Genomic DNA, 72,089 nt, shown 5'->3' on the forward strand with positions numbered 1-72,089 from the left:
CCTGGTGCATATATTGTGGATAGGAAGTAAGTGCTCTCACTTTGAATTATCCTTCTGAGTTTTCCTGCCAACTCCCGTGAGATTGAGAAACAGTTGATCATGATCATTAGGGCTGCACATTTGACACAGCAGGAAAAATAAATCATGGATAGCATGATTTTCCCATTTGTCTATGACTTGTTTTCTGTGTCCACAACTCATCCTGCCGTGGCAGCTCACGTGATTCCTGTTCTATGGGCCTGGGCTGGCCCCCTGATCTGCATGCTCCGGGTTCCAAAGCCTCTCAAGTTTGATCTGCCAGACTCTCCGTCATGACTGGGGAGAGAAGGAAAGGGGAGTAAACTTCAATGACCGGCATTATGACCTGGTGGACTGGATTACAGCACCACTCAGGTTTGGCCTGTCTGAACCTCTATCATGACAGCTTGGTCAAGCCAAACCTGAGCAGTGCTGCGAATCTGTGTGCCAAATGACAATGCCAGGAGCAGGGCAGCATCCTGGGACACAGGAGCCACAGGAGCTACTGCTGTGCAGTGAGTGCAGGGCACCAGGCCCAGCACCATGAGACATAGGATCTGCCACTGCAGGGTGAGCATGGGATGCTAGGCCCAACCCTGTGGGACAAAGGAGTGAGCTGTGGGGTGACTGTGGTGTGGGCTTGGTTGACAGTAGCTCCCCCATTGCTTCCCCTCTGCACTCAGCCAGGATTAGGGTTGCAATGCTGGGGTGGAGGGTGCTGCTGCAGGTGGTTGGTGCCCCGTTGGTGGGGCAAGGAGGAACGCAGTTTTTAAAATAAAATAAAGAATGGATTAAAAAAAAATTGATAAAAAATGCTGAAACAAAGCTGCAGCCCTAATAAACAACTAGAGGCTGGAACTGGAAGCTCAGCAACCCTGCTACAGGTATGTGGATGACAGGTAGGGGAAGAGCAGTTTTATTGCCAGCAGCCTTATTTATGTCTTAAAGTTTTAAAGTTTTCAAGATGTCCAGCTGTCATGGTAACAGCACTATATAAATTAATTACATTTTCACTGACGAATGCTGGTTATTTTATTCGCTGTGTCAAATGAAGCCTTGTGTGGCTGGATTTCCCAATTTGAAGAATGGGCTGTTCAGGAAGCCTCACAAGTGATGACTGAAATCACCAATCAAGATTACATATCTTTTCTAACATGAACAGTTCAATTAGACATAAATATTAGCTCAAAGAATAGGAGCACAAAGGAGGGGAGGATCTGGCCAGAAACCCAATAAGGAGCCCAAGGGACTGTTTTAAATTTACTCCATGTTGCAAATAATACTAGGAGGAAGATAGCACAATAGTTCATATAGGAGAACCCAACAGTCTTGTTCCTGTACAGAGCTGCAGCTCTTCTCTTATTCAATTTCTTGCTACTGTTGTATATTAAGAGGATGCTATCCAAGCAGTTCTGTATATTGTGGTGCATTAAATAAACAAATTAATTTAGTAAAACAGTGTGTTGGAGTCAGATTTTACACAAAGAATTGGTTAATAAAGCACATGATGGTGATCTGAATGCTGTAGGTGAGGAGTTGAGGGAGGCAAGGATGTCAAGGCCAGGCAGGCAGGCATTGAGCTGGATGATTACAGATTACCTGACCTACAAGTGTTTTCCATCTCTACTTTCTTTTCCTAAATAAAAAAAGATTGTTAAAAAGAAATGAGGCTGAAAGATCCCCAGTGACGTGTGTCTAATACTCAGAGGAAAAAAATAAAAACAACATGACACGTTCTTACACCAAGTTTTATACCTCTAATAACTTTATATCTGAAATCAGTAACACCCAGAGTCCCAGTCAAGATCATGGACATATTGTTCAAGGTACTGTAAAACAGTCAGCAGCACCACAAAGGTGAGGGGATAGAGATCCACTCAAATATATACAGGGCTAGATCCTCAGGTGGTTTAAAATCTGTGTCCTTCTATTGACTTCAATAGCACCACACTGACTTACACTACCTGAAGTTCTAGCCCACAATTTTTATATACACATATAAGCATTAGGATAATGTATTTGTTATTACAAACAGCAGTACTGTATGAGTTAAACCACGTTATCTGAAAGTCTAAAAATGAATTGTCAAGTGATCTAGCTGTTTCTCCATTGCCATGTTCATGATACTCTTCATCACTCTATCCAACCAGTAACCATAACTGTGCCCTCTTTGTTCTATAAATGAAATATATTATTGGAGGTATACTACTGATTTTATATATTATTTCTGGGGGCTTGTCTAGATGAAAAATTAGTGTGCAGGATCCTGGGGTATAAATCTGCAGTAGACTAGTTTGGACCCTGCCACCATGCATCAAAATTCCCTAGTGCACTTTGAGCTACTTTCATTTCAAAGCTGAATAGATCAAAGTACACCAAGGGCTTGTCTTCACTTACCTCGGAGATTCGGTGGCAGTCAACCGGAGTTAGGCAAACTACGCAAAAAACTTGTGTAACTCCCGTCGACTTCTGAGCTTCTGTTCTGTGCACTGTCTTCACTGCACTGCACCAACGGGAACCAAGCACTACACTACTTGAGAAAGTGGTCTTAATACGTCGATTTCTGAATCGACTGAGCGGGTCTTTGCTGACCACTCAGTCGATCCAGATAAGTCTATCTGACGGCAGCAAATTTGCCGCTGTCAATGAAGACATAACCTAAGAAACTTTTGGGGTGCTGCAACAAGATCCACATGGACAGTTAGTGTGCAGAATGCTAGTGCACAGTTTACTAGTGTGCTGCTATGCTCTCAAATGAACTCACACAGACAAATTATAAAAGACAAACACCACATCACCCACGGGCGAAGACTTTTCACAGAATGATCACTCCATATCTGACCACTCAGTTCTCATCCTCAAAGGACACCTGAGCAACATCTTCAAAAGACAAGCCTTGGAACTTAAATTCATAACTTTGCTAGATACTAAAAATCACTACAAAGAAAGACACTGATTTTATGGCTCATTACAACAATCTATAACCCACTAGCCCTCCTTTGTCCTATGACTGCAGAGGTGTTAACCGTCCACTTCACCTTGAATGGTCTCTTACATGATAACTCCATAGGCTAAACAATCTGTTCCATTTGGTAATTAGCTCGAAGTACCTTTCCCAGATATGTGATACTGTAAGTACCTTTCCCAGATATTAAGAGCAGCTGTGTGTAAGCTCAGAAGCTTCCCTCCCTCTCACCAACAGAAGTTGATTCAAAATGTAAAGTTAATGTTACAGGCCAATATTTTCAAACCTGGTGCCGAAAATAGGCACCTAGTTCCTGATCCAAAGCCCAGTGAAGTTAAGGGAAAGCCTCCCATTGACTTCAATGGGCTTTGGATCAGGATTCTAGAACTATAATATTTAGGTTCCTAAATAAGTGGCCTCATCTTCAAAGCAGCTGAACATTCCATTCCTTCAGTAACCCTGTAAGTAGGACTCCCCCTGAGAATGCCCAATATCAGTAAGAAGCACCTGAAAGCCCTTCAATTAACCATCAGTGATTCTCCAAACTGAATTTGGAACCATTTATGAACTGAGCAGAGAAGTCCAGTGCCATCTCCATTGTGTCTGAGGCAGGGCAGATGTGAGCATCACGCTAAAGGCTTGTCCAGAAGGTGTGTCAGTCCACACCAGTGGGTAGCACACTAAATGGCCTGTGTGGATCTTGCTGGTGCATACTAAAAGTTCCCTAGTGCACATTAGCATAGTCCCATTTCAAATAATATTACATTAACATGCACTAAGATACCTGAGTGTGCATCAGCAGGGTCCACACGGGCCACTTAGTGCCTTTGATGCTAGTACACATTAGAATTTATACCCCGCTGGTGTGGATTAATGCAACGTGTAGACAAGTCCTAAGAGTGATTTTCAGCACCAAGCCTCCTTTCCTGAGCAGGAGACAATAAAGAAGTTAAAAACAAGTCACAGGGCTTCTGACTTTTCTAAACCAAAGGCTCAGAGACCTGATTGCCCTGGGAAGTCCATACGGGCTGACTCTGTCTCACCTAGCTCCACGTAGTCCTACATCTACTTCAGAACCAGAGCTTGGTATTGACAAAGTCTCACTGACAAACTTTCTTGGTACCAGACTCAGTACAAGTACTGCAATTGTTAACAGCACCAGCAGACCTGTTATTGACTTTTAATTTTGAGTCCCTGCAGAAATATACTCTCAGTCTCATACAGTCTCAGAAGTGAGCACCACCTCTAGACCAGATTTATACCTCTGCCTCCTGTTCCCTGCCCACTCAATCTTTTCAAACTCAATTACAGACCTTTCCCCAGAACTCAGGGATTCCCCCAAAGGACAAATCCCGGGTCACTGTCTTGATCATTGCTAAAAGACACTAGGAGCTTTCCTCAGATTTATCTCAAAACAATCCCTGCAACCTGAGCTCCTGAATTTCCCCCCTATATGCCTTGGAGGCCATCTCCTTGGGCTTCAGCACCTCCTTAGCCATACCCCTTTAATTTTCCACCCTGGCCTTACTGGGTTCTCCATCTAGACTCTCTAGGAGCTAGTTTCCTCTTGCTCCTCCTGCAAATGATCTAGGCCCTCTTCACTGGTTAAGACCCTTGACTAGACCACCCAATAAAGCCAATTACCTTGGAGAATTAGAGAGACAGAAAAACTTGAGGAGGAAAGAGAGGCTCAAGAGGCAGAATCAGACAACACTGATTCTCTTCAATACCCACAGGATACTCTTGTTACTTTTAATATCTGTAATCCTCACCAGATGAGGCAGTGACTTCTACTCCTATATCACCTCCTGCCAGCTTTAAATCCTCCACAAGGGTGTTGGGAAGAATGGTAGACATTTCAGACATCAAACTGTAAGTCCAAGTAAAGAAGACCACCAAAAGCCACTTCCACAAATAAAGAGCCTAAGGGTCTGTCCACACTGCAATTAATCACCCGCGGCTGGCCCGTGTCATTTGACTTGGGCTCGTGAGGCTTGGGCTAAGGGGCTGTTGAATTGTGGTGTAGATGCTTGGGCTTGGGCTGGAGCCCAACCTCTGGGACCCTCCCTCCTTACAGGGTCCCAGAGCCTGGGTTCCAGGCTCAGTGTCTACACTTCTTCTTTGGCTGTAGAGGGCAACTAGCACTTTCCCAGACGCTAATGAGATGCAAGTCCAGTTCTTGAACAGAAACATCAGCCACATCAAGGGATGGAGATATCTCTCTGTTGGTTTCAAGCCATGTTGTGTCTTAGCTGATGTTGATTCTGATAAGCTGCTAATCGTTTTTCTTCTACCTTTTCAATGGCCTCAGATACAGTATTTCTCCACTGTACATGGTTTTTTGCCAATGTCTCCCGTGTGTCCTCATCCATGTCCACTGTCTTGAGATGTCTCTTAAGAATGTCTTTGTAGCATAGCTTCTGACCATCCCACTCAATTACCTTCCTTCAGTTCACCATAAAAGAGTATTTTCGGAAGCCAGTGTTTTGACATACAGGTGACATGTCCTGACCACCTCAGTTGTGAGGAAGTAACTATTACTTCTACACTGGGCATTTCAGCTCTTGCTAATACTTTAGTGTTAGGAATTTGGTCTTGCCACTTGATGTTCACGATTTGCCGCAAGTGTCTCAGTTGGAGGCGTGTCAGCTTTTTCAGATGTCTTCTATACAGTGTCAGTATCTCCACAGAGTAGAGCATAGAAGGTATCACCATTGCTCTGTATACCTTGACCTTAATAGCTAGTTTGATTACATGCTGAGACCAAAGTCGCTTTTTGATGCTGCCAAAAACCGTGGATGCAGCTTGAAGACGTGAAGTTATCTCAGCAGCTGCAGAGCTGTCATTTGTTACTGTGCTACCCAGATAAGTGAAGGCGTTAACACTCTTGAGAGCGTCACCATTGATGACAATATCTAGCCTAACATTGTTACCAGTTTGTCTGTTGGCTGGTTGGCATAGTAATTTGTCTTACTTGTGTTGATCTTCAACCCAAACTTCCGTGCAAAACATGTTGTAACTTCCTGCATATCTTTTTGGATGTGAGCAATCAAGGCCAAGCCATCTGTAAAGAGAAGCTCCCTAACACACTCTTCTCTCACCCTGGTGTTAGCACGTAACCTGCCCAGACTGAATAGTTTACCGTCACTTCTAGTACGTACGTAGATGCCAGTGCTGAGATTTGCATTCATGCTTGAGAACACTGCTACAAAAAATAAAGTGAAGAGCACTGAAGAAAACACACACCCCTGCTTCACCCCATGGCATATGGGGAAGGCTTCAGTCACAATTCCTGCCACTGATACTCTGCTGGTCATGTTGTTGTGAAACTGCCTGATGATATTACAAAGTGCTCAGGACATCCGTAGGCTATTAGAACTTTACAGAGAGTGTTCCTATCAACTGTGTTGAAAGCTTTTGAGAAATCAACAAAAAACACATAGAGGTCTTTGTGCTGCTCTACACATTTCGCTTGTAGCTGTTTAAGAGAGAATATCATGTTGTTTGTTGATCTTCCTGTTCTGAAACCACGCTGACTCTCAGGTAGCATTTATTCTGATATTATCTTGAGTCTATTTAGTAGTATCCTGGGAAGGATTTTTCCTGCTACTGATAGAAGAGAGCTACCACGATGGTTTCCACAATCTGATCTGTCACCTTTGCGCTTGTATATAGCATCTACACTACAATTAGACAGTCCCTTAGCCCAAGCCCTACATGCCTGAGTCAGCTGACACAGGCAAGGCATGGGTTTTTAACTGAAGTGTAGACATCTCCTCAGCAGATCTCCTCAGCAGAAAGGCCTACTCCGCACCATCACTTAAATTGCAAATTGCCAACTAACAAACCCTTTTAGCTAAATATGACTATCCAACCTGTGATAGAGTATCACCCTTCCGTGAAAATCCCCCACAGGAAATAAGGGCTGAAAATGATTACCAAAGCTCTCCTTTCAAAGGGCCTTTGAACTACACCTATTTTTCTTTTCCACCAAAAGAATATTTGAACATATTTTAACGTCACTGGAAGCACTATAAAATCAGGAGATTTATCTCCAATATCTAAAGGGAAAGAAAATATGGGAAACTGTTAAACAGAAACAAAATACTGAGTCCTGACACTAAGTCCCCCATACCTCTGTGCTGAGTGTTTCTCTACTCTGGCCCAGTCATCAAGGAGTCAGGACCATGGCTTTCTTCTGTCTGGTTAATAAAAGCTAAATAGCAAACAGAAGATTGGTTAATTCAGCTGAGGAAAACCCAAATCAATGTGAACTCAAAAGTCTCTTGTACAAAAGATGGTCATTTTCCCAATTCCTCCTTGCTGCCTGGTCTTGGCCTGGGCCCATGAGGTTGTGACACTGTTTCCCTTGTGGTCTGTGCAAGTCAACATTTCCTTTTCCTTCGGAGGCCCTCCCCAGCCATTTTCTCTTTATAACCCTAACCTAACAAGTCTTTAGTTAATCCATTCCTTTCCTACTTTAGTGTGGGATATGTGCACCCCATCACAAGCGCCTTATACTATGTATCATTGTAATTCTTCCATAAACAATAAAAGTAACTTCTGACAAAGGCCAGCTAAATAAACCATATTTTGAATTTGTAGGCTAAGTTGGAGATACAATGGGTCAACAAGAGTTCAGAAAATGTTCAGAGTTGGTAATACGAACACAATATCTTTAATACTGGTTTTCTGATTGAAAAACACTACCCTGAAATGGGATATGGTTTGTGAAACTTCAGGGACAGTGGCTTCTTTTGGGGAAAGTTGAGAGGGGAAAGCATCTGAAAGATCGCTGTTAAAATGGGAAGTTAGCGTTAGCCTTAACTAAGAGGGGGCTACTGTTGCGCCATAACAACTTCATGATAACTCAGCAAAAGCATTTTATGGAGTACTGCATTCTGGGAGACACAAGTGAATGTATAATCAGTGTCAGGCCATTAGACAAAAAAGCACTTCCCTAGTGATTTTCTCTCATTCACTAATCTACACAGCAGACCACATGCTGTGAAAGGAAGGGACTGCCCTCAGTAAAATATAAGCAGTTTATTATTATAATACATACAAGAGAATATCCACACATGGTAGTTATAGTAGTAAATACACTGGAAAAAATACATATAGAAAGGTAACCCCTACTTGATTGGAGTAAGAGAAAAGTTTAGTAACTGTTTTTGCATCCCAAAAGGACATGAGAACTAAGATATCTGTGCTAAATGTAGTCTTCCTGGGCTTCAGAGAATGGCTTAGTTAACTGTTCCTCTCCCAAGTTTGGATTCAGGGAACACAAACAGATTGAGACCAATAGAGATGGACAAATTATCCTGGATATATCTAACAACACAAGCCAGCAGCAGAATAAAGTAGTTTTCTGTAGCTATCAGTGATGAGGAATAATATGTAACGATTAACTGCGCCTATAGCGTTGTGTGGAAACAAATGGTGCTGTGTCCCCTACCTACCTTATGTCTCTGTACAGGCTTGAGAAGTTAAATGGATAAGAATGCTAGACCATTCCTACTGTCTTTCTCAGAGAAAGTGGTACTGTGCCCCATATGGTGAGTGCAGCAAGTACTTCTCTAGCACTGGGGTCCTGCCAAGTGCCTGTGAATGGGGATGTACATCAACTGTTTGTTCCCTACAGGGTCTGTGAATGTGTGGGTTGGGGCTGTACTTCAGTTGGTCAGTGCTGGTGTGTACTCAATGCTGATGCCTGCTGGCAGGAATTTGATACTGGAAGACTCTGGAGTGCAGATTTACAGATGGTCCCATAGGACTGGGAGTAACTGCCCATTGATGCCTTGGGATCTCCAGTAGCTCCCATATTTGCTGTGACCTGGAACATCTTTTTACTAGACTTCAGAAGAGGGTGAGCATCCCTGCTGTGAAACTGTGGGTTCCTTGGATTCTGTGTGAGAAAGAAAAACCAAGACAGATCAGGAACCCTAAAACAACTCCTGATACAGAAACAAGGGGTGTGGAAATGGAATGGTCTGGAGAGTAGGACAGATCCTGGCTATGAAAAGGAGTAGGGCAAATCCCAGGGTGTGAAGGAGAAGGGGCATTGGGCAGGACTGTCCAGAAGGTGAAGAAGAGGATGTTATGAAGGAGAAGGGGTGCAGGCTGAACCCACAACAGGGAGAAGACAATGGGGATCAGACAAGATATGAAGAGAGACACAGGCTATGATTCCATCACACAAGTAAGAGCAGGACTGAGCCTGATTTTGAAGGGAAAGGAGTACAGCTAATAGGTGTATTGTGCAGCTACAGTCAGCCACCTGAAATGGGGAAAGGCAAATGCCCATACTCACTAGTTTGGTACTGGCTGCTGTCACCCCAACCATCATGGGAGAGTCCTTCCTGGTCAGGTGGTTATGGATAGCAGCTTCCTGTGCCTGACTAGCCAGTGAAAATGATCTCAGGTTGGATATGGACTGGCCTCGAGAGTCAGGACCTTTTGGTACTTGCTGAGCCTGGAGGAGAAAGATACCAGTGACAGTGGCTGCACTGTCTGGCTGTGCCTGGGGTGGGAGAGCTTCTTAAAAAGAAGCTCTTCTCTTCTCATCATCATAAAACAGGTGGAATTTCTTGCCAGACAGGATTTATGAAGAGTATAGCTGTGGTTTCCACATCTGGGATGATCACTTCCATTTACATTTCTTTCTCAGGGTGGCTAACCCTTTCTGTACCAATGCAAGGTTAACCTTTCAGAAACTACATTGCTTCTATTCAAACTCTCTCCTAGCTTTGACAATGAGCACATGCACAGGGGTTGGACGTATACATGCCCCAAACACACATCCTGTTAACTAGCCCTTGGTATCTAATTCACCAGCAGCAACATCACATTTGCTAACCTGTGGCAGATCATTTTAGTCACCAGCTGCACTCTACATCCACAAAAGGACTCAAAATCACAAAGTTGCCTTCTAAAGGTGTGAAGCAATGACCATTCTTCTCCCCCTCAAGAGGAATACTAGAAGAACTGCTGTTATGTCACATCTAACCCTTCTCTGAAAACATCCACTCAATGTGCAGCAGCAGTCAAAAAAGCTAACAGAATGCTGGGAATCATTAGGAAAGGGATAGATAATAAGCTACAAAATATCGTATTGCCTCTTCATAAATCCAAGATATGCTCACATCTTGAATACTGCGTGCAGATCTGGTCGCCCCATCTCAAAAAAGATATATTGGAATTGGGAAAGGTACAGAAAAGGGCAACTAAAAGGATTAGGGATATGGAAAATTTCCATATGAGAAGAGATTAATAAGACTGAGACTTTTCAGCTTGGAGAAGAGATGACTAAGGGGGTACATGATAGAGGTCTATAAAATCATGACTGGTGTGGAGAAAGTAAAAAAGGAAGTGTTATTTACTCTTTCTCATAACACAAAAAATAGGGGTCACCAAATGAAATTAATAGACAGCAGGTTTAAAATGAACAAAAGGAAATATTTCTTCACACAACATAGTCAACCTGTGGAACTCTTTTCTAGAGGATGTTGTGAAGGCCAAGACTATAACTGGGTTTAAAAAAGAACTAGCTAAGTTCATGGAGGATAGGTCCATCAATGGCCTGTTAGCCAGGATAGGCAGGGATTACTGCTTGCCAGAGGCTGGGAAGGGCTGATGAGATGAATCACTTGATGATTACCTGTTTTATTCATTCCCTCTTTGAAGCACCTGGCACTGGCCACTGTCTAAAGACAGGATACTGGGCTAGATGGACCATTGGTCTGATCCAGTATGGTCGTTCTTATGTTGTGAAGTCAAAAGTAGTCACAGCTTCAAAACCTGATGTAAGAACCCTATATCTTAGGGATGGAAAATCCTTTGTGGGTCATCCAGTTCTTACTCATGCTAACAAAAGCTCTATAGTCAGCCTTCTTTTCAACGTCCCTGGTAAAGGAAACATCTATCTTCTATGTGGGCACAGTGCGATTATTACCCACCGACTGTGGGAACCATTTCTCAGATGATAGACTCTCCATATGTCCAATGGAATTGCAGTATTTACCTCAGTCACAAGATGCCCACTGACTCCTTTTAGCCCATCTAACTCAGCAAATCACAGACCAACCTGACTTTCCCTTGGCAGTGGCACCAGAGTGGAAGGCATGGAAAACTCATTTTCCCCCACAGCAACTTGGAGCCCTGCAAATAGTAAGACTGGCCCTGTGTAACTGTTGCTCACATTATAAAGATTCTGTATGATCGTTGCAGATGGCTGAGCACTCACACTCACCCATGTGATCTGTCTCCCAAGTTTCCTATTGATGGAGGATGTTCTCTGATGCTGAGGGAGCGGTGCCGAATGGTTCCTGGCCATTACAACAGAACCCAGATTATCTGCAGGAAGAAAGAACATGTGATACAGAGAAAGGAGGGAGAATTAGAGTGAGAAGACTTAAGGATGAAACACAGATGGTAAAGATAGAGCCAGGTCAGAAAGATTGAAATGGATAACAAAAAAGAACTTCATAAAGAAATAGAGGAGAAGATAGTAAGTGAGGGGGAAAAGGTGCATCTTATACCTTTTCTCCTAGAGGGAAGGAAAGAGCAAAGGCGGAAGAAACAAAGGGAGGAAAAGAGAAAGGAACACAGAGAGCCAGAACAAGAGTAATGTAGAAGCAAACAGGTACAGACAAAATGGATGTTGAATACAGAGAGAAAAATCAAGGAATTGAGAAAGGGGTTGAACAGGAAAAAGAAATTTACTCACCCTGTGCAGTAACTGAGGTTATTTGAGATGATTGTCCCTGTGGGTGCTTCACTTTAGGTGAGTCTGTGCCCTTGCGCTTGTAATAGGAGATTTTTAGTAACAGCGCCTGATTGGTTGGGTCGCACATGTGCTGTCCCCATCTCACGCCGCTTCTGGCAGTTATGTAGCACTGTGCGACCAATCCTCCCTCAGTTCCTTCTCTACTGCAGAGTCTCTAGTGTGAAAACTCCGAAGTAGAGGGGAGGAAGAAGGGTAGAGGAGCACTCACAGGGACAACCATCTTGAAGAACCTCAGTTATTGCACAGAGTAAGTAACCTTCTCTTCTTCTTCAAGGAGTGTTCCTGAGGGTGCTCCACTTTAGGTGACTGTAGAGCAGTACCCCTCAGTAGAAGGGAGAGGCTTCGGAATTGCAGTCGTGGCGGATGATAAAACCGCAAGTCCGAATAGAGTGTCTGATGATGAGTGCTGCTCTGTGGCATAATGCTGCGTGAACATATGGGCAGACACCCAAATTGCTGCTTTGCAGATGTCCATAATGGGCATATTGTTGAGGAAGGCTATCGATGTAAAGAGTGCTCATGTTGAGTGTATGTGGGTCCCTGATGGGGGTTGTAGCTGTTGATGAGAATAACAAAAGTCAGTGCAGCTGGAGATCCATTTTGACAGCCTCTGTTTACATATGGCGTCTCCCTTAGATTGTTCTGTGATGGAAAGAAATAACTTTGTTGATTTTCTGAAAGTCTTTGTCCTCCTAATGTAAAATGCTAGTGCTCTTTGGATGTCCAGGGTGTGGAACATTGCTTCTTGTTTATTCTCGTGAGGTTTTGGGAAGAGTGATAGGAGATGGATAGGCTGATTCAAGTGGAATGAGGAAGCTACTTCAGGTAAGAATTTGGGGTGTGGTCTTAGGGTAACTTTGTTTTTGAAAAATGTTGTGTATGGGGGGTGTGCCATGTAGGCCCCCAGTTCTCCTACTCATTGGATGGATGTGATAGCAACGAGAAAGACCATCTTCATCAAGAGATGGAGAAGTGAACATGTCACTAATGGTTCAAAAGGGGGCCCAGTAAGGCTTCACAGCACCAGATTGAGGTCCCATGATGGAGTAGAGGTTCATTGTTTGGGGTAAGGGTTATGAATACCCTTGAGAAAGCATTTAATAGTTGGGTGGGTGAAGATCAAGAACTCATCCACTTTGTTGTGGAATGCCATGACTGATACAAGGTGTACTCTGATTGAGCTCATGGAGAGACCCGATTTCTTAAGTTCCAGTATATAGTCCAGTACCATTGATAAAGGAGAGGAAGTCACCATAATTTGTCTATTCTGGCACCAGGTATGGAACCTCTTACATTTGTGCAGGTAAGTATGTTGGGTAGTAGAACTTCTGCTGTTTAAAAGAATGTCCCTTACGTCCTCTGAACAGGTCATTTCACTGTCTTGGAACCATGGAGTAGCCATATCTTCAGGTGGAGTCTTGCCAGATTTGGATGGTGGACTTGGCTCACATCCTGAGACAGGAGATGTGGTAGAAGGGGAAGAGTGCATGGTGGGCAAACAGCCATCTCTGAGAGATAAGGAAACCACGTTTTTCTGGGCCACATGGCCGCTATCAAGATGACTCTGGAATTGTTGGTCCTGATCTTGTGTATGACCTGGATAGGAGAGGGGTCTGGGGGAAGGCGTACAGTAGAGGTACATCCCATTTGAGGAGGAAAGCATCATGTAGAGGGTGGGGTCCCAATCCTACACTCATGCAGAAGTGGAGACACTTAGCATTTTGGGTTGTCGCAAATAGGTCTATAGTTGGGAACCCACAGTGTTTGAATATGCTCTGTAGTACTTCGGTATTCATATCCCACTTGTGGTCCTAGGGGAATTTGCTGCTCAGTGCATCTGTGGTGGTGTTTTGGCATCCTGGTAGGTCGGAGTCTGAGATGTTGCTGTTGTGGCTGATGCATCAATTTCATAGTAGCATGGCTTTTGTGCAGCAGGAGTGTGACCATGCCCCTCTTGTTGGTTTATATAAAACATACAAGCGATGTTGTCTGTCAGAATTTTTATGACCTTGTCCCTGATCACGGGTAGGAAGTGTCAGCATGCATTGTAGACTGCTTGCAACTCTAGCAGGTTTATGTGTAGTGTTGATTCCAATGGGGACTGAAATTGTGTGGCTGTGCAGGTGTGCCCCCCAACCTAGCAGAGAAGAGTCCATTGTGACTATCATCAATGGAAGGGTCTGTGTGAAGGGGACTCTTGTGAAAACATTATTTGGTTGAGTCCACCAATAAAGAGAGGTTTTTTACTTTGATTCGCATCGTAAGACGTTTGTTGATGCTGTGTCTGTGTGGAATATATACTGTCCTGAGACAGCCTTGCAGGCATCGCATGTGCAGTCTGGCATATATGACGACAAACATCGCTGCTGACATGTGGCCTGACAGTTGGAGGTAGGTCCTGGCTGATGTTTGTGGGCTGGCTTGAGTTGTGGTGATTAGATTGAATAGAGTGGAAAACACGGTAAACACATAAATCCTGAGAATCGAGGTAGGCCCCTATGAACTCCAGTCTCCTCAAAGGTGTGTAGATTTTTGTTCATTTATTTGTAGAACTAGGTGTGTGAAGAACTTTTGGGTAGCTTACAGTGCCTCCTTTTGAGTTGATGCTTTGAGTAAGCAATTCTCCAGATAGGGGAATATTATGACCCCTAGTCTACGGAGATGGGTCACCGCCATCACAAGAACTGTTGAAAATACCCATGGGGCAGTGGATAAACCAAAAGGGAGTACTTTGTACTGAAAATAATCTATTCCCAGAACAAATCTGAGAAACCTCCTGTGTGAGATGTTGCGTTATGTGAAAATATGCATCCTGGAGATCAAGAACCAAGAACCAGTCTCTTCTTTCTAGTGCTGGAATTACCGTTGCCAGCATCACCATCCTGAATCATTGGGTCTTCATGCATTTGTTGTCTTCTTAAGGCGAGAATGGGCCTCCATCCTCCAGTGTTTTTCTTGATCAAAAATTATGGGAGTAGGATCCCTTCCCTCTGTGCTGTGTTGGTACTGGTTCTACTGCACTTAAGTGTATAAGATGGTTTACCTCCTGTCACAGTAAAAGTTCATGAGAAGGATCTCTGAAGAGGGATAAGGAGGAAGAGTGGGTAGCGGGGATGGAGGTAAATTGGATGGAATAGCCAGTCTAGATGATCTCTAATACCCATTTGTCCGATGGGGTGGTCTACCATACTGGGTGGAATGGGACAGATGGTCTCTGAATGGATGGACGGTTGTGGATGTTTCCAGCACTTGAAAGTGTGGGAATTATCTCGGGCTCTCGACCAAAATCTCAAAATTGTTGTTTAGTGGGAAGTTGTTGGGATGTCAAAGGCTGGGAAAGGAGTGGTCTCCATCTTGCGGGTCTCTGCCTCCACTTTTGTGGGTCATAATGCTTCTGAGGCTGTGTAAAGGGCATAGATCTAGATCTTTGCATTGAATAATACTTCCCCTGCTTTTTCTTCTGTGTAGATGTGTATATGCCCAAGGACCTCAGAGTCACTCTGGAGTCCTTCAAAGTGTGAAGGGACTCATCTGTTTTGCTGCGAACAGCTTGGGACCTTCAAACAGGAGCTCCTTGACAGGTGATTGTACGTCTTTGGAAAAGCCGGAGAGGTGGAGCCAGGAAGCTCGTTGCATCACTATGGCCATGGCGATGAAACATGCTGCTGTGTCTGCAGAGTCCAGAGCTTGTAAAGTTGTGCAAGCTAGGAACTGACCCTCCAATATAAAAGCTTTAACTTGTTCCTTTTTGTCCTCAGGCATGTGTTCAATAAAGTCAAACAGCTTTGATTAATTTGAGTGGTTATATTTGGCCATTAGCACTTCACAGTTTGTGATCCTACACTGTCGGGTCACTAAAGAGTAGGCTTTGCGCCCAAAAAGATCCAACCTCTTCCAGTCCCTGTCATATGGGGTGGATCTGAAATGGTGTTGCCTGCCCCAGTCGTTCACGGCCTCTACCACCAAAGAGTTTAGTGTGGGGTATGAAAAAAGAAATTCCATTCCCTTAGAAGGGACATAATATTTTTTATCCGCTCTTTTGCAGGTGGCGAAATAGTTGCTGGGGTTTGCCAGATGGTCTGGCTTGAGTCCATGAGAGCCTCGTTTACTGGGAGGGCAATCTTGGAGGAGGTTGAAGTCTGGAGGATGTCCAGCAACTTATGTTGGGACTCTAACACTTCTTCCAGCGGTATCTCCAGGGAATCTGCAATCCTCTAAAACAGTTCCTGGAGCTGTTTAAAGTCATTCCCCATGGTTGGAGCATGATAGCTTCATCCAGGGAAAAGGATGACAAAAATCAACAGTTAGTGCAACTTCCTGACTGAAGTCTCGTCTAATTCCTTGACTGCCTCTTCTGGAGGTTCAGGGGGTCCAGGTACAGAGAGTAAAGGAGAATGCCTCAACCATGCCCTAGGTGGACTGGAAGGCTTAGGGTAGTGTTGCCGATATGCTGCCCATGGGTCCCAGTAAGGCCACTCTGGTGGAAATGGCATGGGTGGCACGATCCATGGGTGTCTGTACCAGTCTTGAGTTTCAGCTCCTGTGTGGTATCCATGGTGCTCTGGTGGACGTGATCTGGTAGCTGTGTACATAGGCAAGGAGTGATGAGAGGAGGACATTTCCCCTTGATGCTCGTCATCCTCACTACATGATAAAGGAGGAGCTGCTCTGGGTGGTGTGGTGAATTGCCTTGATACCGAGTGTGCTGGAGTGAGGTCAGTACCAAAGAGTGGAGATTCGATGCTGAGAAGACCAGAAGATCCTTGTGGAGGAGAAATTGCTGCAGTACTGAGAGCATCAGTACCAAGAAAGGTGTTATTTATGGTACCAATACTTTTACTGCAGTTGTTGGTGCCAAGGATCATGTGCTGTAGAGGCAGAAGTGGTGCCATATACTGAAGCACTGCCAAGCTGCTTGGTGCTGCATATTTGAGTGGCTCCAGGAATACTGAAGTAGGGATTGTGGGTTTCTCTTTTTTTTCAAGCCAGCCAGCTTAGGGTCTTTGGCTCGCACAGCACCCACAGAACCGGAGGGTCCTGCTACCTCAGAGGTGGAGGGTCTCAGTGTGGTCAGTACTGATGGGGTCTGCTGAGTTACGGAACACTGCTTTTTGGTGGATTCCTAAGAAGGGGAAGTCTGAGCCTGCTTCTACATTGCAATTTTGGCAGAGTGCTCTTTCCCCTGAGGGTGTGGGGGGAAGCCTTTGTCAGATGCTGCTATGGGAGACTGTTGTCCAGGAGGAGTCCAAGATCCTGGATCAGACGCAGAGCGCAAGGACTTCTCCATCATGAGAAGTTTTAGCTGTATGTCTCTCACCTTCCTGGCATGGACTTTCAAATTGTGGCAGTGGAGCACTTCTGAGGTATATCTGTCTCACTGAGGCAGTTGACACATTGTGAGTGCCTGCCCAACACTGGGATTGAGGAGTGGAAAGTGAGGCAATGTTTAAAACCTGAGTAGCCAGGCATGCCCCTCAAAGTAGGGTTTCTCCTATGAAGGAGAGTATCCTAATAACCAAAACTTAAATTCCTAAAATAAGAAAAAAAAAAATTAAGAAAAAAATAAACGGAGAAGAGGAAGTAAACTATTGAATAACTATTAACTAAGTTTTGATTAACTAACTAGTAATCTAAAGTTAAAACTAGAGAAAAATAAAATACAAAGGCGCTGCTAAGTGCTCTGTCTGAAGCCAAGGGAGTTAGAGAAGTAATGGGGGAGGGGGATTGGTTGCATGGCGCTATGTAACTATCAGAGGGGGTGCGAGACAGGAACAGTGCATGTGTGACCTAACCAGGCACTGCTACTAAAAATCTACAATTACAAGTGCAGGGGCACAGACTTACCTAAAGTGGAGCACCCACAGGGACGCTCCTTGAAGAAGGGTGAAATTCTCTTTGTTTTAAAGAGTTTTTAAATCAGGTATGGTCTCCATGCTGGGCTGAAGATAGCTTATTCGTTTGTAACAGGCTTTGGCAGGTTAGGTCTAATAGACAACTCAGCCTCACAGGAGTCACTGGCTATCATTACTGTGCTTTGGTTTAGTGATGATAGCTTAGATCTATTATATTTGTAACATTAGCTTGAAATGCCTTCAGTTAACTCTGCTGTATTCCCTTTTATTTTATATTTGTCACCCTCTCTTTTAATACTTCTGTAAGAAGACACTGTACTGAAAAATTCTGTATATCCTTAATAAAAAGTCAGCAATTAAAAATGATCATAAGTGAATAATTTAACCTTTTACTAAACTATAACAAAAAAGTGCCCATTCAATGTTCTGGGTGCTCTTGACAGTGTTTTAAAAATACACTTACAGACCTATTAGCTATTCTAGATCAAATCAAATAACCCAGTGACAACATAAGTAACAAAAATTAGTTGATCTGTTCACAATCCTCACCAGAGTCCTCTATTATCACTACCCAGGCCTGCTCAACACCCAACTCCTTATGAGCAATGGCAAAAAGGCAGGCCTTGCATCATACCCTGAAAGCTAACAAATATGGGCTGTTATAGGCCAGAGGAAGGAGTTCCAAAGGCCAGGAACCCTGCCAGTTGCTCCTTTTCTCATACTGATGGGGCTATGACTGCAATTGTGGAGGTGTGTCACAGGGAGAGAGGCAGTCTATTACACAGGTCCGAGGCCAATTCGGTGGCACATTCTACTAGTATGCGATTTGAGAATGGAAATAGTGCAGTAGGAACCCAGCAAAAGAACTTTGGGGAGAGAAAAAATTGTTTAACACCTAAAAGAATTATCACCTGAGTCTTTACTGGTAACTTTGAGATTCTTGAATGAGTATTTGGTTTTCCAAAGTAAGGGGATTACGTTATTATTTGAGTATGGAATTTTCAATATCCAGCACCTCTCCACAAGAGCGTCAATACAAATCATTCCCAGAAGGGAAAATTAACTCCCCAAATTGGAAATTCATGTGTCTTGATATTCTCTATCCTCTTCTTGGTACAATTTCCCTTCCCCTTTTACACTCACCCTATCATGCTGCCCCTGTAAATTTCACTTGTTTCTATCTCCATTCTTAATCCCCTTCCTACTTTTCTCTCCCTATCCTTACATTATGTGCAACACATTCTAATTCAAGAGGTTGGTACATACTCTGAACAGTGGTGTGCGTTATAGGGTTGTAAATCACGTTGATTTTAGGTCTCTGGCAGAAAGTTCCTGCTAACCCCTCTCTCTGGCTGGAAACTTCATAAAGTACTGTAGGCCCTGCAGGCACATGTGAGCTTTTCATAAGGATGGGTCTTGGCTCTCTTTGATCCCTGATGGAAGACAAAGGCACAGAGCTGGTGTTTGGAAGAGATGATTTGAATTGAGATTGACTTGGTTGAAGGTTTTCTCTTTGGATTTGTTTCTGTTGACGGTTATTTGCCTTCCTCTCCAAAATCATCTGCAAAAACAAGAAGCTGGTTAGATTTAAACCTATTAATGTGATTAAGAACATAAAGATGGCCACAGTGGGTCAGACCAATGGCCCATCTACCCCAGTATCCTGTCTTCCAGAGTGGCTGGTGCCACATATTTCAGAGGGAATGAACATAACAGGACTATTTATTGACTGATGAATCCTCCGTCATCCAGTCCCAGCTCCTAGCAGTTAGACATTTAGGGACATCCACAGCATGAGAGTGCATCCCGGACCATCTTGGCTAATAGCTATTGATGGGCCTATCCTTCATGAACTTATCTAATTCTTTTTTGAACCCAGTTATACTTTTGGCTTTCACAACATCCCCTGCCAATGAGTTCCACAGGTTGACTGTGCATTGTGTGAAGCACTACTTCCTTATGCTTGTTTTAAAACTGATGCCTATTAATTTCATTAGGTGACCCCTGCTTCATGTTTTATTTGAAGGGGTAAATAACATTTCCTTCTTCACTTTTTTCACATCATTCATGACTTTATGGACCTCTATCGTAACCTCCCTTAGTCATCTCTTTTCTAAGATAAACAGCCCCAGTCTTTTTAAGCTCTCCTCATATTGAAGCTGTTCAATCCTCCTAGTCATTTTTGTTGCCCTTCTCTGTATTTTTTCCAACTTTAATATATCTTTTTTGAGATATGGCAACCAGAACTTAAGGTGGGAGCTTACCATAGTTTTATATAGTGTCATCATGATATTTTCTTTCTTAGTATCTATCCCTTTCCTAATGAGTCCTAACATTCTTTTCACTTTAGACTCATAGATTTATAGGCTTTAGGGTCAGAAGGGACCATCATAATCATAGAATCATAGAATCATAGAGTTGGAAGGGACCTCAGGAGGTCATCTAGTCCAACCCCCTGCTCAGAGCAAGACTAACCTCAGCTAAATAATCCCAGCGAGGGTTTTGTCAAGCCGCAGCTTAAAAACCTCTAAAGATGGAGATTCCACCACTTCCCTAGGCAACCCATTCCAGCACTTCACCACCGTCCTAGTGAAAAACATTTTCCTAATGTCCAACCTAGACCTCCCCCCCTGCAACTTGAGACCGTTGCTCCTTGTTCTGTCATCTGCCACCACTGAGAACAGCCTAGCTCCATCCTCCCTGGAACTCCCTTTTAGGTAGTTAAAGGCTGCTATCAAATCCCCCCTCGTTCTTCTCTTCTCTTCTGTAGACTGAACAAGCCTAGTTCCTTCAGCCTCTCCTCATAAGTCTTGTGCTCCAGCCACCTAATCATTTTTGTTGCCCTCCGCTGGACTCTCTCTAATTTCTCCACATCTTTGTTGTAGTGGGGGGCCCAAAACTGGACACAATACTCCAAATGCGGCCTAACCAATGCCGAATAGAGGGGAATGATCACTTCCCGTGATCTGCTGGCAATGCTCCTACTAATGCAGCCCAATATGCTACTAGCCTTCTTAGCAACCAGGGCACACTGCTGACTCATATCCAGCTTCTTATCCACTGTTACCCCCAGGTCCTTTTCTGCAGAGCTGCTGCCTAGCTCGTCGGTCCCCAGTCTGTAGCTGTGCATGGGATTCTTCCGTCCTAAGTGCAGGACTCTGCACTTGTCCTTGTTGAACCTCATCAGGTTTCTTTTGGTCCAATCCTCCAGTTTGTTTAGGTCCTTCTGTATCCTACCCCTACCTTCCAGCGTATCTACCACTCCCCCCCAGCTTAGTGTCATCTGCAAACTAGCTGAGGGTGCAATCTACCCCATCCTCCAGATCATTGTATTCTAGTATTCATTGTATTACAGTATTCTAGTATTCATTGTAAACTAGTATTCTAGTTTGACCTCCTGAACATCACAGGCTACAGAACCTCACCCAACCCTGTAATAGACCCATAACCTCTGGCTGAGTTACTGAAGTCCTCAAATCATGATTTAAAAACTTCAAGTTACAAAGAATCCACCATTTACACTAGTTTAAACCTGCAAGTGACCTGTGCCCTATGATGCAGAGGAAGGGGAACCCCCTCGGATCTCCACCAACCTGATCTGGGGGAAGATTCCTTCCTGACCCCAAATACAGCAATCAGTTAGACCCTGCGCATGTGGACAAGACCCACCAGCCAGACACCTGGGAAAGAATTATTTGTAGTAACTCAGAGCCCTCCCCATCTAGTGTCTCAGCACCAGCCATTGGAGATATTTGCTGCTAGCAGTCGCAGATCAGCTTCATGCCATTGTAGGCAATCTCATCTTACCATCCCTTTCATAAAACTGATCAAGCTCAGTCTTGAAACTAGTTAGGTTTTTTGCCCCCACTGCTCCTCTTGAAAGGCTATTTCAGAACTTCACTCCTCTGATAGAAGCTTAAATTTGTTGATAGCCAATTTATATCCATTTGTTCTTGTGTCCACATTGGTGGCAAACTTAAATAACTCCTCTCCCCTCCTGGTATTTATCCCTCTGATATATTTATAGAGAGCAATCATATCTCACCTGAGCCTTTTTTTGATTAAGTTAAACAAGCCAAACTCTTTGAATCTCCTCTCATAAGGTAGGTTTTCCATTCCTTGGATCATTCTAGTAGCCCTTTTCTGCACCTGTTCCAGTTTGAATTTATCTTTCTTAAACATGGGAGACCAGAAACTGCAAACTATTCCAAATAAGGTCTCACCAGTACCTTGTATAACAGTACTAACACTTCCCTGTCTCTACCAGAAATACCTTGCCTAATGCATTCTATGACTGCATTAGCCTTTTTCACAGCTGCATTATTCTGGCTAAACCAATACACCCAGGCATTTCTCCTCCTCTGTCACTTCCAATTGGTAAATCCCATCTGAAAGTTAACTTTCTTGTTCTTAGTCCCTAAGTCCCTTTTTCATTACCTCTACATATTGAGCAGATGTTTTCAGAGAAGTATCCACAACGACTCCACGTTTTGTTCAACATCTTCATTAATGATCTGGAAGATGGGGTAGATTGCACCCTCAGCAAGTTTGCAGATGACACTAAGTTGGGGGGAGTGGTAGATACCCTGGAAGGTAGGGATAGGATACAGAAGGACCTAAACAAACTGGAGGATTGGGCCAAAAGAAATCTAATGAGGTTCAACAAAGAAAAGTGCAGAGTCCTCCACTTAGGAAGGAAGAATCCCATGCACAGCTATAGACTAGGGACCGATGAGCTAGGCAGCAGTTCTGCAGAAAAGAACCTGGGGGTAACAGTGGATAAGAAGCTGGATATGAATCAGCAGTGTGCCCTGGTTGTCAAGAAGGCTAATAGCATATTGGGCTGCATTAGGAGGAGCACTGCCAGCAGGTCACGGGAAATGATTATTCCCCTCTATTCGGCATTGGTAAGGCCACATTTAGAGTATTGTGTCCAGTTTTGGGCCCCCCACTACAAAAAGGATGTAGACAAGTTGGAGAGAGTCCAGCGGAGGGCAACCAAAATGATTAGGGGGCTGGAGCACAGGACTTATGAGGAGAGGCTGAGGGAACTGGGCTTGTTTAGTCTGCAGCAGAGAAGAATGAGGGGGGATTTGATAGCAGCCTTTAACTACCTGAAAGGGGGTTCCAGGGAGGATGGGGCTAGGCTGTTCTCGGTGGTGGCAGATGACAGAACAAGGAACAACGGTCTCAAGTTGCAAGGGGGGAGGTCTAGGTTGGACATTAGGAAAAAGTTTTTCACTAGGAGGGTGGTGAAGCACTGGAATGGGTTGCCTAGGGAAGTGGTGGAATCTCCATCTTTAGAGGTTTTTAAGCTGAGGCTTGACAAAGCCCTGGCTGGGATGATATAGCTGAGGTTAGTCCTGCTTTGAGAAGGGGGTTGGACTAGATGACCTCCTGAGGTCCCTTCCAACTCTATGATTCTATCTCTTTCTTGAGTGGTAACAGGTAATTTAGACCCCCTCATTTTGTATGTGTAGCTGGGAATATGTTTTCAATGTGCATTACTTTGCATTTAGCAACATTGAATTTCATCTGCCATTTTGTTGCCCAGTCACACAGTATTCTGAGATCCCTTTGTAACTCTTCCCAGTCAGCTTTGGACTTAACTATCTTGAGTAGTTTTATATCATCTGCAACTTTGCCACCTCACTGTTTATCCTTTCTTCCAGATCATTTATGAATACGTTGAACAGCACTGGTTCCAGTACAGATCCTTGGGGACCCCACTATTTGCCTCTCTCCACTGTGAAAACTGGCCATTTATTCTTACCCTCTGATTCCTATCTTTTCATCATTACTGTCCATGAGAGGAACTTCCCTCTTAAACTATGACTCCTTACTTTGCTTAAGAGTCTTTGGTGAGGAATGTTGTCAAAGGCTTTCTGAAAGTCCAAGTCCACTATATCTACTGGATCCCTCTGGTCCATCTTTTTGTTGATCCCCTTAAAGGATTCTTATAGATTGGTGAGGCATGATTTCCCTTACAAAAGCCAGGGTGACTCTTCGCCAACATATTGTGTTCATATATGTGTCTGATAATTCTGTTCTTGACTATAGTTTCAACCAATTTGCCTGTACTAAAGTTAGGCTTACCGACCTGTAGTTGCCTGTATCCCCTCTGCAGCTTTTTTATAAATTGGCATTACATTAACTATGATTTAAGCCATAAGTTACTGTGATGGGGTGTCTGCCCCACAGTAGCATTTAAGGGTTTAAAATCAGCCCTAGGTAGGCTGTGTGGGAGACAGCCAATAGGAGAGAGGCTGGGAGGAACAGTCAGTCAAAGACCAGCAGGCCCATATAAAAGGAGCTGCAAGGCGAGGGCAGAGCAGAGCAGTTGCTGCCTGGAGCTCAGAGGGAAGATTGGGTCTCTTTCAGGCTGAGAGGCCTGTGGCAGCTGAGACAGTGTTACTGCTGGAAGTGGGTGGTAGGAGGCCCTGAGGATGGCCAGAGAAGGTGCTAGGGCTGGGGGATTTTCCAGGGAGATAGCAACAGGGAAAGAAGTTTAAGGTGCAGCAGCAGGCTGTGATCCACAGGATCCCTGGGCTGGGACCCAGAGTAGTGGGTGGGCCTGGGTCCCTCTCCACTAGCCACTGGGGAAGTGGTGGAGTAAGTGACTGCAGGAGCCACTGAAGAAGTGGTGGGATTGAGAAACTGCAGTGGCCACTGAGAAAGTGGCTGGACTCCTGAGGTGCCAAACTTCCCCCAGAAGAGGGGAACATGAATTGTGGCTTGGCTGGAGGGCTGAGTCACAAAGAAGATGCTGCAGGTCTTAACAGCTGCAGGAAGGGCCACAGGTGAACTATGAGAAAGAGTGATGGTGTGCAGACTAAGGACTTGGGTGTTGACTTGAAGTTAATCCCTAGACAACCAGCAGGAGGCACCAGTCCAGCGGTGAGTGGTGTGACTCTGTCACAGTTACATACCACAGTTAATAGTCCTGCAATTTCGTATCTGAGTTCCTTCAGAACTCTTGAGTGAATCCCATCTGATCCTGGTGTCTTATTACTGTTTAATGTATCTACTTGTTCTAAAACCTCCTCTACAGACCCTTCAATCTACAACAGTTCCCCAGGTTTGCCACCTAAAAAGAATGGCTCAGGTGTAGGAATCTCCCTCACACCCTCTACAATGAAGACTGATGGAAAGAATTCATTTAGCTTCTCCACAATGGCCTTGTCTCCCTTGTGTTCCTTTAGTACCTCAATTCTCTATTAGCCCCACTGATTGTTTTGGCAGGCGTTGTGCTTCTGAGGTACTTAAAATATTTTTTCATTTTTGTGTCTTTTGCAAGCTGTTCTTCATATTCTCTTTTGGCCTGCTTAATTATACTTTTACACTTGATTTGCCAGAGTTTATGTTCCTTCCTTTTTCCTCAGTAGAATTTGTTTTCTAATTTTTAAAAGGTGTTTTTTTGTCTCTAAGTGCCTCTTTTACTCTGTTGTTTAGCCACAGTGGCATTTTCTGGTCCTCTTACTTTTTTTTATTTAGGGTGTTGTGACACACTGGACTCCATTTAAAAAACAAAAAGAATCCTGTAGCACTTCAAAAACTAACAAATTTAATTTCTGCAGGCCTAAGCTTTCATGGGCTGCAACCCACTTAATCAGATTCAAGAAACAGAAATCAGATGGGGGTATATATATACATCCCAGGGTAAGGAACAATGGGGAGGGTAGGTGTTAGCAAAGTCCATTCAGTTAGAGTAGATGAGGCCTATTCACAACCATTGATTAGAAGATGTAGTCCACGTACATCCTTATGGTGTGATTGTGTGTCATTCATGTTAATCCTTATAGAGTAACTGTGTATTGTTTAATGCAAAATATTCCATGTAAAGCATTTTTGGAATGCCCATGACATACTGAACATTATTGTTTCTTGCAATGTCACGTGTGTGGTTATGAGGCTCTGCTATGCAATATGCCCAAATACGTGTCTCACAGTGTTTGGAGCAGATCCAGGCAAACACTGAATGCAGAATGAGAGTTAAAAAACATAAAACATAAAACAATCTAGCTTTTCCAAGAACAATGGACTGGCCTGAGCATCTGATAAAGCAATGCTCATTTGACTCAAGTGGAGGAAACCATGCCAGACATTGCTGATCACCTGACCGCAGGGGGTGGTAAAGAAACAGGGGTTAAAAGCAAAAACATTTTGGTCTCTTAAGCTCTCTTGCAATCCATCTACAAGACGACATCATGGCTCTACAATCCATCTACAAGACAACACGGGGGACAGCCTGGTTGGGGACTAACCAAACAGCCTGGGGAGAGAACCATCTAAGACTGTAAAGCTACTGAAAGTGTTATTCTTAGTTTAGAATGCAATTTGTTTTTATTTCTTCCTGATCAAATCTGATTTATATTCTTCTGGCTTATAATCATTTAATTTTCTGTACCTAATAAACTCAATTGTTTGTTTTTTATCTAAAGCAGTGCATGTGGTTTGGGTGTGTGCAGACTTCATTTAAAGTGATAGAGCTGGTGCATATAAATTTATTTCATACATTGACTAACCAATGAGCTTGCAGAGTCCAGTGGGCAGCACTGAACTCTGTAATATGGCAGTTTCTAGGGTACATCTGGGACTGAGGATGTAGGCTGGGGGGTCACACCATTGCATAATCCCATGAGTGGCTGGCTAGAAACACTCAGTCACTAAAACAGGGACCACTTGTTTGCAGGCGGCTGTGCATGGGCTAATCCAGGGTGGGTGGTTCACACAGCAGGGCAAGTGCGGTATGGGCCCCAGGAGGGGGGGACTGACACAGCAATATACCAGTCCAGATTGCAGGAGAGAACATCACAGGTGTGCATATAGTTTGAGCCTCTATTTAATATGATATTTTTTAAAAGGTTGCATGCATCTGGCAGGCATTTCACCCTTGTGACTATTCCTTTTAATTTCCTTTTAACTAGCCTCCTCATTTTTGTGGTGGTCCATTTTTTTAAGGTAAAATGCTACCATAGTGCATTTCTTTGGTATTTCCCCCTCTACAAGGATCTTAAAATTTACTTCCATTATGATTGCTATTATTGAGTGGTTCAGCTGTATTCACCACTTGGACCAGATCATAGGTGCCCCTTGGAACTAAATCAAGACTTGCCTCCCCCCATTGTGGGCTTCAGGACTAGCTGGTCAAAGAAGCTGTCATTACTAGTGTCTAGAAATTTTATCTGTGCATCCCATCTTGAGGTGACATGTTCCCAATCAATATGGGGATAGTTAAAATCCCACATTACTATAGGATTATCTGTTTTTTGTAGCCTCTCGATCTCCCAGAGCATTTCATAATCACAGTCACCATCCTGGTCTGATAGTCTGTAATATAGTCTTACTGCTATACTCCTATTATTCAGGCATGGAATTTCTATGGATAGCGGTTTGATTAAATTAAGAATTTCACTATATTTGAGTCTCTCCTTTCTTTCACACATAGTACTAGTCCTCTTCCAGTTCAACCTATTATGTCATTTCTATGTTTTGTACCCTGGTATTATTGTGTCCGATGATCATTGTTCACTAAGTTTCCATGTCTATATCGATAATCACATTTAATACCAGGCCCTCAAGTTAGAATCATAGAAGATTAGGGATGGAAGGGACCTCATCTAGTCCAACCCCCTACTCAAAGCAGGACCAACCCCAACTAAACCATCCTAGCCAGGGCTTTGTCAAGCTGGGCCTTAAAGCCTCTAAGGATGGAGATTCCACCACCTCCCTAGGTAACCCATTTCAGTGCTTCACCACCCTCCTAGTGAAAAATGTCTAGGTTGGATATTAGGAAAACCTCCCCCACTGCATCTTGAGACTATTGCTCCTTGTTTTGTCATCTGCCACCACTGAGAACAGCCTAGCTCCAAACTCCCTGGAACCTCTTTCAGGTAGTTAAAGGCTGCTATCAAATCTCCCCTCACTCTTCTCTTCTGCAGACTAAATAAGCCCAATTCCCTCAGACTCTCCTCATAAGTCAAGAGCTCCAGCCTCCAATCATTTTTGTCGCCCTCTGCTGGACTCTCTCCAATGTGTCCACATCCTTTCTCTAGTGGGGGGCCCCAAACTGGACACAATACTCCAAATGTGGCCTCAACAGTGCCGAATAGAGGGAAATAATCACTTCCCTTCATCTGCTGGCAATGCGCCTGCTAATGCAGCCCAATAAACCCTTAACCTTCTTGCCAACAAAGGCACACTGACTCATATCCAGTTTCTTGTCTACTGTAACACCCAGGTCCTTTTCTGCCGAACTGTTGCTTAGTCAGTCGGTCCTCAGTCTGTAGCAGTGCATGGGACTCTCATCTTAAGTGCAGGACTCTGCACTTCTCCTTTTTGAACCTCATCAGATTTCTTTTGGCCCAATCCTTCAATTGGTCTATATCACGCTGTATCCTATTCCTACCCTCCAGTGTATCTACCACTCCCCACAGCTTACTGTCATCTGCAAACTTGCTGAGGGAGCAATCCACCTCATCCTCCAGATCATTAATGAAGATGATAAACAAAACCAGCCCCAGCATTGACCCCTGGGACACACCGCTTGATACCGGCTGATCATTGAGCCATTGATCACTACCTGTTGAGTCAGATGATCTAGCCACATTTTTATCCAACCTATAGGCTATTCATCCAAGGCATACTTCTTTAACTTGCTGATAAGAATACTGTGAGATACTGCATCAAAAGCTGCGCTAAAGTCAAGGCATATCACATCCATTGCTTCCCCACATCCACAAAGTCAATCATCTCATCATAGAAGGCAATCAGGTTGGTCAGGCATGACTTGCCCTTGGTGATTCCATGCTGACTATTCCTGATCATCTTCCTCTCCTCCAAGTGCTTCAAAATGGATTCCTTGAGGACCTGCTCCATGATTTTGTCAGAGACTGAAGTTCAGGCTGACTGGTCTGTAGTTTCCCCAGCTCCTCCTTCCTCCCTTTTTTAAAGATGGGCATTATATTTGCCTTTTTCCAATCGTACTGGACCTTCCCCGATCTCCAGGAGTTTCCAAAGATAACGGCCAATGGCTTTGAAATCACATCAGCCAACTCCCTCAGCACCCTCATATGTATTGTATCCGGCCCCATGGACTTGTGTATGTCCAGCTTTTGTAAATAGTCCTGAATCTGTTCTTTCACCACTGAGGGCTGTTCACTTCCTTCCCATACTGCACTGCCCAGTGCAGTAGTCTGGGAGCTGACCTTGTCTGTGAATTCAGGCAAAAAAAGCATTGAGTACTTCAGCTTTTTCCACAGCATGTGTCACTAGGTTGCCTCCCCCATTCAGTAAGGAGCCCACACTTTCCCTGACCTTCTTCTTGTTGCCAACTGTAGAAACTCCTCTTGTTCCCCTTCATGTCCCTTGCTAGATCCAACTCCAATTGTGCTTTGGCCTTCCTGATTTCACCTCTGCATTCTCGAACAATATTTTTATACTCTTTCCTAGTCATCTGTCTAAGCTTCCACATCTTGTAAGCTTTCTTTTGTTTTTAAGCTCACCGAAGATTTCTCTGTTAAGCCAAGCTGGGTGCCTGCCATATTTGCTATTCTTTCTGCACATTGGGATGGTTTGTTCCTGCGCCCTCTAAGGTTTCTTTAAAGTACAGCCTGTTCTCTTGAACTCCCTTCCCTCTCATATTAGCCTCCCAGGGGATCCTGCCCATCAGCTCCCTGTCTCCTTTACTGAAGTCCAGGGTCCGTATTCTGCTATTCTCCTTTCTTTATTTTGCCAGGATCCAGAACTCTACCATCTCATGGTCACTGCTGCCCAGGTTGCCACCCACTTCTAATTCCCCTACCAATTCTTCCCTGTTTGTGAGCAGCAGGTCAAAAGGAGCATGGCCCCTAACTGGTTCCTTCAGCACTTATACCAGGAAGATGTTCACAACACTCTCCAAAAACTTCTTGGATTGTCTGTGCACTGCTGTAGTGCTCTCCCAGCAAATGTCAGGGTGATTGAAGTCCCCCATGAGAACCAGGTCCTGTGATCTAGAAACTTTCATTAGTTGTCTGAAGAATGCCTCCTCTACTTCATCCTCCTGATCTGGTGGTCTATAACAGACGCCCACCACAACATCACCCTTGTTGCTCTCAACTCTAAACTTAGCCTTTTGACAGTCTCTGGGTTTTTTCAAGTTTCATATTGGAGCTCTGAGCAGTTATAATGCTCTTACATACAGTGCAACTCCTCCACCTTTTTTCCACTGCCTGTCCTTCCTGAGCAGTTTATACCCATCCATGACAGTGCTCCAGTCATGTGAGTTACCACACCAAGTCTCGGTTATTCCGATTACATCATAGTTCCTTGACTGTGCCAGGACTTCCAATTTTCTTGCTTGTTCCCAGGCTTATTGAGTTCGTGTAGGGGCACCTAAGACAACTAGCCAATTGCCCTACTTTCTCAGTATAAATCAGGAGGCCTCCCCTGTTGCACCCTCCTCCTTATGCTTCCTCCTGGTGTCACACTTCCCCACTTACCTCCAGGCTCAGGTTCCCATCCCCCAGCAACCCTAGTTTAAAGCGCTCCTCACTAAGTTAACAAGCCTGTCTGTTAAGATGCTCTTCCCTCTCTTTATTAGGTGGATCCTGTCTCTTCTTAGAAGTCCTTCTTGCTGGAACAACATCCCATGGTCAAAGAATCCAAAGCCCTCTCTCCAACATCACCCGAGTAACCACAATTTACTTCCATAATTCAATGGTCTCTACCTGGGACTTTTCCTTCAACAGGGAGGATGGACAAGAACACCACTTGCGCTTCAAACTCCTTTATCCTTCTTCCTAGAACCATGTGGTCTGCAGTGATCTGCTCCCAGTCATTCTTGGCAGTGGCATTGGTGCCCACGTGGAGAAGTAGGACGGGTACTGGTCTGAGGGCTTGATGAGTCTCAGCAGACTGTCTGTCATCCTGAATTCTAGCTCCAGGCAAGCAGCACACTTCTTGAGTTTCCTGGGTGGGATGGCAGATGGATGACTCCGTCCCCCTTAGGAGGGAGCTCTTGACCACCGCCACCCATCTCCTCCTCTTGGGAATGGTGGTCGTGGAACCCCCATGCCCAGGATAATGCATCCCATGCCTTCCAATCGATAGGATCTCCTTGTGTCACAGCAAAGTGCATTTTTTGTTTTATTTGGTTTTAACTATTGTTTTACTCTGTGTTATTTATCATTTGCAAAAACCACAGGGCTCAACTGTTAGCCTTTCAGAGGATGGGAAAAATAACTATCACAAAGTTGTTTCTTATAGTCATTCTCCTGGGCTTTGTTCAGTCTACTTTTAAATGGCCAAAGTGATGTATCTTCCAGTCCCTCTCTGCTCTTTTGAGCAGCACTTCAGATACTCCTCTCCTCTCCCAATCCATGTAATTGTCATCTGTGATCTCAACTCCTTACTAACCACCTCCCTCTCCGGTTTTGACACTTGGTTCTCTTTCTTCTCATTAAAATCTTCCCCACCCTCATGCATGGTGACTAATTTCCTTGCTGATGTTCCAGCCAATCCTTTAGAGACCCAACTCCTCTCCCTTGTCTCATTTGATTTCCAACAAGAAATCAATTCTCCCACTTACAAAACTGTACCTTCACCAAACATTGCTTCTTCAATACCAGAGTTTCCTCTCTGCTAACTATCATTTTATTCATCATCACACATTTGTCCTCTGCCCCCTCACCAGGGCCTTACGTGACCTCTATTGATCAACATCTATGATTTTTTAGCCACATCACCTCCTTCTCAATCTTCACCCCACTTTACCAAGTCATCCTATACAGGGAGATCTTGGCAAACCAGCAAAATGCCTGAACCACTACCAATAATTGGAATATCGATTATCATGCTTATTGCCCAAAGCAACTAAATCAATAGGTCTTAACAGACCCCTGCAATAGCCTTAGCATAACTGAACATGTAGCCAGTAGGGGAGGGAGTTGAGGCGGAAGCCAACCCTGTGTTTTTCCTGTTATGATTTCTGTTGAAATTCCTGGGATATGTGTTTTAGAAAAACAGCTTATCTATATCTGCCCTTTGGGATGTGTTTGTCAGGAACATCAAAACATGTGGGCTCTGCAAAAACACATCTGTCTAATTGATAGTTTAAGGAAAATTCCTTGGTTGACCTTTGAAATTGTTTGCTTACAAGTTTTTTTGACATGTTACTGTTACAATAACCCAAATAAATAAGGGGAGGAAGTATGAGGTACTTGGACACTTCAGGGAAATTTCATGGACATAGCTTAGGGTCCTCAATGGCAGCAGAAAGATGAGCCGATCAGACAGCTGTTGTTGTACCACTTGCAGACTGCTCCAGACTTCAGTAATTATTGATTTGTGGGGGTGTTTTACTAACCTGTTGTGGGGATGTTTTACTAACCCATTGTGGACACGTGCAGTGCTTGAGACTAAAATAAAGTGCAGCTTTAAGTGAAAGTACTCTTGTATTGTACTGTCTGTGCCAGCCAGCCATAAGTGGATGGCCATGTTTCCACTGATTTATTTCCTGCCACCGCCTCGTCAACAATAATAGTTACCAAGAGCGTTGGCTCTTTATAACCATAGTAACAGAATTGGAAGTCCCAGCGAGGACTGGTGGAGAGGAAGGAGACAGGTGGTACAAACAGTATGTCTATTGCAATAGGAGGTAAAAGACGACGGGATGGGGGTAGTTCCCTACAAGTTCCGGTGTCATAGTTTGCAAGTTAATTTATGGATAAATTCTGTTACTGGGACTTAGAGCTCAAGCTGTCAGCCTGTTTGAGTGGGGAATTCTGTCCAAAACAAAGGAAACACCTGGAAAGGGAGAACAGTTAAAAATGATGTTGGGAAACAGCTTGACTGATTATGTACTTTGCTACTGATGATATCTTGCAACTGCCTGAAAATCAATTTTGAGAAAAGTAGTAAATTACCAAAGGTTATTATTGTATAAGGTTCTTTCATTGGGAAAATGTCCTGCAGACCTGTAGAGCCCTTAGTCCACAGGGATATTAGCCCTGAGACCATGAAGGGATAAAGTTGGGTCCTTTACTTCCTGAGTACCCAAAAAAGAGAGAGTAGGGAGGTGAGAGCCCTAAATTGCATGGGTAACTCCTTCCTTTCCACTCTTCTCTTCGTTACCCCTCTCTCCCGCTATAAAATCTGTCACGCTAACTTCTAATCCTGGTTTCTTCTGCTCTGCTCCCACAGGCTGAATGCCTCAGAGGATGTCCCACAACCATGCAGACATCCTCCATTTGTTTTCTCCTCCTTTAATTCCACCATCATCGTGATCAAGCAACAATACTTCTTCAATGACTGGGATGATGTGCACATTTATTGCTTATTCTCACTGTCTGACTCTCTCCTTGACTCCCAATCCTCCTTTTTTTCCATGTAGAATCTTTCCAGTGGTGGTGGGGAAGAAATGAAGAGGGAAATTGACAAACTTTGTCATGATCTCCCTTCTCCCATGTGACCACTTTTTAGGTCCCTTGCCTGTTCACCGCTAACCCCTCCAGTCATTCCTGTGAACCCATCCCCTAACCTCCAATGCCCCTACACTCACTGCCACTCTCCTCCACTACTTCTCAGCAGCTTCCTGCTCCTTTGCCTTACAATTTAATATTTATCCTCTCCATTAAAAAAAAAAAAAAAAAAAAAAAAAAAAAAAATTCTCAACCCCTTTGCCTCTCTAGCTACTGCCCTCATTGACCTCTCACTTCTAAACTCAATGAATGTCCCACCTACAACCACTACCTACCCCATGCCTCTTCTCCTGCTCCATCCCAGATCCTCTCCACCCAGCTACTGACCTCTCTGCTCCTCTGCAACTCCTCTCATTAACTTCTTCAATGACCTCTTCACAGCCAAGACTCAATGCATGTATTCATCCTCCTAGACCTCTCTGTTGTATCCCATGCTGACACTCATACTCTCCTTTTTTACACTTACCTTCCTATTCTGGTTCTTCTCCTACTTCTCTGATCACTACTTCAATGTCTCTTTTGGTTGCTTCTTCTCCCTATGAGAGTTTCTCAGAACCCTCTCCTCTTTACACTATAGACTCTGTCTTTGGATAATGTAATCCATTCATACTATTTCAAGTATCATCTCTGCATTGATGACTCTTACATCTACTTCTCCACTCCTGACTAGTCTTCTTCCATCCTATCCTGGGTCTCAGCCTGTTTTGGATGTTTCTTCGTGGCTGTCTCACTATGAACTTAAACTTCACATTACCAAAGTAAAGTTCCTTATTTTCCCTTCAAAGCCTTCTTCATCTTCCCCATTTTCCATCACCATTGACGATACCTTTATCTTTCCTATCACTCAAGGTTGTAACAGAGATTTTTCTTAGATGCTTCCCTTACCTTGATCCTGCACATCTGAACTGTGTCTAAAGTCATCTTTTTCTTTTATCTGTGCAACTACAGTTCTCATTCAGGCTCTCATCATTTCTTGTCTTGAGTATGGAGTCATCCTTCTCTCTGTTCTTCCCAACGTCCACATCACCTCATTCTGGGCCATATAAAATAATGCTGCTAAGATCATCTTCTTTGGCCACTGTTCTGATCTTATCAGCCCCTCTCTGAATCCTTGCACTGACCCTGTCTCCCAGTTATGTCACTGATTTATGACATTCTTCTTTGTATACAGCCTAGAATTTCATTGGCATTTTTACTACCCTACTGAACTGATATTCAAGTCTAATTTACTGTCCACCATCAAACCTCAGTTTTTCTCAGAGACATTCCTTCGCCACATATTTCTCCCTCCAACTGAGAATGTGGGTTTCAAGTTATTTCCCCCCCAAGATATAGCAGTATGGGATGGTGTGATGAGCAAGGTCAGGTGTAAGTGCAAGACTAGGGGTGGATGGAAGGTGAATGAGGAGGAGATAGGCAGGGCTGAATGTCTGCGGAAAGGGTGGAAGGTAATCTGGAGAAGTAGTGTTATGGGAAGCAGAATAAGAGAAGCTACCTCATATAGTTTATTCCGATATTCTGCCACAGAGAGCTGGATATCATCATCTAATGGAAGAACCACATCATAGTCCAGAGAGGGCTCCTTGGCGGGGCAGTGGAACCTACCAAGAAGATATCAAATAATGTGATGAAACCTGATAGTGAACAATGCACACACGCGCAAACACACACATTCATGTGCACAAAACACAACAAGAGAGGCACTAGATATTAATAGATTTTAAAGTTAGAATGGAGCATTAGCTCATCTAGTCTGATTTTGTCAATCTTCTTTCAGAATAGTTTCCCTCTATCAAATGGTAAGTCCTTTACTTTTAATTGCAGATCCCTTGGAATGCCCGATGACTGCAGCCACATGTGATCACAGCAATCGCTGTTATCCAAGCTGCTGTATCTGTGACATCCAAGGCTGCCTGCAAAGATGTTCGAGCTATTAGTTGACCCTCATGAATCAGGGTCTTAATCTGATCACACTTGTCCTCAGGTAAGTAACTAGCAAAGTCATTCAGTTTAGCATAGTTGTTGTGGTCATATTTTGCCAGAAGGGCATTATAATTGGCCACTTTAAATTGTAATGTTGCTGAGGAGTACACTTTGTGCCCAAATAGGTCAAGTCTCTTACAGTCTTCGTCCTGTGGTGCGATTTTATACTTTGTTTGTTTGTTCCTTTGATTGGCAGTGTCTACCACCAGTGAATTAGAGAGAGGGTGGGAGAATAGAAACTCCATACCCCTACCCAGAACACAGTATTTTTGTCTGCCCTTTTGCAGGTTGGTGGGGCTGCTGCTGGCATCTGCCGGGCCTTCGGCACTTAAACTAGGGCCTTAGGCACTTAACTCCTTTTGTGAATTCAGGCCTAAGTATCTTTCATCTGCCCAATTACCTTTAACAACTAAACCTGCAATCTCATCACAAAACGTGAACAAGTTTGTTTGACAAGACCTATTTTCCATAAAACCAGGTTGACTGGTGTTAATGATATTCCCATTATACATCAAAGACTGACACACACCAGAAACCATTGAGAGAGAGGGTTCTACCCAAAAGAAGAATCACACCTTTTCACATATGGAAGTGGGTGTGGGAAATTTCATGTATCAGAGTCACCCTCACCTTTTCACATGAAGAGGAGGAGAAAAAAGATTGAAAACTACCATTACCCTTACTTTTTCACATGGCAGAAGGGAAACTTGTGGCAGCAGCAGCCATGCAGAAGGCTTGGAGGAGAGGGTGGGCTGAGAAATTGCACACTGGCATTACCCTCACCTTTTCACATAGGGATGTTGCAGGGCCTCTTCTGCTGTCAGCCGTTTATCAGGGTTAAATACTAAGAGCCTCTTTAGAAGGTCCAAGGCATGAGGGGGGGTAGAGGAGGGTAAAATCTCCTCAATTGTCACTCGTCGTCTGAAAGGCAAGAAACAAAGTTGTAGTTCCCAGTGCCAAATTTCACTGCAAAACCCTGTATCTCTACCCTGGAAATTTCATGGAGGTAACTCCTAACCCCAGATTTCACTCCCAAGGAGTGAGTCATGACCCAGGAACACACTGTTATGCTCAAATAACTAGCTTTTTGTGAGGTCTCTGTGGTGGAGCAGCTACCCTGCACTGGCTAGGAAGGGGTCAAGAGGGCCCTTGGAGTGGCAGCCAATGGGAAGGATCTGTGGGATAACCAATCAGGGCCCAGGAGTCCGATATAAAAGGGAGTTGCAAGCCGAGCAGGAGCAGTCACTCCCAGGAGCTGAAGGAGGGAAGACTGGCTGCCCTGCAGGTTAAAGGAAGGCAGCATGCTGGACAGAGTAATGGCTGACTGCTGGGACTCTGCATGAGACAGAGGCCCTGATACAAAGGCAGAAGAAGTACTGATGCTGTGGGGGAAGTGGCCCAGGGAACTTGGGGGCCCAGGGGAATTGGGGGAAGAGGTAGTGCAAGGTCACTGCACACAGGGTCCCTGGGTTGGGGCCCAGAGAAGTAGGTGGCTCCAGGTCTCTCCCTGCTTCCCCCAGACCACCAGTGGAGTAGACTGCGGTGGCCACTGTCAAATCCCCAGGAAGGTGTGGGGGAAGAATACAGGTTGTGCCTCAGCTGGAGTACCGAGTCCAGAATAAGATGTTGTGGGGATCCTGATGGCGGTGAGGACTACTGGAGAACCCAGGGGAAGAGTGACAAAGCACAGGCTGCAGACGGGGCAGCTGCTTGAGCTAATTCCCAGATCACCAGCAGGAGGCTCCTGTCCGGCAGTGAGTGCTGCCAGACAGTCTCCAACCTAGCTAGTTAATGACACGGAAACACTTTTGTGTTACTAAAAGTTAGAAAACTAAGCAAAGAAACAAGAGAAGAATGTCTTCACTAGCAATTTATAATAGAAGTAAACTGCTAGGAATGCATACATAAAAATGGATTTAAATTTTTAAAAAGTCAGGTTAAATTAAAAAACCTTCATTAAACACCCCTTCCACTCATTATTTTTAACCACCTTGCAATGTCATGGTAATGACCTTTTGCATGACTGGATACTGAACAATATCATCTCTCCCATTTGTCATTCGTCCTTGTTTATTTTTATTTATCTGTTTTTAGGGGTTAAAGGATGGTCAGTATATAGTAGTTCTGGTGTTCACTGAATGATTGACATTATACATAACATTGAGTGTGATACTTTGATGTTGAGAGAGACACACAGTGGTCAGAGTTAAGGTTGCACATGAAAAGAACAGCTACTTACCTTACAATAACTGCGGTTTGAGACGTTTTATCTGAGTGGATCCCTTCCAAGGTACATATGCACCTCATGAATGAGAGATCAGTATTTTTGACCAGCAGTGTCTGTTGTGGGGGTGTCTGCAACCTGCATATCTTTGTGCCTCTACAACTGCCTTTCAATTTCCTAATTCAGAAACCCAATTAGGATAAGACTCAGAAATAGGAAAGAAGGGAGAGTCATGGGATCACATGAACAAAATATCTTTAAGAACCACAGTTACTGTAATGTAAGTAACTGTTCCTTCCTCTTTGAGTCCTTGTGTGTGGATCCCATTCAAGGTGACTAGTTAGCAATATCCAATTAGCAGGAAGAGGTACTGAAGCCAATTCAGTGCATCATACAAAACAGTTTATGAAAGCAAGCAAAATTTGGAGAAACACTGGATTGTTTAAGTTAAAGAAGTAGAACAACAGATCCTCAAGTTCCTGGAAGTGTCGTGGGTTGACATGACAATTAGATAAGATTTTTAAAATGGAAGGAAATGTTTATAGCTGAAATAGTGCATGTGTGTTTAAACTGGGTAGTTTCAGTGGGATGTAGTTGCCATCCCTTTTTAGAAATCATTTATCTAGGGGCCACTGTGACAGACCACAAAACAGTGTGATGATGGGTGAATTTAGGAGAAGCAAGTTTCCCCTTTATGGCTGCTACCACTGTCATAGTGTCCTGGGAACCATCAAGACACCACTGAGACTTTATTGTCCTGATCTTGAAAGGTGTCTTGACCAGATCAAGCCGGATGACATCACTCCTTTCACCAGCTTCAACTAAATCTTGACCACCACCTGGAATCTGCTCTCTGGGTTCTAGCTGTCATTCCTTCCCTGGAATATCATTTTCCTTCCCCATCCTATTTTTCCTCTATCTTCTTTTTGCCTTTTTGTCTGATAAGAGTCTGATTTAGCATCCAAGAAAGCTCCATCTTTTGCAATATTGTTGTGACCAGAGAGGCAGTTAAAAGCAATGTCCTAAACTGCCCAATGCTGGCAAAAATTTGCCAGGTTTTAGAGTGGCTGATAGGCCCAACATATGGTCTTATCATTTCCCAGCACCTAGGCTGCAAAGAAAATAGAGCATTAAAGACAGAAGATGCATTTTTTAATCTTTGCTGATCTCTCCCTTTTTCAGTGAGTTGTCTGGTTTTGTTTTAAAGAAAAGATTAGATATCAACAGCTACTCAAAACCAACTTAACTACCTCTTTTTCCCCCACAAAGAGACAGCTAATATCTTTAATATGACCTAAGACTTTCAAGCAGGGAATCTTCCACTATAAAAGACTATACAGCAAAAGAGAGGGGGAATAAAGGAAACTGTTTAAATAAAAGCCTTACTTAATTCTTTTAGTTTTAAATGCCTTAACTTTTTTCTCTCTTCCTGTGTGCATAACAAGATGTTTAAATGTTTTCAAGGGTGATTGCTGGTTTACTCCAGTAACAATAACTTGATACAAACCTCAAAACACATTTAATGTTGCAACACTAAGCAAGGATTTTACTAACAGTTTATCCCTTGTTAGGCCCTAAACACCCCCTTATTATCCTTCAGCACTTGTTGTATTAAGGATTTCCTGAACTTCAACCCCCACCCAAAATATCAGTCAAGAAGGGCAAGGACAGAGGTGTCCTCTCCCATTTAAGGTGTCGCAAAGGACTTTGAACAGAAGGGGAGAAGCCTAAAAGACAAAGGAGGTGACACAATCTAAAATAAGTGACATGAGGGTTGTTGGCACAAATGCATAGTGTTGAGGAAAAAAAGTGTAATTATAAGTATAATTTTAACTTTGTCAAATAGAATGAATGTGGCTGCATTTAGTTTTAACAAAAACAGTGTATCAAATTGTCCTATAGAAAGTATAGTAACCAAAATGTTCTTAAATAAGAGAGCCATTTACACCTCTCTCTCCAAAAAACTTAAAGAGCCTTTTTAAAAGATCCTTATCTATTCTGAATAATGTTATGTTTTGGGGAAAAGTGGAAAAGAAAAGAGCTGGTTCCAAGAGGACTGAAGCAGAAGTCTTCTGGGAAAAAAAGGGGAGAAACAGAAGGGAAACAGAATGTAAGTGTGAGGTTAAGATTAACAGATTTTAAATCCAGCAACTGGACTATCCAGTATGTATTTACAAAGAATATTCAGGGAGAAAGTCAGGATGGAAGTTAAAAGGTCTTCAGGACAAAGCCCTGGCTGGGATGATTTAGTGGGGGTTGGTCCTGCTTTGAGCAGAGGGTTGGACTAGATGACCTCCTGAGGTTCCTTCCAACCTTATTCTTCTATGATTCTTCTGAAATCTTGTTCAGAAGAAGCTGAGGACTGACAACTCAATACTTCAGTGAGAGGTAGAATTACCCCAAGGTCAAAGAACATCTCTGTACCTAAAAGAGGATTGTTCAGGTCATACAAGAGTGTCCACCAGTTACTGCAGAGGATTAAGCCCAAAGAAGACTAGCCATGCACCTAGGACCAAAAACTAGTCCAGTGGACAAGAACTATGTCAAGCCAAACTAAGGAATTGTAGGATCCCATCTTGCATCTCCAGATGGATATCTTACCTTGTATCTCGATCTACACCTGCACAGAAATTAAGTATTACTCCACAGTAGTATTAAAAGCCTAACTACAACAACTAGGACAGTCCACCTAAAATCCAGCTAAATCATATAAAATGTACCAAGTTATCTGAAAACCCCTGCAGTTTAAAGAAAATGTCAAGTAAGTAACTACTAAGTTTTAACATCTTTCTTAAATAATAAACTTTTGCCTAAGTTAAACCTGTTCTTGTAACTAAAATAATGAATGCCGCTAACTGAATGAAAGGTAAACACTCCATAATGTGCACTTTGGTTGGTTTTTCAGTGCAATGTGTGAGCTAAAGAAGTGCAGTGTAGTATTGTAATGTGACCTGCTTTTTTTATTGCTTGTTTTTAATAAGCAGTAATAAAATTGAAATTTTGCTTACTACAAGGGTGGAGTCCTGAGTCCTCTGTCTTAAACTATAAGAATGCTTTTTAATGTGAGCTTTCTCTATGTATTTTTATTAGAAGGATGATTTTTCTTAAACTTTTCATAAATTTGAAATTAAATATTAGAGAGAACCAGCTATCCCCAAGAGCATAACCAGCACAAAGAATACAAGAAATTGTTCTGCTTTTGATAGCATCACACCATAAAAGCCTGGAATTTGGGCAATGGCAAGTAAAAAGCTTGTCAAGTTAGCTTTAATATTAGTCCTCAGTGATGATCCGTTACTGGTTTTGGTTTCAGTTATTGTTTCTATGTAATGTCCCTGCCTTGAGGATGAATAAGTGAGTTGGTGGAGAGCAGGGGATCCCTGCCAGCTAGTTGCTAAGCTTATTACCATATTATATCAATGTCTGTTGGTTTCTGCTAGTGACCCAATATAAAAGGCTCACCTGGAGCTTATGCGATTAATAACAGAAGCTCTGTAGTCCGAATGGATAGCTAAAATATCTGCAACAGAAAACAGATTTAGTGAATGTCGTGGGCTGGATTCCCACAGCCATGCAGTTTTTTGACTGGAAATCTTGAATTTGAACCTAAGGAAATAATCTGGGTAGAGAAGATTCAATAATATTTTACTGATCTCTAATCCTTTCCAAGAAAGGAACTCAATTGCTTTACATCCATTAATGAACGTTGCTTCGCAGCACCTTATGAGGTACAATAAGTAAGATTCCCATTTCACAGATGGAAAATTGAGAGAGACTCCTGTATACCACAGCAGGTGCTCTAGAGATAGTAGGCGGAAGAGCAGGGTTTATAACCCTGGAATTTCTACATGGAGGAAAATATTTCTGATAGAGGACTTTTCAGCTAGATTAAAAACATAACATTGCAAACTGAAGCTAGATGAATTCAGACTAGAAATAAGGTGCTGATTTTTAACAGTGGGCTTGTCTATATGAACAGTAAGTGGATGGCAGGCTCGGGTGTAAGTCTATCATGTGTGCTAACTTGCCATATGGACCCAACTATTTAGTGCACTAAAAGTTCTACAGTGCACTTTGACCTACCCCCAATTCAAAGTGGAACAGATCAAAGTGCACCATGGAACTTTTAGTGTGCGGTAGTAGGATCCACACAACCAGTTAATGCATGGCACACTATTGCACTGTAAATTTACTAACTGTTCATATAGACAAACCCCAGTGAGGGTAATTAACCATTGGAACAATTTGCAAAAAGATGTGGTCAAGTCTCCATCACTTGAAAGTCTTTAAACCAAGACTGGATCTCTCTCTAGAAAACCATCTTCTAGCTGAACCATAACATATGGACTTAATGCAAGAATTCCTGAGCGGAATTTTATAGCCTATGTTATGCACGTGGTCAGCCTAGATGATCACAATAATCCATTGTGGCCTTAAAAATCTATGAATTTCAGCCTCCCAGTTCTGTGTTCCAGTGACCAGGCCAGGCCAGGGAGCCTGACTGACATATTACATCAATCACCTAAATATATTTATTCTGTCCTCAACCACATCCATGCATAGGTTTTATTTTCCACATTGTCCCCAACATTCCACCATTCAGTCTTCTGAGCTCCTGGGAGAGAGCAAGAATAACTCATAACTGGCATGCAACTGGGCTGCTCTCTTTTCAGCCTTCACATCTCTACTCATTAAATACTTCCCTTCATGGAAAAGTCTCACCTTCTTGTGATGGGGCAGGAATGACACTCAAGATCTGCTCTATCTGATTCACTGTGGATGTTCCAGGGAAAAGAGGTTTTCCAAGCAGCATCTCCCCCAGAATACAGCCAATGCTCCACATGTCCACACCCTTTGTGTAGCTGCAAGACAGAACAGAGAAAAGTCAGGACAACCCAATATGCTTTGTAATCCTAACACCCCTTTCTATGTCTGCCCATCCTTCAAGGAAAACAAACCTTCTAATTGCCTCATAAGAGATGTTGTGCTGATGTGCTGTTACTATAAGGGAAGCTAGAAAAAGAAAATATGGAGGTGGCAATCAATGGAGGTATATCTTGTAAGGGCTTATTTGAAATAAGCTGTCAGAGGAAGTTCATTACACAATTAAAAGGTCAAGATAGTAACTAGATAAACCAGGTGTACTCTTCATATGACTAAAAATCAAGACAAGCTGATTTCTGGGAACTGAAGTGGTGTGGTCAATGACAAAACCTCTTGGGATCTTAAATACACAGAAATCAGTTAAAATCACTTACGCAGAGTAAATGGGAAATAATGGGCAGAATTATACAAAAGAGTTTGTCAACATTCACACTCCTTAACCCAACATATGTTTAATTATTTAAACGACTAGCTTTTGCATAGTGAAGACAAAAGAAAAGCAAGCCTAGCATTTAAATTCTATCCTTAATAAAAAATAACCCAAATACTAAAAGAAAGAACCACTTGGAGATGACACAGGAGGAGTTTATGAAGAACAAATCTTTCCAGACAAACACAATAGCATTTTTAGGTTGTTGATATAATTACAAAATTAGTGGATAAAGGGAATGTAGTGGATGGGATAGTTTTAGATTTTAATACAGGATTTGATACTATGTCTCATGAAATCTAACTGCAATAATTAATTCAAATTAGTAGGGATATCATGCCTCCACATAGATTAAAATTTGACTTGCAGGACCTAAACAGAAGTGTTGGTATGTATGACAGCATATCAAGTTTGGGGGACCAACATGGGTTGGTGTTAAGTCTGGTGCAATTTGAAATTACATACACTGACACCAAGTAATCCAGATTGTTTGCTTGTGCCCCGCATATAAAGCAATCTGCATTTTAATACGGCCAAGTGCAAATGTATACTTCTAGGAACAAGAACATACAAGAGGAGGGACTCTATCATGGGAAGCTGACTCTGAAAAGGGTTGGGGGGGGGGGAGGTGTCTTGGTGGATAATCAACTGAACATGAGGCCCCAGTGTTACACTATGGCCAAAAGCGCTTATACAATCCTTGGATGTATAAGCAGTGGAATCTTGAGTAGGAGTAGAGAGGTTATTTCTCCTATGTATTTAAGCACTGGTGTGACCACTACTGGAATACTGGATCCAGTTCTGGTGTTCAAAATTCAAGAAGCAGATGATAGTTTGTAGAGATTCAGAGGAGAGCCACAAGAATGATTAAAAAATTGGAAAACCAGCCTTATAGCAACAGACTCAAGGACCGCAATCTATTTAGTTTAACTAAGAAAAGGTTAAGGTGTGAGTTGATCAGAGTCTGTAAGTACCTACATGGGGAACAAATATTTGATAATGGGCTATTCAATTTTGCAAACAAAGGTGTAACAAGATCCAATGGTTGGAAGTTGAAACTAAATAAATTCAGACTGGAAATAAGGTGTAAATTTTTAACAGTGAGGGTAATCAATTGGAAAGGTTGTGGTTAATTCTCCATCACTGGTACTTTTTACATCAAGATTGGATTTTTTTAAAAGATATGTTCTAGTTCAAACAGAAATTATTTTGGGAAGTACTCTCATTTGTGTTATACAGGAAGTCAGATTAGATGATCCAACTCATCCCTTCTGGCCTTGAAATCTATGACTGTATGAATTAATCCCATAGAAGAGAGTGTTTACAACAGGTTAATAAAATTCACAGAGCATATAAACTAGGAGAAGCAATAAACACCAGTGGAAAGAAATATGGGCAGAAAATAGCAAAATGAGATTTAACATGGCTCAAATGCATCTAATACACATTGTGAGAAATAATCTGAAACACAGATCCTTAGTAGAAAGGAGAAACCCTGGAAGCAAAAATGGCTAATTGAGAGATTGAAGAGTGAAATCTATTTACCTAGGTTCTTTTACTGAGTCAATCACCATGTGATTCTTAAAGTGGGCAGTGTATTAGACATGGGTTTGCAAAGAAAGGCTGCCGTAATGTTCAACTGTGTGTTCAAATCACATCACATCACTGAACAGGAACTCCAATTACTCTGCCTTCCTTCAGCTGCAAAGCATGTGGAGGAATAAATATAACAGCCCCAGCTAAATTGTTATGGTCCATGAATGGGGTGAAGATCAACAGCTCCTCTAGGCATCCCCTCCTTGGGCTAGGCTTGTTTTCTCCTCACTTAAAGTTGGCTGAAGTTAGGCTCAAAGCTCTCCTGCCATACAGCAAGCTTCTAGAAGTCAAAAGCTTTCACCTAGCTCCAGCAGTCCTACTCCTAGGCCAAGTGAAGAGAAAAGAGGACACCCTGTTCCTTATTCAGTCCTGGGTTGGATTAAAAAAGAAAATCTTATCAGCTCCAGTGGCTTCTCCTGGAGCAAGACAACTGACACAGCAAAGCCCCCAGAACCCCTCCATAGGGACTGGGGAATCAGTGTTTCAAGTGGAGCAGCTAGGAGATAAGGAGAAAAGCTTGTTATTGGGGAACACTTAAGGCCAGACTTGAAATGCAGGGCTGAGGCAGATTCGAAAGTTTTATAAAGGTAATGGGAGAGGGAAGAGAAAAGATTAATTTGGCATTCATGAGGAAGAACTGGATGAATGTTAAGTGAATGGTGGGGCCTTAGTAGCAGGTGAATGCACGGCTGCCTGGTGTGCAAGAGACCAATGTAGAAAGAGAAGTTCAGGTGTGTATGGTTATATTTGTGAAGATGAACTGAGGTCAGGGAAATTCACGTGTTGGTGTCTGTGGTAAGGGTGGACTATAAGATTTTTCACCTCAACTGTAAAGTTTTCTTGATAGTGTTTCAAGGGTGTAATACCACTAAAATTGGATTCCTAAACCATATCAGAATAGCCCAACTCAGAGACATCAAGCAGATTGTTTCCCAGTCTTTCAATTACCTACGAGAGGAAAGCAGGATCTCAGGGGCTCGGTACCAGCGTGTTGCCACATACTCTGTCAATGCAGGGTTGCCTTGGTCCTCATGGATCTGACACAGGGAGCGGGCCAGTCCAAAATCACAAAGCTTAACAAAGCAATCTGCATCCAGCAGGATATTTGAGGGCTGTAGTTGAATATAAACATATTTACAAGAACTTCTTTATTTTCTGTATAGGGCAGAGGGGAAGGAAATAAAAAATCCATGTCTGGCTGGACTGGTACCCTGGCTGATACCCTCGTACAAAATGCTTTTAGGGGTGTTAGGAGGAAACTGAGAAATGAGGTATGTATGACCCACTAGAGGTCATGTGATACTATAGTCATTATCTTTCTCTTCACTCCCTTCATCCCCCTGCATATATTATTTAACTCCAGTCTTGAGTGGAGGACAAATCTTTCCCTTTAGGTAAGGGCTACTGAATACAAATGCACCTTCTGGTCCCTGTGAATGACATTCCCTGAATGGATGAATTTGGTGGCCTTCAGGAGTTGGTAGAGGATGTAACACTTGTGGATGTCTTTCAGCAAATTCCCCTTCTTGATCACAGCATGTAAATCTGTTTCTGTAACATAGAACATTAGAGAATAACTGGTTAGGGGTGAAAGGGACCCAAAGCTAGGGCGTCAAGTCTATTCTCCAAACTCTAACCTCTCTAGTTCAATTTAAACAGGAGCTCAACAAGCCAACAGTTGAAAAAGTTTTATCTGTTATATCCCTATGTCCTGAGCTACTGCAGCACCATCACATAGGGCAGGGAAAAACATTGATACCTCTTCACTCAAAGCAGAGACTAGATAGTAACTGAAAAGTTACAATGGGATTTATTGTTTCACTCACATTCTACATTACATGCATCCATCCAACACTTCCTCCTTTGATCTATAGTCACTCATTCACTCATTTCTCCTCTCAAAATCGTTGTACTTGTCATGCGGGCTGGCTTGAGGGGGGGGCAGTTAGGATATTGTGTGACATCAGCATGGCAGAATCATAATAATCCATGTGGGATAGGCCATGTCAGGTGTGGTTAGGGAGGTTATGATATGCTAAGTAAGAGAATATTACTTATGTTCATGTGCAATATGTGAAATGGAAATTATAGATGTATTTGAGATATCTGTGTTTCAAATTGTGCTGCCGGGGTGACACCCCAGATAGGATAGCTGCAGAACAATGGCCAGAATAATGGCTCATTAAGGCCTTCCCAGGTGCAAGGGGCCCAGAGAGAGAAGCCAGCATCACTAATGAGTCACCAGAATCTGCTTACGTGACTGGACCCCAGGCACACCTGAAGAGTCACCAGGATTGGCCCATGTGACTCTGGACTCCATTTTAGGTCTTGTGACTGTCCGCAGGCCGTATGGCCGGGGGAGGGGGTTTATAAGATCAAACCACAGGATCCATCTTTGTCTATGATCCTGTCCAGCTGCAGACACACACCTGCCTCTGGACCAATTCATCTTGCAACTGAACCGAAGGACTTAGACCCATCCAGATACTGGATATGAACCAGAGGGAACTATACAAGCCTGTAAATCCACATCTCTTCCAGAAACCTGATGTAAATGGACTTTTAATCATTTGTATATCTTTAACCCTCTAACATTTCTCTCATGGTTTATTTCTTTCATTTTACAATAAACTTTTAGTTTAGATACTAAAGGATTGGCTGCCAGAGTGGTATTTTAGGTAAGATCCAAACTTATATTGATCTGGTGCTGTGGCTGACCCCTTGGGGTCAGAGGGAACCTTTTTAGTAAAGAGCAGAGAGTTCTAGTAACTGGTCTCTTTACTGGACCTAGTGCTGATTTGGGAGCCTGGTGCTGAAATGCAATAAAGAGGGCTGTGGGCATTTGTGGACTGGCTTCTTGATAACCTGCGTGGGGAAATCAGAAGCAGTTTGTGGCTGGTTGGGAAGCCGGGCTTCAGTGTCACCCACCAGCGTGGGGAGACTTTTGCAGCCTGCCCTGACCTTGGCATTATCAGTTGGCTACCCTGGGCACCGGTAGTATCACAGTACTATCCCACCATCTCCTCTTGTTACCCTAAAATTGCACCTAGACACCCATTCCCTTCCTTTCTATAGGACTTCATACCTCCCAATCTGCCTGCCATTGTTCCCCTTCCAAATCAATTCCCATGCAATTGCTTCACCACTAACTTCACCACATTCCCTGGTTTACTCTTCCATCTACCAACATCAATATTCACATTTATCTCATTACATGAATCTTTCTATTCTGCTACTTTCAAAGTAGTGAATGAAATTCACTCTTTACAGAGAAAGAATGTAAATTGCTGAAGCAGTAGTGGATCTCACCCATAGATTCGAAAACCAGGTAAATGTCCCTGTCATTCTGAGCTCGGATGACATTAAGTAGCTTGATGATATTCGGATGTTCTCCAAATTCCTGCAGGAAAATATGAAACAATTGTCAGATTCAAGTGACTTCACTTACAAATCCAGTGGTGGAAGACAATAATCCATTGTGTATAAGATTACACTCCAAAATAAACACAAGGAGGTTATTGCCTTCATTGTGTCTCTACTAAAACACAGACGTGTTTTTAGGGAATAAATAATAAGCCTAGCTTGCTCTGTAGTATGAGTTGCCACTTATGCTACACAACCCTCACTCCTGTCTCTGAGGTTACTCCTACCCACGTTAGTACCAAAAAGCATTACACACAAAATGACTGCAAAACCTGAATATTCACATTAATCCACACACATAGTACTTAAAGCAAAGAACTATTTTGATTATAGAAATGTGATGATAATGGTGCCTCATATATAAATGTTAATCATTACCATCATTATTGTTAGCAAACAAAAACTATATTTAGTAACTGTAAAGGTTGCAGCAGGACACACCCCATCCACCCAAAACTTTAAATGCATGGAAATAAGAAGTTAAGAGGAATGATTTGTGCAATCCTTTTCACCTTTATAATGTCTACAGCACTGTTTGATAATGCACTACAGTACTCCATAAGGATTTCACTTCCACGTCAACAGATACCCAAAAGCAATCCAGACCCCAACTTCATTAAACTCGCACAGTAATGGAAAGCCTTAACAGTGACCTCACATGCTTTTGTATCAATTATATCAACACATCAGCATGGCTCACTGTCATACTTCCCATGAATTTGTGAAGTTATTTTGCCATAACATCACTTATGTCACTGTTAAGGATTTGCATTAGAATCCTGATAATTTGTTCTGATCATTCAATATATGGCCCCATTCCTTATTTACTAGTCACAATCCAAACTTCGCAATGAAGACAGAATTTTAATTTCTTTTTCAATAGTGCTCATCATTATAGTACGAGTGCCTCAGAAACATCTGTGAATTTATCTGCATAACATTCCTATGAAGTGGGTGATACTATTATTCCTGTTTTACTGATGTTGAACTGAGGCATACAGAGGTTGAGGCCAATGTTTTCAGAAGTGACCAGTAATTTTGGGTGCCTCAATGACTGGATAACTTACTGAAGACTACTAGGGCCTGATTTTTCAGAGGATCTAAGCTATTGCAGTGCCCATTGCCTTTAACTGCATTTGTGAGTGTGCTGCACTTCTGAAAATTAGACTATAGGTGTTTCAAACTGGCCACCCAGAATAACAATAGCAGTAAAACTTTTGGTTTAAATTACTTCCCCACCATCACATACGAAGTCTGAGGCAGAACTAGGGCAGAATTCAGGTTTCAAGAGGCACCGTCAACTAACTGCCTTAACCGCAAGACCATCCTTTCTCTTCCAACAGTCCCGACTCATTCATTATACATCTTCCAATTTCTATAACATTAACTACAATATTTTGTCTATTTCTCATCCAGAGAGTCAGTTCTGTATGCTCACTTCAGAATAATATCAGAAGCTCAATGATGCAGTGGGGCATGCACAGTTCAGATTAGACATTCAGAAAATTAAGCACCAAGTCTTTAACAAGTTCTAGTGTGCATGTGTGAATGGCAATTTCTCCACACTTATTACATGGCAAGATCTGAACACATTTTTACAGGAATACCAAGAAGCACACCACTGACCCAACAATTATCCCCTGGCTAAATTTCAAGTTCCTGATCTAAAGTTTTGAAGTGTCTGAGCTCTCCAAAAACTGGTAAGAGAAAGTGGTTAATGCTGGAAAATATTCCTATTTCCTCCCACCTCCCCATCTTAGTCTGAAAAATGGCTGCATCATTTGTACTGAAAGTTTAAAAAAAATCCAACCTGAGGCAGAGCCCAAGCATGGAAAACTGCAACCCAAACAGTTTAAATTTAGCAAAAAGATATACACAGCTGCAAATAAGGGGTTATCAAAGGAACAGTTAAGCAACCTTAACACAGGGGTCACTACTTGCATCAACAATAATTAGTTTAACAGATTCAGGCTAGAAGGAACCATTACACTACCTAGTCTGACACCCTATATAATATAGGTCATAGAATTTCATCAAGTTACCCCTGTATTGAGTACAAAATATCTTTTCTTCCAGAAAGGCATCTAGTATTGATTTGGACATCAAGAGATGGAGAACACATCACTTCTCTTGGGAGTTTCTTCCAACACTTAATCAACATCACTATTAAAAATGTGTGCCTTATTTCTAATTTGGATTTGTCTGGCTTAATTTCCTAGATTAATGAACCCCTTAATTCCTAGTATTTTCTCTCAGTGAAAGTACTTATACACTGTGATCAAGTTGCCTTTTGATAAATTAAACAGATTGAACTCCCAAACTCTCTCACTGTAAGTAATTTTTTGTTCTCTGTACCCTCTCAAATTTTCAAACATCCTTTTTCAAATGTGGACACCAGAACTGGATGCAATATTGCACTATCAGTTGCAGTTATGCCATGTATAAATATAAAGTCAGCTGCCAAATAACAATATCAGTTCTGTTTGATAGTATCTCTGCAGAAGGTATGCTTCATAAATGATGAAGGCAGTAGGTAGGTAGGTGGCTGGCTGGCCGAGTTCCTGTAGAATTGATTTTAATGCCACTGAGACTTAATGTAATTGTTTATTGGATGATTAATTATGCTAGCATACTACGAGAATGATGAAAGAATTAGAAAACATGCCCTATAGTGGTAAGCTAAATCGACTGAGCTCTTTGAGTCTAACAAAGAGTAGGTTAAGGAGTGTGAACTGATTACAGTCTGCAAGTCCCTACATGGGGAACAAATATTTAATAATGGGCTCTTCAGTCTAGCAGAGAAAGATATAACATGATCCAATGGCTGGAAGTTGAAACTAGACAAATTCAGACTGGAAATAAGGCGTAAATTTTCGACAGTGAGGGTAATTGACCACTGGAACAATTTACCATGGGGTTGTGATGCTTCATCACTGACAATTTTTAAATCAAGATTGGATGTTTTTCTAGGAATTATTTGGGAGTGGTTCTATGGCCTGTATTATACAGGAAGTGAGAATAGATAATCGCAATGGTCCCTTCTGGAATTCGAATGTATTTATAGAATTGCTCCTTACAATACATTTTACTGGATTCTGTCAAGTTTCGGTTATTTCAAGTGATCAGTTTTCCTCCCTCTCCAGTGAAGTAAGAAACATCTTTCACCTTCTTCCCTACCGAACCATGGTCTCTGGTCTTGAGCACACATGCCCTCCTTCCCCAGACAAGGACTTCCAACCCTGACAGCATGACCTCCCTACCAGAGCATCTAATGAAATGCACAAGAGCTAAAACCAAGGATTGGCTATGGGCAGGACATATTATCTGGGAAAGGGAAGAAAGAAGGTGGGGTAAAGAGAGAGATTACAGATTAGAAACAATGACAGGAGCATAGCTAAAGAAAGAAGATAAAAGAGTAGTGTAAGTCAGACTCATTCTGAGAGGAACACCACCATAGGCTTTTGACTAGTCAGGGAAAGACTGCTTGCTACTGCTAAGACGGACAACACAGAAAAGAATGATTGAGACATAACAGGAGGTGGTGGCAGTAGCCACTGCACCATGACTAGGGCCCTACCAAATTTACAGCAGTGAAAAACATGTCCAACTGCCCAGCTCTGAAGGCAGTGAGTTCACTAGCAGCAGCACAGAAGTAAGGGTGGCAATACCATGACCGCCCTACAATAGCCTTGTGACCCCCTCACAACCGTCTTTTGGGTCAGGACCCCCATGGTTATAACACCATGAAATTTCAGATGTAAATATCTGAAATCATGAATTGACCATTTAAAAAAGCCTAGGACCATGAAATTGACCAAAATGGATCATGAATTTGGTAGGGCCCTAACTATAACTAAAGGATGAGAAGGGAAGAAGCAGATGCTGGTTGGAAGAGATACAAAGAAGAGTAAAGGACACATCAAAGGGCAGAAGACAGATGTTACTTACCTGCAGGAACATAATTTCCCGGAATGTTCTCTAGAAATAAACAAAAACATTTTCTATCATAGCAGTAAGGTAATAGATGGAAGAGGAAGTGACTGCCCAGTGTGATGGTAAAAACCCATTTATTAAGGAGTGGAGTGCCACGTGTGTGGATCAGACTAGGAAATATCTAATCGCTTGGTAACGTGAAAATATTTACATGTCTATGGAGGAAGTTTCTTCTTAATCTCAGCCAGTCAGTGGTTAGTTACATCATGACACACGAGGTCTGGCTACGTTTTAAACATTTTTATCCTAACTGGTATAGCTGTAAAGGGTGAAATTCTTATTACCCATATAAATATCAAATCGCTTACTAAGCTCTTGCCCTTAATATATTGTAGTAATGATCTGGAAGATGGGGTAGATTGCACCCTCAGCAAGTTCACGGATGACACTAAGCTGGGGGGACTGGTAGATACCCTGGAAGGTAGGGATAGGATGCAGAAAGACCTAAACAAACTGGAGGATTGGGCCAAAAGAAATCTAATGAGGTTCAACAAAGAAAAGTGCAGAGTCCTCCACTTAGGAAGGAAGAATCCCATGCACAGCTATAGACTGGGGACCGATGAGCTAGGCAGCAGTTCTGCAGAAAAGTACCTGGGGGTTACAGTGGATAAAAAGCTGGATATGAGTCAGCAGTGTGCCCTGGTTGTCAAGAAGGCTAATAGCATATTGGGCTGCATTAGGAGGGGCATTGCCAGCAGGTAGCGGGAAATGATTATTCCCCTCTATTCGGCATTGGTAAGGCCGCATTTAGAGTATTGTGTCCAGTTTTGGGCCCCCCACTACAAAAAGGATGTAGACAAGTTGGAGAGAGTACAGCGGAGGGCAACCAAAATGATTAGGGGGCTGGAGCACAGGACTTATGAGGAGAGGCTAAGGAAACTGGGCTTGTTTAGTCTGCAAAAGAGAAGAACGAGGGGGGATTTGATAGCAGCCTTTAACTACCTGAAAGGGGGTTTCAGGTAGGATGGGGCTAAGCTGTTCTCGGTGGTGGCAGATGACAGAACAAGGAACAACGGTCAAGTTGCAGTTGGGGAGGTCTAGGTTGGACATTAGGAAAAAGTTTTACACTAGGAGGATGGTGAAGCACTGGAATGGGTTACCTAGGGAGGTGGTGGAATCTCCATCTTTAGAGGTTTTTAAGCTGAGGCTTGACAAAGCCCTGGCTGGGATGATATAGCTGAGGTTAGTCCTGCTTTGAGCAGGGGTTTGGACTAGATGACCTCCTGAGGTCCCTTCCAACTCTAATATTCTATGATTCTATAAGTTCCAGAGATCTACCCATCTAGGTCAATTTGTGAATCCTGGAAGTACCCCCTGAACTCACCACGCACACCTTTCAGAACACATTGGTAAAACAATTCCTTACCTGAGCATCTGTTCTGTTCCTGAAAGCATCAAAGATCTTCTTGACAGCAACTATTTCTCCTGTCCTGCGATCAATTGCTTTCCACACAATTCCATAGGCCTATGGAAAAAGATAGATGGATCCATCAGTTACATCACCGACAGCAATTTCATTTCAGGTTCAGTTTGGACCAGGTTGTGGGAAACATTTTCTTAGTAGAATGTATTAACAGAAAAACTAAATCACTAAACATCTAAAGGGTAAAAAAACCAGGATCAATAAGAAGCACTGTAAGGATGATGGGTTGTAAGGAATAAGGCTATGTCTACACTACAGACTATGTCAGCATAATTTATGTCACTCAGGGGTGTGAATAAAACATCCCCTGAACAACATAAGTTACACCAACATAAATGCTCATGTGCACAGCACATTTCTCCCACCAACTTTTGCTGTTTGTAGAACTGGTTTTATTATGCTGATGGGAGAGCTCTCTCCCGTCGGCATACAGAGTTTTCACCAGACGAGCTGCAGTGACACAGCTGCATCAATACAGTTGCGGTGCTGAAGCACTGTACATGTAGACATGGCGTAAATCTTGCTAGTTTTTTTTTTTAAAGCAATGCTGTTGTCACATAAGAACTGTCAGACTGTAGCAAACTAGTGGGGTCCTTCTAGTACAGTATCCTGTTTTTGACACTGGGCAGCATCAGATGCCTAAGAAGAAGATGCAAGAAATCCCACAGTAGACAGCTAAGGAAAATCTTGTCCATAAGGGAAGTTTCTTCCTAACTCCTCTCAGAGATCAGCTTAGACACTGAAGAATTCTATTTTATTCGGCTTATAAAAAAAAGTTATCCTATCCAATGTAATTCTGGACATTCTCAGTACCCATATAGTTATTATTTTTATTATATTAGCACTTAATAACCCTAACTGAGAATGATAGGATATTATACTACATGCTATGGCCCAAATCCACAAAGGTATTTAGGCTCCTAAGAAGCCTAAATACCTTTGTGGATCTGGGCCTATGTGTTTACATACTATCAGACAGTCTCTGTATCAAAGGGCTTATGTTTTCAGAGAACTATCCACAATGACTCCAAGATCTCTTTCTTGAGTGGTAACAGCTAATTTAGATCCCATCATTTTATATGTATAGTTGGGATTATGTATTCCAATGTTCATTACTTTGCATTTATCAACATTAAATTTTATTTGCCAATGTGTTGCCCAGTCACTTGGTTTTGTAAGATTCCTTTGTAACTCTTTGCTCTCTGCTTTGGACTTTACTATCTTGAGTAGTTTTGTATCATCTGCAAATTTTGCCACCTCACTGTTTACTCCTTTTCCCAGATCATTTATGAATATGTTGAACAGTACTGGTCCCCATAGATCTGTGGGAGACACCACTATTTACTTCTCTCCATCCTGAAAACTGACCATTTATTCCTACCATTTGTTTCCTATCTTTTAACCTCTCCTGATCCAGGAGAGGACCCTCCCTCTTACCCCATGACAGATTACTTTGCTTAAGAGCCTTTGGAGATGGATCTTGTCAAAGGCTTTCTGAAAAGTCTAAGGGCACTCTATAGAATCATAGAAAATGAAGGATGGAAGGGACCTCAGGAGGTCATCTAGTCCAAACCCCTGCTCAAAGCAGGACTAACCTCAGCTATATCATCTCAGTCACTGTTATGTCAATCCAGGCCTTAAAAACCTCTAAGGATGGAGATTCCACCACCTCCATTGGTAACACATCCCAGTGCTTCACTATCCTCCTAGTGAAAAAGTTCTTCCCCAATATCCAATGTAGACCTCCCACACTGCAACTTGAGACCACTGCTCCTAGTTCTGTCATCTATTATCACTGAGAACAGCATAGCTCCATCATCCCTGAAACCCCCTTTCACGTAGCTAAAGTCTGCTATCAAATCCCCCCTCACTCTTCTCTTCTGCAGACTAAACAAGCCAAGTTCCCTTAGCCTCTTCTCATAAATCATGTGCTCCAGCCCCCTAATAATTTTTGTTGGACTCTCTCCAATATATCCACATACTTTCTGTAATGAGGGGTCCAAAACTGGAAACAATACTCCAAATACAGAGAGTCCTGTGGCACCTTAAAGACTAACACAATTAATTGGGCATAATCTTTCAGGGGCAGAAAGCCACATTGTCAGTTCAACAAAGTGGGTTTCTTCCCACGAAAGCTTATGCCCAAATAATTTTTTTTAGTCTTTAAGATGCCATAGGACTCTCACTGTTTTGCTAAAAACAGACTAACACAGCTACTCCTCTGGAACTCAAATACTCCAAATGTGGCCTCACCAGTGTCAAATAGAGGGATATAATCACTTCCCTCCATCTGCTGGCAATGCTACTACTAACACAGCCCAATATTCCATTAGCGTTCTTGGCAATCAGGGCACACTGCTGACTCATATCCAGCTTCTTGTCCACTGTTACCCCCAGGTCCTTTTCTGCAGAACTTGTACTATCCAATCAGTCCCCAGTCTGAAGCAGTGCATGGGATTCTTCCATCCTATGTGCAGGACTCTGCACTTGTCCTTTTTGAACCTCATCAGATATTTTTTGGCCCAATCCTTCAATTTATCTGGGTCACTCTATAGCCTATCCCTACCCTCCAGGGTATCTACCACTCCCTCACCAGCATAGCGTCATCTACAAACATGCTGAGGGTGCAATCCACCCTATCCTCCAGATCATTAATGAAGATGTTGAACAAAACTAGCCCCAGCACCAACTCCTAAGGCACTCCATTTGTAACTAGCTGCCAACTAGACATCAAGCCGATGGTCACTACCCATTGAGCCCAATGATCTAGCCAGCTTTCTATCCGTCTTATAGTCCAGTCATCCAACCCATACTTCTTTAATTTCCTCATAAGAATACTGTGGGAGACTATCAAAAGTTTTACTAAAGTCAACGTATATCACGTCCACCGCTTTCCCCACATCCACAGAGCCAGTCATCTCATCATAGAAGGCAATCAGGTTGGTCAGGCATGACTTGCCCTTGGTGATTCCATGCTGACTGTTCCTGATTACCTTCCTCTCTTCCAAGTGCCTCAAAATGGATTCCTTCAGGACCTTCTCCATGATTTTTCCGGGGACTGAGGTGAGTCTGACTGGTCTGTAGTTCCCCAGCACCTCCTCCTTTTTTTTTTTTTTTGTTTTGAAGAGGGGCACTATATTTGCCTTTTTCCAATCATCCAGTCATCTGGTACAGAAGCTGTTTTATATATTAGGTTACATACCACAGTTAGTAGTTCTGCAATTTCACAGTTGAATTCCTTCAGAACACGTGAGTGAATATCATCTGGTCTTGGTGACTTATTATTGTTTAATTTATCAATCTGTTCCAAAAGCCCCCTCTAATGACGTCTCAATCTGGGATTTGTCACCCACAAAATTTTAATGGAAAAGGGAATTCAAATTATCTTAAATATGACACTGTCGTGTGGATTGAAAGCTGGCTAAGAGATTAAACAAAGAGTACAGATAAGGGCAAAATACTGAATTGCAGTAGACATAAGGGATGGAATGCCTGAACGGCCTTAGGCATTGCAACACTGAGCATCAAGGTGCCTAACTTTTAGGTGCCTAAAAAATCCAAAAACACTGAGATCCACAAAGCTGAGTTAGGTGCCTAGGCTCCCTATAGAATGAATGGAGAGGGGGCACCTTAGGATATGTCTAGATTACAATAAAACACCCATGGCTGGCCCATGTCAGCTGACTTGGGCTCACATGGCTATAAAATCGCAGTGCAGACATTTGGGCTTGGGCTGGAGCCTGGGCTCTAGGATCCTCCCCCCCCTCACCGGGTCCCAGAGCCCAGGCTCCAGCCCAAGTCCAAATAATCTACACTGCAATTTTTCAGCCCTGCTGCCTGAGCCCCAGGAGCCCAAGTCAGCTGACATAGGCCAGTGGTGGATGTTTTATTGCTGTCTAGACAAACTCTTAGACTGTGAAAATAATCACAGTCTAAGAGAGTGGTGAAGCACTGGAATGGGTTACCTAGGGAGGTGGTGGAATCTCCATCTTTGGAGGTTTTTAAGCTGAGGCTTGACAAAGCCCTGGCTGGGATTATTTAGCGGAGGTTAGTCCTGGTTAGTCCTGCTTTGAGCAGGGGGTTGGACTAGATGACCTCCTGAGGTCCCTTCCAACTCTATGATTCTATGATCCTCAAAAGCCAGGACACTGGACAAGGAGCTGTATAAACTAGCCAATGGGAGAAGCCGACCAGAGGGGTGGTGTGCTAACCCCATTCCTTTTTTCGAGACAGGAACTGTCTGGGGTGTAGGGAGGTGCCTAGCTCATTTTAGCAATCCATGAATGGACACCTGCCACCTGGTTTAGGCACCTAAGTAACTTCTTATGGGAATGAATTAGGTCCCCGCCTCGTGCCACACAAAATGCCAGAAGAAGTGGTAGTGGTACCCATCTTATAACTTGCAGCCTGCTGGTTATTAGAGCACTTTCCTGGGATGTTGGAGACCCAGGTTCTCTCCCTCGCTATTGAGGGGAGGGGTGGAGAGAAAGGATTTAAACAGGGGTCTCCCACGTTGCCAGGGTGTTCACAAACCACTGAGCTATGAGATATTCTGATGTGGAGCTCCCTAAGTCTCTCCTGCTGAAGTTGTCTCATTGTGGATCAGTAATGAAAGAATGGTTTGAGCAGGAAGACTGAACCTGGGCTTTCTCACCTCCCAAAAATCCCTAATCATTGGGTTAGAGTCATTCCCATACACTCATTCTCACCAAATGACTATTTTAGTATTTATTCACAGTGGAATAGCTTCAGCAGGACAGACTGAAGGAGCTCAGAATATCACATAGCATATTGGTTAGTGCACTCACCTGAGAGGCAGAAGACCCCTGTCCAAATCTTAATCCTACCTCTGGCAGATGGAGGAATTGTACCTAGGCCTCCCATATCCCAGGTTAGTGCCCTAACCACTGGGCTACAAGTTATAAAGTTGGTGGCAACTCCTCCTCAATTTTGAATGGGATCCAATCCAACAGGCATCTCTAAGCATGCCTACCAATTTGAACCCTGCACACAAGTTAGGAATCTGAATGCCTATGTTCCCCTGGTTTGTGAATTGCTCTGGGGCTCAAGTGGGAGAAAGACATCCAGATGCCTAGAATGAGAGATCAGTGAGCACACCCAGAGGCAGAAATGTAGGCACGTAGTGAACTTTTACCCTGAAAAACGTAGGTACCAGTTTAGCTGCCTATAAGATTTTGCAGATGTCTTGAAAAGTATTTCCCTTTTAGGTTCTTGGCCTCTTCAGACTCCATTCCCCCTAACAAGTCTAGTTGCCCTTTCAGGAATGTTTTCAATCAGCTTTCTATTGAAAAAAAAAACTGAAAAAAAAAAAAGCTCCCAGTCTAATTTTGACAGAAAATATGCCTGGAGAGTTATAAAGTCAAAATACTTAAAAAGGTAAACTGCACATTGTAGGAGGAGATTAACACTACCTCTTTTCTTTGAACGCTCTATTCCTCCACTTTATCAGCAACTTGGTTCATTTAAAGCTTTATTTTAATTAAGAAAATTAATTGGGAGGCCTGACCTGGTTGGGTTTACCCTTTAAAAAGCATTAAACTTTAAGCAGCCCAGCAAGGCCTGCATCCCTCAGGCTGGGTCAGCAGGAAAATCCTGCTTTTTCCTGTTTGTCTGCCTAATATTAAGGGTTAGCATTTAGAAAGCACAGCACGAACATCAACTAAATAATTAATTGTCTGAGCAGGGCTGACAGCAAATGGACAACCAGCATTTCTCTTGCCATCTAGCCAGGGCACTCAGCACTGTTTCCGAGTGACTGGGCTGCTCTAACATCCCTTACAAAGGTGAAGGCAGACCCATTCCAAGGGTCCCACGTCACTTGTTTGTGTTAAGATGAACATTAAGCTTCCCTTCCTCTCCGCCTCAGTATTAACTTGCTGCCCCCTGGCATTTCCCAGAGCAGGTGGGGCTTTGGCATGCAGAGTGCAGCTTGCAACCCAAGCAGCAGCCCGTCTCCTAGGTAGCAGGACCCCAGGCACTACTAGGGGAAGGGCAGTTTCTGTCACCGCAGCCCTTGGTTACCGCGGCGAGGGGCAGCCTGCGAATGACGTTCAACCCGGGTTCAATCCCACCCGCAGGGCAGCGACCAACTGCTCGCGGTCAGAGGCCGCAGTGGTCCTGGTCCAGCGGACTTCGGCCGCGCTCACCCCCTTGCCCAGGCGCTTCTTGATCTCGTATTTCTGGGAGACGAGCTCCTCCACCTCCGCCACGCTCATGCTGCCTCGGCCTCGGCCTGGGGCCTCTCCTCAAGCACCCCGGCTGGGCTCAGTCACAGCCCGGAACGGAGACGCGGCTAATCTCTCAGAGGCCGAGCCAGCTCCCCTCACTGGGCCTGCTGACGCTGACAATAAAGGGAGACCCCGCCGCCGAGGTGCACGCTGGGACCCAAAGCGTGGCAAACCCGTTGATTTATGTTGCCATAGAAACAGCGGGCCGAGTGTCGATTACGCATGCGCAGAGCGCCTTACTCGCCCACTGTACAGGAAGTAAAGTGCGGTCTCATGTTACGTAACTAAAGCCGCCCCCCTCCTGAGCCGCTCGGACTGTCCCGTGTCCTTGGCCTGTGCCTTTTGCCCCCAACCCCTGCCCGGGTTCTACGGGAGGGGCAGCGTCTAAACAAGAGTCGTTTGCAAAGTCAGCTTCTGCCACCAATATCAGCGTAATTGCTGCGCCTCGCGTCTGGTGGCCACCCGCTCCGCTTCCTCTGGGGGAGGCCAACTCCGTCAGCCCCAGGGACACTCCTATGGCTCCATCGTGCAACTCGTGGATTTCTGTTGTAGGGCCAGAAAGGACTGTCTGATCTAGTGCATAACAGAGACTGTAGAATCTTGCCTAGTATTAAACGCCAAGCTTATAGTTGAGCTAGAGCAACAGTTTAGAAACACTTCAGCTGAAGGAGAATCAACTACCTCGCTAGGTAAGTTGTTCAGTAATTAATTAAAATGCAAAATTAAAAAGGTTGTAGAGGATTTTTTAAACTAAGGGCCAGGGCAAAGCCAACAGATGCAGAGGACATATGGTTTAGGCAGAGACATCCCTTAGGGATGAATTTATTAAAGGAGGAACTCTATATCCTAGTAAAGAGAATAGGGAAAATTAGGTAAAGTACAGGTAGGAGCACGTGAGGAGGTGACAAAGGAAACAGAGTCCCATTTAAATATAACACATGAAGACAAGCAACTGAATATTAACAAAATGTACAAGTACTGTACTTATATACAAATGTTGAAAGTCTAAATACTAAGATGGATCAAACAGAGAGGCTGGCATTAAATGAGGATATTGATATAATAGGTATTGTGGAAGCTCGGTGGAATGAGGATAATCAGGGGGACCCAGTAATACTCGTGTACAAAATATACAGGAATGATGGAGTAGGTCACACTGCAGGAGTGACACTACAGGTGAAAGGAAGTGTAGAGTCAAATAAAATAAAAATTTTAAATTAATCAAACTGTATCAGAGAATCTCTATGATAGAAATTCCATGCTTGAACAATAATGACCACCTGACCAGGACAGTGATGGTGATTTTGAAATGCTTAGGGAGCTTAGAGATGCAACAAAAGCCAAAAACACAATAACAATGGGGGATTTCAGCTATCCTTGTATTGACTGAGTATATATTACCTCAGGAAGAGGTACAGAGATAAAATTTCTAGACACCTTACATGACTGCTTCTTGGAGTAATTTTGTCCTGAAACTCACAAGGGGAGAGGCAATTTTTATTTAGTCCTAAGTGGAACACAGGATCTGGTCCAAGAGGCAAATATAGCTAAATCATTTGGTAATAGTGATCACAGTATAATTAAATTTAACATCCTTATAGGGAGGAAAATGCCAAAGAAACCCACCAGAGTACCATTTAACTTCAAAAGAGGAACTACACAAAAATGAGGAAGCTAGTTAAATGGAAATTAAAAGGAACAGTCAGAAGGGTGAAATGCCTGCAAATTGCCTGGAGATTATTTAAAAACTCAGTACTAGAGGCTCAAACTAAATGTATACCCCAAATTTAAAAAAAAAGTCAGAGGGCCAGAAAAAAACCATCATGGTTAAACTGCAGAGTAAAAGAGGCAGTTAGAGGCAAAAAGGAATACTTTAAAAATTGGAAGTCAAATCTTAGTAAGGAAAATCGAAAGGAACATACATTCTGGCAAGTCAAATGTAAAAGTATAATAAGGAAGGACAAGAAAGAATTTGAAGAATAAATACCTAAAAACACAAAAACTAACAGCCAAAAATATTTTAAGTACAAACTATCAGTACAAACTGCCAAACTATCAGTGAGGCCACTGAATGATTGAGATGTTAAAGAAGCACTCAAGGGAGACAAGGCCATTGTAGAGAAGTGAAATGAATTCTTTGCAGCGGTCTTCACTGCAGGTGATATGAAGAGATACCCACATCCAAGCTATTCTTCTTAGGAGACAGATCTGAGGAACTGTCTCAGACTGTGATATCAATAGAGGAATTTTTGGAACAAATTGTTAAATTAAACTGTAATAAGTGACCAGGAGCAGATGATACCCACCCAAGAGTTCTGAAGGAACTCACATATGAAACTGCAGAACTACTAATTGTGGTATATAACTTATGGCTAAAATCAACCTTTATATCAGATGACTGAAATGTAGGTAATGTGTTGTTGATTTTTTTTCAAAAGGCTCCAGAGGTGATCCTAGCAATTACTGGCTGATAAGTCTAACTTCAGTACCAGGAAAATTGGTTGAAACTATAGTAAAAAACAAAATTATCAGAAACAAATAAATACATTATCTTGGAGAAGTGTCAACATGGCTTTTGTAAATTAGAATTCTTTGAGGGTGTCAACAAACGTGCACAAGAGTGACCCAGCAGATATAGAGTACTTGGAATTTCAGAAAGCCTTTGACAAGATCAATCACCAAAGGCTCTTAAGCAAAGTAAGGAGTCATGGAATAAAAAGAAAGGTCTCTCATGGATCAGTAAATGGTGAAAAGATAAGAAACAAAGGGTAGGAATAAATGGTCAGTTTTCCCAATAGAGATAGGTAAATAGAGGAGTCCCTGAAGGATCTGTAATAGTACCTATACTGTTCAACCTATTTATAAATGATCTGGAAAAGGGCGTGAACAAGGAAGTGGCAAAATTTGCAGATGATACAAAATTACTCAAGATACTTAAATCCAAAGTAGACTGCGAAGAGTTACTGTGACACTGCCAGAAAGGGCTAAGCAACTTTGCAAGTAAGTATGGCCCAAATCTGACCTTTAAAGACATATTAAAGGAAAATTCAAGTGGTAATGAGGGTCATTCTTTACACATAGACTAGAGCTTTGATATAGAATCAAAAAAGATTAGAGTTGGAAGGGACCCTCAGGAGGTCATCTAGTCCAAACCCCTGCTCAAAGCAGGAACAATCCCAACTAAATCATCACAGCCAGGCCTTTGTCAAGCTGCACCTTAAAAATCTCTAAGGATGGAGATTTCACTACCTCCCTAGGTAACGTGGTCCAGTGCTTCATCACCCTCCTAGGGAAAAACTTTTTCTTAATATCCAACCTGCACCTCCCCCACTGCAACTTGAGACCATTGCTTCTAGTTCTGTTATCTACTACGACTGAGAGCAACCTAGTTCCATCCTATCTGGAATCCCCTTTTACATAGTTAAAGGCTGCTATCAAATCCCCCCTTATTCTTCTCTTCTGCAGACTAACTAAGCCTAGTTTCCACAGCCTCGCCTCATGAATCATGTGCTCCAGCTCCCTAATCATTTTTGTTGCCCTCTGCTGGACACTCTCCAGTTTGTCCACATTCTTTCTGTAGTGGGAGGCCCAAAACTGAACACAGTACTCCAATTGTGGCTTCACCAGTGCCGAGTAGAGGGGAATAATCACTTCCCTCAATCTGCTGGCAATGCTCCTACTAATGCAGCCCAATATGCCATTAGCTTTCTTGGCAATAAAGGTGCACTGTTGACTTCTATCCAGCTTCTTGTTCACTGTAACCCCCAGGTCCTTTTCTGCCAAACTGCTGTCTAGCCAGTCTGTCCCCACTCTGTAGCAGTGCCTAGGATTCTTCCGTCCTAAGTGCAGGACTCTGCACTTGTCCTTGTTGAATCTCATCAGATATTTTTTGGCCCAATCCTCCAGTTTGTCTAGATCACTCTGTATTCTATCCTTACCCTCCACGATATCTACCATTCCCCCAAGCTTAGTATCATATGCAAGCTTGCTGAGGGTGCAATCCACCCGATGCACCAGATCATTAATGAAGATGTTGAACAAAACCAGCTCCAGCACTGACCACTGGGGTACTCTGCTTGTTACCGGCTGCCAACTAGTCATCGAGCCGTTGATCACTATCTATTGAGTCCAATGATCTAGCCAGTTTTCTGTCTATCTATAGTCCATGCATCCAACCCATACTTCTTTAATCTGTTAATAAGAATACTGTGGGAGACTATCAAGAGCTTTCCTAAAGTCAAGGTATATCACATCCACCGCTTTCCCCACATCCACAGAGCCTGTCATCTCATCCTAGAAGGGAATCAGGTTGGGCAGGCAAGACTTACCCTTGGTGAATCCATGCTCACTGTTCCCAATCACTTTCCTCTCTTCCAAGTGCCTCAAAATGGATTCCTTGAGGACTGCTCCATGATTTTTCCGGGGACTGAGGTGAGACTGGCCGGTCTGTAGTTCTTCCTCTTTTTTTTTTTTTGAAGATGGGCACTATATTTGCCTTTTTTCAATTGTCCGTGACCTCCCCCAGTCGCAATGAGTGTTCAAAGATAATGGCCAATGGCTCTGCAATCACATCAGCCAACTCCCTCAGCACACTCGGACGTATTGCAATCAGCCGTATGGACTTGTGCATGGCCAGCCTTTCTAAATAGTCCTGAACTTGTTCTTTCAGCACTGAGGGCTGCTCACTTCCTCCCCATTCTGTGTTGCCCAGTGCAGTAGTTTGGGAGCTAACCTTATCTGTCTAAGCTTCTACATCTTGTAAGCTTCCTTTTGTATTTAAGCTCACTGAAGATTTCTCTATTAAGCCAACTGGTCACCTGTCATATTTGCTATTCTTTCTGCACATTGGGATGGTTTGTTCCTGTGCCCTCTAAGGTTTCTTTAAAATACAGCCTGCTCTCTTGACTCCCTTCTCCCTCATATTAGCCTTTCAGGGGATCCTGCCAATTAGCTCCCCGAGGGAGTCAAAGTCTGCTTTTCTGAAGTTCAGGGTCCATATTCTGCTGTTTTCCTTTCTTCCTTTTGTCGGGATCCTGAATTCTAGCATATTATGGTCACTGCTGCCATGTTACCACCCACTTCTACTTCTCTTACTAATTTTTCCCTGTTTGTGAGCAGCAGGTCAAGGGGAGCACATCCCCTAGTAGGTTCCTCCAGCACTTGCAAGTGTATTGTTCATATTTATTTGATGTTGTTTACATATGTCTTGTTAGAGGTTAACAATGTAGATCAACTGCTTTCCTTTCTCTTACTGTTGTTCTATTGATTAAGAAATGAAAAGGGAATATTAACATCTAGATAGACCTTTGGTGTAGTAACATCATTTGTCTGTATTACTCTTTGAGGTTTAAGTAAACTGTTAACTGTGCTAATGCAGCTAATTACTGATGTGTGCCTAGGAAATGAAGGTTTTACTTCAAAAGACAATATACAATACTTTTCTCCACTCAAGGAAATATCTGTGGACTGTCTTGATAGTTTAAATGGCTATTGCTGACTGTATTATCATAGGAAGGACCCATTGAGTAAAGATCAAACTGTCGGCTCGCTTTCATCAAAGCCCGCATGAGGTTGTTATCTGCAAGCGCCCACCTTGCTTCAACTATAAAAGAAGCTTTAGGCCTGATCCTTTTTATCTCAAGTCTGTCCAACCTTTGTCAGGAAAAGTTTGGATTTCAAGATTGGGTTCCCAGCACCAGCCTAGAGTCACTCTGCTATTTCTCATGGAAGAAATTATACAGTCTGTGTACATGGACTATTTAGTCTCCATTTCCTGCTTTATCTTTCTGACCTGGATTTCTAGCAAGGAACGCTAAACAAGGATTGATGACCCCAGAGACTTTTTGCAAATTAAGAACTTTGCAACTCAGTTATCATCTCTACTTTGAAATTGATTTATGGATTTTATTCTCTTCTGTATATATATGATCTTTTAACCCATACTCTGTGATGCTGGCTGGATCCAGGGGACCATTTGTAATGGGATTTAATATAAATATTTCAGAATTCTAATAATTCATATGAGATAGGTCATCTCAGGTACCATTAGAAAGGTTATAATTTGCTAAGTGTGTTGATATAGTTTGTGTGCATGTGTCATATTTGTATTGGAAGTTATGGATATGTTTGATATATCTGTATTTCAACTTGTGCTGTGTTTCTGGGTGACACCCTAGATGGGATGGCTGCAGCACTAGCTGCTTGATGGCCCATTAAAGGAACTTAAAGGCACAATAAGCCCAGGGAAAGAACCCAGAGGCTATACCTAGGACTTACTCATGTGACTCTGGACTCCTCCATCTTATTTCCATAAATTTCCGCAAGCAGCATGGCAAAGGCCAAGGGACATAAAAGGCAGCTGCACCACATACATTTTGTCTTCAGTCAGTCTTTAGTCTTCAGCCTTCACCTACCTCTGGATCAACTGGGTTGGATGAATGGACTATAAAATGGATAGAGAACTGGCTAGAGCATAGGGCTCAACGAGTAGTGATCAATGGCTCCATGTCTAGCTGGCAACCGGTCACAAGCAGAGTTCCCCAGGGGTCGGTCCTGGGGCCGGTTTTGTTCAACATCTTTATTAATGATCTGGAGGATGGGGTAGATAGCACCCTCAGCAAGTTTGCGGACGACACTAAGCTGGGGGGAGTGGTAGATACTCTGCAAGGTAGGGATAGGATACAGAGTGACCTAAACAAACTGGAGGATTGGGCCAAAAGAAATCTAATGAGGTTCAACAAGGACAAGTGCAGAGTCCTCCACTTAGGAAGGAAGAATCCCATGCACAGCTATAGACTGGGGACCGACGAGCTGGGCAGCAGCTCTGCAGAAAAGGACCTGGGGGTTACAGTTGATAAAAAGCTGGATATGAGTCAGCAGTGTGCCCTGGTTGTCAAGAAAGCTAATAGCATATTGCGCTGCATTAGGAGGGGCATTGCCAGCAGGTCACGGGAAGTGATTATTCCCCTCTATTCGGCATTGGTGAGACCGCATTTAGAATATTGTGTCCAGTTTTGGGCCCCCCACTACAAAAAGGATGTGGACAAGTTGGAGAGAGTGCAGCGGAGGGCAACCAAAATGATTAAGGGGCTGGAGCACAGGACTTATGAGGAAAGGCTGAGGGAACTGGGCTTGTTTAGTCTGCAAAAGAGAAGAGTGAGGGGGATTTGATAGCGGCCTTTAACTACCTGAAAGGGGGTTTCAGGGAGGATGGGGCTAGGCTGTTCTCGGTGGTGGCAGATGACAGAACAAGGAGCAACGGTCTCAAGTTGCAGTGGGGGAGGTCTAGGTTGGACATTAGGAAAAAGTTTTTTACTAGGAGGGTGGTGAAGCACTGGAATGGGTTACCTAGGGAGGTGGTGGAATCTCCATCCTTAGAGGTTTTTAAGGTGAGGCTTGACAAAGCCCTGGTTGGGATGATATAGCTGAGGTTAGTCCTGCTTTGAGCAGGGGGTTGGACTAGATGACCTCCTGAGGTCCCTTCCAACTCTAATATTCTATGATTCTAACTCATCTGCAATTGAAGCTGTGAATCAAAGGACCGAGACCCATCCAGGTACTCGATGTACACTAGAGGGACTATATAAGTCTGCAAACTCCACAATTCTACTGGAAACCTGATATATATGGACTTTTGAAATAATTTGTATGTATCTAATTGCTTTAATCATTTAACATTTCTCTTATAGTTTGTTTCTTTCCTTTTATAATAAACCTTTAGTTTTAGTTACTAAAGGATTGGCTGGCAGCGTGGTGTTTTGGGTAAGATCCAAACTTATATTGATCTGGTAATGTAGCTGACCCTTTGGGGTCAAGAGAACATTTTTGGTAAAGAGCATAGAGTTTTAAATAACTTATCTCTTTACTGGAGCTAGTGGCTGATTGGGAGCCAGAGACTGAAATGCAGTAAGGGGTCTGTGTATATTTTCTTTTAGCTTCTTGATGACCAGTGTAGGGAACCAGAAGCATTGTTTGTGGCTGGTTGGGAAGTCTGACTTCAGTGTCACCCACCAGTGCTGGGAGAATCTGCTTTTCTTTTGCAGCCTGCCCTGACCTTGGCATTTTAAGATGGTCTACCCCAGGCATGGATTGGTCACATTCTATTTTTTTTTAAATAAATATTAGTTTAGTTAATAAGTATTGGCTTCAAGCGTGTATTTGAGTAAGATCTGAAATATTCATTGACCTGTTCGGTAACGTGTCGATTCTTTGGGATTGGTAGAACTTTTTTTTACATATGATAAACAAGATTTTCAGTAATCCCTATCATGTTTGACTTGATTGTATGGATGCTAGCCAAAGGGCGAGATACTTTTAAGGAAACTGTGTTTTCAACTTCTGAATACCAGTGAGGTCATCAGAAGCTGTTTGTTGCTGGCTTGGTATATCTTATGGAAGAAAAACCACCAATATTTAGGGCTTTTCCTGTCCCATTCATTGCAGTTTGCCCTGTTTAAGCTATCTCAGCATGGCTCCCCTAGAGGCCAACATCACAGTTACAAATGAATTTCACTAAACTGTGTGACTGGGCAACAAAATTGCGGCTGAAATTCAGCGCTGATAAATGCAAAAGAATGCATACTGCAAAATGTAATGCCACCTATACATACAAAATGATGGGGTCTAAATTAGCTGTTACCACTCAAAAAAGGGATCTTGGAGTCAACATGGATAATTCTCTGAAAACATCCATTCAATCTTCAGTGGCAGTCAAAAAAGCTAAAAGAATGTTAGGGACTAATAGGAAAGGGATCGATGATAAAACAGAAAATATCGTAATTCTACTATATAAATCCATGATACGCCCACATCTTGAATGCAGCATGAAGTTCTGGTTGCCCCATTTCAAAAGAGATATTAAAATTGGAAAAGATGCAGAAAAAGGTAATAAAAGTGATTTGGGGTATGGAACAGCTTCCATGCAAAGAGAGATTAGAAAGATTTGAACTGTTCATCTTAGAAAAGAGTTGGGTAAGAGGGGATATAATACGGGTTTATACGGATTTGATAGCGGCCTTTAACTACCTGAAAGGGGGTTCCAGGGAGGATGGGGCTAGGCTGTTCTCGGTGGTGGCAGATGACAGAACAAGGAGCAACAGTCTCAAGTTGCAGGGCGGGAGGTCTAGGTTGGACATTAGGAAAAAGTTTTTTACTAGGAGGGTGGTGAAGCACTGGAATAGGTTACCTAGGGAGGTGGTGGAATCTCCATCCTTAGAGGTTTTTAAGGTGAGGCTTGACAAAGCCCTGGTTGGGATGATATAGCTGAGGTTAGTCCTGCTTTGAGCAGGGGGTTGGACTAGATGACCTCCTGAGGTCCCTTCCAACTCTAATATTCTATGATTCTAAAATCATGTATGGTATGGAAAAAATTAATAGGGAAGGGTTATTTATCCTTTCACACAGCACAAGAACTAGAGATCACCCAATGAAATTAATACATTTCAGGTTTAAAACAAACAAAAGGAAATATTTCTTAACACAACAATCAGTTCTTTAGGTCTGGTCTACACTAGAATGTTTTGTCGAAAAAAGTCAGCTGGTGTATAGACTGCAATCACATGCACACGCCCCCATCGACAAAACTGCCCTGCTTTTTGGCAAAATAAAACCACCTCGATGAGAGGCATAGAGCTTTTTTCACCCAACTTCAATTGGAAAAGTGTCAATGTAGACACTGCTGTTTGGTTATGTCACGGTAAACAGCCTCCGGAAGTGTTCCACTATTCCCATCCTGACCATTCTGGCCATGAGCTTGAACGCCGCTGCTCTGCAGCAACCCACCACTCCCCCTTTAAAGTCACAAGAAGTTTTGAAATTCCAGTTCCTGCTTGGTCAGTGTGGAGAGAGCTCACATCTCATCTTCCCAGCTGAACAGGGTGGCTCCACGCACCAAACACTCTCCTAAGCTCACAACTGAGCTACCAAACCTAATTGGCATTTGGGGAGAGTTGGCCATGCAGTCCCAGCTCCACTCAAGCCAAAGAAACTCCGATGCCTTTGACCAGATTTCTCATTCCATGGCGGAGAAGGGCTATGAGTGGGACATACTGCAATGCCGAGCGAAAATCAAGTAGCTGTGCAGAGCTACCAGAAGTCCAGGAAGGCAAACCTTCGCTCTGCTGCAAAGAGCTGCTGCTTCTACAAAGATCTGGAAGCCATCCTCAGCAGCAACCCCCCATCTATCCCCAAGACACTTGTGGACACCTCCGTGGTCCCGTGGCCACCAGACACCAGAATCAACCCCGATGAAAAAATCGTCAATGAGAAAGTGGAAGTGAAGGATGACCCGGAGCTAGGGACCAATTCGCTTGGTGAGGTGGGAGTCAAGAGCTATTCTTGACCCCAGAAGGTTGCAGCCAGCCCCAGCCATACAGCTCAGCCGTTCAGGATGTAGGAGAGGGGAGCTCTGGTAAGTGTTTGGAAGCTGATGCTGCTTTTGCACAGGAGGAATGGGGGTCCTTAGCTTGGCTAAAACATAGAGGTAGTTAAAGGGATAGAAATGCACAAGAGTAGCTGTGTTTTCATGTGCTTTCCCATTCCCTTGCTCATCTAGGCAGTGCAGCTGAGAAGCACATTAAGATTTCACAGGAATTCTCCGGTGAGATCTCTAGGAAACTTTCCTGTAGGTACTCTCCAATTCTCTGCCTCAGACTCCCTTACAGAGTGGCTCTGTTCCTTCCCCCATTGTAGGACACTTTCCCACGCCAATCAGCAATCACTTGTGCGGGGACCAAAGCAGTGCACAGGCAGGCAGCATAGGGACCCAGTTTGAAGCTGTTTGCATGGAGGAGATGCATCCTAGCATCCCTGTAAACTTTCAGGAGTGAGATATCAGCTTCTGTGGCTCTTGCCTGTGGAGAATGGTGGCACAATTTGAATTTTTTCGCCTATGTACCTGCATTTATGCCCCAAACAACTACCCACCCAGAACCTCAACCCAATTGGATGATTCACCCCCCTCCACCCTGGCAAAACTCACCATTCCAGGCTGATCAAGGAGCTAAGCTCTGCCCAGGGACAGTGAGAAAGAGGTGTGTTTAATAGTAATGCATTTATAGTGCTATGGCACCCACAATAATGCTTCTGTTCATTGTTTCTTGTGCTTCCACAGATGTGACTTTTGCAGCTAAAGCCCTACACCAGGGACCACCTCCGGCTGATAAGAAAGTGACCCTGGATAAGCAAGGAGGAGATGTTCCAGGAATTCCTCCATTCCTCTGAGGTGGCCAAAAGAGAAAAAAGGGCATGGAGACAATCAGTGTCTGAAAGGCAGAAGATGGAGAGATAAGAAAGGAAAGAGAACCAGGAGCAGGCTGTGGCCAGCCATGAGTGCATGATCAAGACCATGGAGGAGTGAACAGAGCTGCTAAAACAATAGTGTCATTGCAGACACAGTTCATGCATGCTTGCCTCCCCCGCCCACCCTACCCCGCAGCAACAACAGAGCTGCTTTTCCTGCACTCCCCGAACTCCCCACACGCATTCCTACCAAATTCCTGAACCATCTTGCTACCCCTTACACTCCACCCCTTCAGAGAGCTACAAGAATGACAGCTTGACCCAACTGTCATAGCTCACACTGCCCCCCACTACTTTCTCTCCTTCAAGTCTGGTTTGGTTTTTTTTGTTGTGAATTGTTTTGCATTTAATAAAAGCAAACAATGAGAACAATAAACACTCTTTATTTCTGTGCTGCACGTAGTACTTTCACCTGTCACTGACACACAGCTCAAGCTGGATAGCAGTCGTAGAATGGCACAGCACTTTTCACAAAAACATCTTATGGGCTCTCAGTCTCAAAATGGGCCCTCAATGCCCCCCTGATCCTTATGGCCCCCTGTTGTGCCCCTCTAACACCCCTAGTATCTGGCTGCTCATATGCAGATGCAAGGTGATCCGCCTCTGTGGTCCACCTAGGGGCAAAGTTTTCGCCCTTAGCTTCACATAAATTATGGAGCATACAGCAGGCAGCTATAACCACAGGAATATTGTCCTCATTTAGGTCCAGTTTGCCATAAAGGCACTTCTAGCATGCTTTTAATCTGCCAAATGCACATTCAACAGTTATTTGGCACCTGCTCAGCCTGTTATTGAAGCGCTCTTTGCTGCTATCCAGGTTGCTCGTGTAAAGCTTCATGAGCTGTGGCATAAGTGAGTGGACTGTGTCTCCCAGGATCACTATGGGCATCTCAACATCCCCTATTGGAATCTTTTGATCTGGAAAGAAAGCCCCCACTTGTGTCTTCCTGTGTAGGTCAGTGTTCCTGAAGATACGAGCATCATGCACCTTTCCTGACCAACCCATGTTGATGTCAGTGAAATGGCCACGGTGGTCCACAAGCACCTGCAGTACCATGCAGAAGTACCCCTTTCATTTGATGTACTCCATCACGAGATGGTCCGGAGCCAAAATTGGGATATGCTTGCCATCTATTGCCCCGCTAATTAGGGCATCCCATCACTGCGAAGCCATCCACTATTTCACGCACGTTGCCAAAAGACACAGTCCATCGCAACGGAATACGATTAATGGCCCTGCACACTTGCGATAACACAGCTTCAACGGTGGACTTGCCAACTCCAAACTAATTAGCGACTGACCGTTAGCAGTCTGGAGTTGCCAGTTTTCACTCAGCGATTGCCACGTGCTTCTCCATCAAGAAGGCAGCTCTTTTGCTGGTGTCCTTGTGCCACAGGGCAGGGGCAAGCTCCTCATAGAGTTCCATGAAGGTGGCTTTGCACATTCAAAAGTTCTGCAGCCATTGCTCATCATCCCAGACCTGTATAACAACGCGATCCCAC

General features: G+C 43.2%; 2 protein-coding genes across 2 annotated transcripts in view; one reads left to right on the forward strand and one right to left on the reverse strand.

The window, feature by feature from the left end:
- Positions 1-1,451, forward strand: part of FAM83H (family with sequence similarity 83 member H) — a 10,523-nt gene extending 9,072 nt beyond the window's left edge. The window contains exon 4 of the mRNA XM_067560214.1: positions 1-1,451. This exon is cut by the window's left edge and continues 4,878 nt beyond it. The gene's annotated coding sequence lies outside the window, so the exon portion shown is untranslated.
- A 6,563-nt stretch (positions 1,452-8,014) lies between these two features.
- On the reverse strand, positions 8,015-59,418 carry MAPK15 (mitogen-activated protein kinase 15). Its single transcript, XM_067560215.1, has 14 exons — positions 59,208-59,418; positions 52,984-53,082; positions 51,573-51,602; positions 47,511-47,601; positions 45,622-45,752; positions 45,150-45,313; positions 42,014-42,153; positions 40,754-40,811; positions 35,851-35,988; positions 34,580-34,685; positions 18,890-19,184; positions 11,235-11,338; positions 9,297-9,458; positions 8,015-8,891 (listed from the first exon to the last, which is right to left on the reverse strand). The coding sequence occupies exons 1-14, from the start codon at positions 59,274-59,276 to the stop codon at positions 8,667-8,669; spliced, it is 1,812 nt and encodes a 603-aa protein (XP_067416316.1). The 5' UTR covers positions 59,277-59,418; the 3' UTR covers positions 8,015-8,666.
- Positions 59,419-72,089: the final 12,671 nt, after the last annotated feature.

Source organism: Emydura macquarii, unplaced genomic scaffold, assembly GCF_026122565.2.
Source record: "Emydura macquarii macquarii isolate MOO-44397 ecotype Brisbane River unplaced genomic scaffold, CSIRO-AGI_Emac_v2 contig_2246, whole genome shotgun sequence".
NCBI classification, from domain to species: domain Eukaryota; kingdom Metazoa; phylum Chordata; order Testudines; family Chelidae; genus Emydura; species Emydura macquarii.

Excerpts from the sequence above, each read along its gene's own strand:
- MAPK15 (XM_067560215.1), bottom strand. The coding sequence starts at position 59,276 with ATGAGCGTGGCGGAGGTGGAGGAGCTCGTCTCCCAGAAATACGAGATC. Across the intron at positions 51,603-52,983 it reads GGAACAGAACAGATGCTCAG|AGAACATTCCGGGAAATTAT; the intron begins GTAAGGAATTGT and ends GTTTATTTCTAG. Across the intron at positions 34,686-35,850 it reads CAACATCCCTATGTGAAAAG|GTTCCACTGCCCCGCCAAGG; the intron begins GTGAGGGTAATG and ends TCTTCTTGGTAG.